Here is a 67,554-nt window from a genome sequence, read left to right on the forward strand (position 1 = left end):
GTGTGTGTGTGTGTGTGATAACATGAAGGCAAGTTGATGCCAAAACTGCAGCAGAGCTGGTCGGACTGCGAACACACACGCACACACACACACACACACACACACACACACACACACACACACAAACACACATGCACACACATGCACACACACGCACGCACGCACAAACACGCACGCACACACACGCACACACACACGCACACACACACACTTATGTCGTCTGCTCACCTGCAGTTTTACCAACAAACGTTGAGACGTGACTTCATCGTCTTCATCAGCCAAACTTCATCAGTGTGGTTAAACTCAAAATGATTCTGGATGTGCAGAAGGATCTTCATCACATCGTCCAACCTGCAGGACGTGATGTCCCTCCGTCAGCTGCTCTCTGAGCGCCCCGCGGCTCTGTCCGTTCTCCCGCTTTAACGGCTGATTTCCTCGTTATCGTGAGAAAACAACTGCGTGAGATGAGCGGATTGTTGGAGGTCAGCTGTGGAGTTCAAGCCGTGCTCTGAGCAGCGTTTCTATTGGCAGGTCCTTGTTTTGTTGTACGATGGTGCAGTTTGGTGACATGCAAAGAAATGAAGCAATGCAAGAGACTTAAGTTGAGTTTATCTCAGGATGTTCAGAAATGAAAACGTCGACGGCAGAGTTCTGGTGATGGATGTGTTGCTGTGTGGCCGAGTTCAGCTGAGGTTTGGGAATCAAACCAGTCGGCCTTCACATGATATCAGAGGAATAAATCCTGACTTCCCACAGTCCACATGACTGCACACAGGGCAGACTTCTTTTCTCTGGGCTTCCTATTTTTATCTCCTCTTCATCAATGGTGCCGTTGTCTTGACTCTCTATTTTTATTACTTAACTTTAGGGAAACATTTACAAAAATAAACAGGGTAAAAGGATCATATTAAATTTGGAGGCTATTTCGCTTTGATTAACTGACATTTGGAACAACAGTGTTTTCAGACATTTTGACCAAAGAAATGTTTGTTCTACTGGAACTGAAGCAGATGATTACTGGAGATTTGACTGAGTTAATGAGCAGCGAAGTGGATTGAAACGAAACTTAAAACTGATAAAATAAAGCGTCATTAAAATCAACAGAACAAAGCTACGTCAGCTAATGTTAGCAACGTCAGCTACTGTTAGCATAGAAACAAAAGAAAACTGAAATGCTCTCCAGTTGGGTCCACAGTGGTTTCTAATGTCGCTGCCATTCATCAGACACCCACAGCTTCATAAGCACAGCGGTCCTCTGGAGTGTGACTCAGCACTTCTTGTTTTTTGGTTCATCCGCTCTGGATTTCGTCTTTAATTGAGCTGATTGTGGTGATTTTAAAGCTGTGAGTGAAAGAGCGGATTCATCACAGTTAACAATACTGGAACATGAAGCAGTTTTGCGGTGCATAATGGTTTTGAATGCAGTTACTGGAGGTACAGTTATATAAAATGTCAGTAGAAACAATCGAAGCAGTGAAGGAGGAGCAGCGCTGCGAGGTGACTAACAGCGGTGGCAGGTAATGACTAATCCATGATGAATTACACCTGAATGACAGCCAGGTCTGCACTGCAACTGTCTACATCCCAACACACACACACACAGTAACACGCACACACACACACAGTAACACGCACACACACACACAGTAACACGCACACACACACAGCGCGTCTTGCATACCTGGGAGGGGATGTTTGCTTGACAGCTCGGGGGCGTGGCCAGCATGACCCAGACTGGAGCAGGGACAGGTAACTTGTGGTTTGTGTGTGTGTGAGACAGGTTCGTTAACAGTCTGTCACTAATAGCCACAGATTCCAGGTGTTCCAGCTGTTGTGTCTTCCTTTGCTAACTGAGATTTCCCAGAATGCTCTTTTCTGAGCTGAAAACTACAACCCGCTGGATGCTACAGGCCTTAATACGATCACAGGAAGACTCAGCAGGGACGAGAGAAGATGGAGGAAGACTTCATAGGAAACTACAGGATGTGGAAAAAGGCTGATGGAGGAATGCAGGACTGTGGGGGGAACTCAGGGGACTGCAGACTATTAGGGGACCAGAAAACCTCCAGGGAACTCCTTTGGATGGAGTCCACAGAGGACTGAAAGGACAACTTGTTGGGGAATTGTAGCAGGCATGAGGACACGCATGAGGACACGAACAGCAATAGATGACAGGAAGGTTTGGAGGGACTGCAAGAATGAGGACTGTAAGGATGACTCGCAGGGGACAAGAGCGATCTCCAATCACAATGATAACAGACTCAGAGGGGACTGAAGGACTTGGAAGGACTTGTAGGGAACTTGAGGACTGGGAAGACGACTTTCAGAGGACTGGAAGAACAAGATAAGGTCCTACAGGACTTGACGAAGGACCTCTAAGAAAACTGAGAAGATATAAAGCTTGTAGGAGAACGACTTGTCGAGGGACTAGAGGACCTGATGAGACTGGATGACTTGAACTGGGACTCAGAGGGAACTTTACTGAGAGGAGAAGCCGAAAGACGACTCGAGGGAGATTCAGACAGACAACAAGACACGAAAAGGACTCAAAGTGGAGGATTTTGAGGAGGACTGAAAGGCCTGACACACACACACACACACACGCGCGCGCGCGCGCGCGCGCACGCACACACACACACACACACACACACACACGCACACGCACGCACACACACAGTGGAAACACATTAAGAAGACAAATGGCTGCAGTGAGGCTGCTGTTTATCCAGAAGGATATTTAAAGAGCGAGAGGAGGGATGAATGAAAGACACAGACACGAGAGGAAGAGGAGCCGAAGAGAAAGATGAAGATCGTCGTCTTTTCGTCCCCTCAGCTTTCTCTTTCCTTTTTGTCCAACGCGGTCCCAAAATGACTGAGCTGTCTCCTCATCAGGAGACTCTCACCTGTTCACCTGTGGAATGTTCCAAACAGGTGTTTTTGGAGCGTTCCACGTCTCTTTCGTGGCTCCTGTCCCGACCTGTTTGAGACGAGCAGATGTTTCTAAAGATCGATGACGCTGATGAGCTCAGACATTAGTTCACTGACTTTGTGGCGTTTTCATGGCGTCACAACAGAATCGAGGTCGACCTTCTTTCATTCCACTTTCACTCTGTTGCTGTACTCAACTATCATTTCAGGTGCTTGTGCATTACTTCAGTGTTTCTAATCTATGCTCTTACACTGCGATTGGCGAGAGTCATCAATACATGAGAGTGACAGCAGAAAGACCGTCATCATCCTCAGTGATCCTCTGCCAAACCGAAATACTCGGAAACATCTGCATTCAAAGACGCAGTGAAACTTAATGCGATCAGACATTTCCTGAAGCGGTGACTAACCCCAAAGCTTCCTGAGACCAATCCCATTTCCACAGCTCTTCTTCCCGGCGTCATGTGACTGACGGACCAATCACACAGTTCAGCTGTAATTCAAGCCAGAGTGTTCAGTTTCAGCGTGGAAAGGCCCCGAACTCCTCACCTGAACAGGTGAGCAGCACGGGCACCTGAACAGGTGAGCAGCACAGGCACCTGTGAGGCTTCAGGGCCTTTAAACCCTCATCGATCTGCTTCACAGAGTCAGCGAAGTCGTTTTTATGTGCTGAACTTCTCTCCGACTCTGCCGCTGCTCTTCCTCTCATCGTTGAAACTTTAATCGAGTGGCGTTTGGAAGAACAAACATCGTGCTGGTTTGATATTTCTGCTCTGCGTCGGACTCTCTGAGCTCCCCGAGCAGAGCGCCGGATCTCCCTGCGGAGAGATTCATCCTACAACAGAACATCACACGACGCTCGCGGCCCCGGCCAAACATGGCGAGCTGTCCGGCCTCTGAGCGGACAGACATGAGCTGAGCTGATCTGAGAGCAGATTCACACCTGCTGAACAGGACTCTCATTTTTACCTGTGGGGACGACTCGCCAATGGCAGGATGCTGAAAAGACAAACGTCTTTAAAACAAGACATCTGTGAAAGATGCCTGAAACTGACACTAAATATGAAATAATAATCTAAAATATTCACACTGAATCCCTCCTTTGTGATTCGGTGACGACTCTTATGTTTGTGTAAACTCTCAAATGTAAATTCACAAATTTACCAGCGAAACAGCGTCCTGATCCAGAGAAATCCATCCGATCTGTTCAGCGATCAGAGAGCGACACGCTGAGCCTGGAACTGCATGAAAGGACACTCTGTTGTTGAGTCTCTGAGACACATCTTATCAAACACAGTTCCTTCTTATTTCCCCCAAAATGGATTTCCAAACAAACACAAGATAACCAGAAGATTTCAAACATACATGTGACATTTGAAACATATCCGTGTGTGTAAATACACTCAGAGACGGATGTCTTCAGAGAAACGTCACCTCTGTCTGTCTTCGTGGACGTGATGTCTGCTGACGTCAGAAAGGACCAGTGGACAGGAGTGTCCCTCTGCCTGGGACACCCACTCTGGGGGAAACGCCCACGCGTCGGGAACGCGCCTGGACGCGTCTGTCGGAGTGTCCGCGCGCCGCCCGTCTCCCTGACAACACGTTTCGTTGCACCTGTTTCTGCGTGACGTCTCGAGACCACCAATTAACTCCTCCCATCTGCTCTCACCTGCCCAGGTGGACTCGTTTTACTGACGTTATTTATTTTCACGTGACCCGTCTACGGTTTCCGGCAGCGCGCGGTCTGTCAGGAGAGAGACGGTGAGGCGGAAGTGAAGCGAAGCGAAGCGAAGAGAAGAGAAGAGAAGAGAAGAGAAGAGAAGAGAAGAGAAGAGAAGAGAAGAGAAGAGAAAGCTTCGTGCGGCTCACCTGTCCGCGCTTCAGACGACCAGAGCAGCGCGAAGAAAGGAGGGAAGGAAGAAAAGTAAGTTTATTAAACGGAAAGACGGACGCGTCAGAGAGCTCGAGAGCTCAGCTGGCTGTTTACCTGTCGCTCCCCCCGCCTCTCTCTCTCTCTCTCTCTCTCTCTCTCTCTCTCTCTCTCTCTCTCTCTCTCTCTCTCTCTCTCTCTCTCTCTCTCTCTCGCTCGGTGGTTCCACAGGTGAGCGTCCTTCAGGAGGTTCCTGTGGTCTTCACAGAGCACCAGTCTTTAAGGAGGTTCTGCTGGTTTCTGAGGAGGTTCTGGTCTTGTTTCAGGAGGTTGCAGTGGTTCCACTGGGCAGACTGGAGGTTAAGATGGACTATTTTTTAATTTGTGAACAGAAAGTGTTGAATTATGAGCCGAACTCAGTTTTTTTTTTTGAGTTTGCCTTTGAACTCATCAGACTGATGTTTTGTCCGTCTCTGTTTGTGTAAACGATGCAGGACAGACATTGAACTGACATGATGGATTGCACACGCTTGTCGGCACGGAAACGCTCCTGCTGCAGTGAATCTCATTGCTCGTTAGCGTTAACGAGCTCTCATTATGCTCAATCAGATCCTCACTGATGGAGTTTGAGCTCAGGGCCTGTGATTGGTTCATTAGTCCTTGAGCAGGTAGTTGGGAGGGTGAAATAGTGAGGCGCTGTGACGTCAGCTCAGTGTTGAGCTGCTGAATTCGTTCCAGAGTCGTTTAGATTAACGATATTTAATTAAAATGGTTTTAATGAGTCTGGGAGCTCAGGCCTGGATCACCTTCAGTCAGCTCATCGTAATGAGTCACAACGCTGCGTCACGAGCATCACCTCAAAGCCCTCGATGACCAGCAGAGCAGAACCTGAACACAGACCACGAAAACTCAGCATGAGCACATCTGAAAGACCAGCAGAGCCTCCAAGGAACCTCCTGATAGACGACCTAAAAGATCACCAGAACCTCCTGAACGGTGATAAGACCTTTTTCCAAACATGACAAGAACGTCCGAGAAGAACTTCCTCAAAGACGACTTGAACTGTCTCATGGACAACCAGAACTTCCTGTTCGACCAGGAGAACCTCCTGCACAGTGTTAAAGATGAGTTGTCGTGTAGATTCTGGAGCAGGTCTGCCGTTAACTGGAAGGTTCAGTCACAAACTACGTTCCCATAAGCCTCAGCTGTGCTTTGTGATATTCAGCTAATGTTAGCAGCCATGTTAGCACCTGCTTTGACACCGGTGATCCTCTGGGTTCCCGTTTGTGCTGTCAGAGCTTCGATCAGTCTGCCAACACGCTGCTGCTGCTGCGTCCAGCACATTCCTAACACATGACACAACAGCACACGGCAGCCGAGCGCCCCGACCTCAGCTGAGCGACGACGCGCTAACAAAGCGCTCCTTCAGCATCAGGAGCGCATCGACAGCCCCACCTCGCCCGCCAGCGCGCTGACAGCCATGATCCGTGAGCGTTTCAGAGACGGAGGACTGACTGAGGAGAAACATGTTTGTGGTTTTGACTTTCAGTCTGTGAGAAAAGCAAAGAACAACCTACCTGCAGCCTGTTGGCAGATGATCCAGACGAAGGCTTTAAACGTGAATATCTGCCGGTTTTCTCTGTTTACATCACAGGAAACTGAATCTGTTGGTCCGACAGGATGAGACGTCTGAAGACGTCACCTGAACTGGACGAGGCTAAAACTGACAGGACAGTTTGAAGTCGAGGAGCTTTGGGACCCCAACCCTAACCCCCCAACCCTAACCCCCCAACCCTACCCTGAACGAGCTGCTGATGTTTTAACAAACGGCGTTTTGGTGTGTTTGCAGTGAGTAACCCCATCCCGTCCAATCTGAAGTCGGAGGCGAAGAAAGCCGCCAAGATCCTGAGAGACTTCACCGAAATCTCCAACAGGAACGGACCGGACAAACTCATCCCCGGTAAACAAGACGTCCAGCTGTCCTGTCCTTCATCTGAGGAAGACGATGGGCTGCAGGGTAGAAAGGAATGGGAATAAAGTGTGATGACGTGTTTAAGTGTGTGTATTTATACACACCTGTACTTTGACTTTTACATCGGGGTATTAGTAAGTAAAGTACATGAATACTTCTTGAATGGACTATCAGCTAATGTTAGCATGCTAACACATAAACTAGGACGTTGAACATGGTGAACATGGTGTGGGCTAAACGTTAGCCCGTTAGCGTGGTCGTTGTGAGCGTCTTAGCCTGCTGACGTCAGCCTGTCTGATTGAACTTGTTCTTGTGTACGTTTAGCGATGTAGAAACTTCTTTGTGTGTTTCAGCTCATGTGATAGCGAAGGCGGAGGGTCTCGCCATCATCTCCGTCATCAAGGCCGGCTTCATGATCACAGCCAGAGGAGGCAGCGGCATCGTCATCGCCAGGCTGGCCGACAGACGTAAGGCGCAGAAACAGCACAGAGCTCTCTGCTAGGCGCCGCTGACCCTCTGCACGGGGGTCAGAGGTCAGATCTGGCAGGGACTCAGCGTCTCGTTCAGGTTTTTCCTTCTTGCTGTTATTTTTTGGGACGCTTCGCGTTGCCTTGGGTACAAACAAACATCCTCAAATGTCCCTGCGGCGCTGGGCGCAGCGGCGTGCAGTCATCTGATGTGTTATGGATGTTAATGTCTCATCCGGCGGTGACGATCTGGTATTTCGGTGGCAGATGTCGGAGTTTGTCGTCCTGCCAAAAACCCGCTGAGGGTCACACGGATCGATCTGAGCTGCGGCTGACGTCTCGCCTCCTCTGCAGGCCTTTTTGGTGGTTTGATTTTCCAGCTAATAAGAGCCGTTCAACCAAATCTCCAAACACTGGCGCCAATATAAACAACCACAATGAATTCTTGATTTTAGTCATCGACATTTTCTGGAGTGACTCGGGGTGGATGCAGCCTGTGGTTTGCTGCAGAGCCTGATAACGGGACGGAAACATGGTAGATTTAACAAGTCTGAACTTCATTTCTTGTAAATCTCAAGTTTTCTTGTCAAATGGTGGCTCAATAAAATACTTGTTTTTTTTAGTAATGAAATAAAAGATCCTCTAATTTGTTACTTTGTCTGACAATCCTCTGACGAGCAGAAGCTTTCCTTGACCTCCTCTGTTCCTCCTAACTGCCGCTTAATTCCATTACAAACTGAGGAAACAGCTCCGTGAAAACACCTTGCTGTCTTCTGACAGCCTTCTGCTGCCTTGTGGCCATCAATTAATTTAATTTTCAGAGTGCTTAGCAGTGCCCAAAGCTGCTGATCGTTAAACAAGATTTAAGGAGCTGGAGGATTTACAAAGCTTTGAAATTTGCACCGCTTGACCTTTCCGAGTGGGAATCCCCTCCGAAACTGTGCACAACAAAAACAATACATTAATCTTGCTTATAAAGTTGAAGAAGAGGTTTCATCTTTAGCTTTCATTGGTAGATCAGATCAGCTCTGCCTCTGTGGCCTGACGTGTGATTCACGGTCGGCTCGTTTAGAGAAAGCAGAGATTAACTTTTGGAAGCGGTTTTAAAGTTACAAAGTGCAACAAGGCAAATTAGAAATTTCACCAAAATAAAGTGGAACAAAATGCACAGGTGTCTGTCGCCTGAGAGACGAAAACCAGGGCCTGAAATCACCATTACACTGTGTGTGTGTGTTCAGGCTGGTCGGCGCCGTCTGCCATCGGCATCGCTGGTCTGGGCGGAGGCTTTGAGATCGGGGTGGAGGTGAGTGATCGCTCATGTCACAGGACACACAGTGAAACAGTGTGATGATCTTCAAACTGGTGTTACTGAATAATCTGGATTAACTGAAGTGTTTAAACTTTAAACTCCGTCAACGTGTTTCAGAATCTAAATGCGTCACTTTCAGTCCGTGCGTGCAGCAGTGACACCTACCTGCAGCCCGTTTGCAGATGGTCCTGACGAAGATCTTTGTTGCTGTCAGAGTTAAGGTGTCCGATTGTCCTTGAACGCACCGGCACAGAGAGCCGTCCCCACTCAAACGACCTCGCTGCAACAACATACCTGAAATGAATGAATGTTTATTTGTGACTCGCTCAGGTGTCAGACCTGGTGATCATCCTGAACCAGCGGAGGGCCATCGAGGCGTTCACGAAGGGCGGGAACCTGACGCTGGGCGGGAACTTCACGGTTGCCGTGGGACCCATGGGCAGGTGAGCACCTGCACTCTCACTCCGTCTGTCTGTCTCTTAATTGCCTCTAATCGTGACTTTTGATGTAAATTATAGTTTACGGTTTAATGCTCCATTCTGCGTGCAGATTTACGAGACGTTTAATGACAGCTGTTGTGTTTGTGTTTTGAACTCGGCGTCTGTTGAACCTGTGCGGCAGGTGTGATTTACTTTCGAGGATGTGATTCGTGTGTGTGAAGTTAATTTTAGATTAAGGAGGTCAGTGTTGTTTCAGGGCAGTTCGACAGGTTTTTGGCGTGTGCGTGTGCGTTGGCACCTGTGTGTGGGCGTGGCCAGGTATTTGACTTGCAGGTAAATGTTGACACTGGAATAGCTGTCGACTCCTGTTAGCGACATGGAGCTAATGACTTTGTCCGGGCTGTAACCAGCGGGTCAGGGTCCTCTCAAAACCTGGTCCCACCTTACCCACGATGCACCTTGACCACTGACAGCTGCCTGGGCGGTGTGCTTATGCTAGCAGCGGCTCTGACCAGCTCGCTGCCTTCTGACTCCACGCCGGCAGCTTGGTTTCAGTTTCAGGCTTCGTGTCTTCTCCCGTGTCCTCTCTCGTCCAGGAATGTGGAGGCGGACGTGGCTCTTCGCAGCACGGCGGCGGTCTTTACCTACTGCAGATCCCGAGGTTTGTTTGCAGGTATTTCTCTGGAGGGATCCTACCTGATCGAACGCAAAGAAACCAACCGCAAGTACGCGCACCAGCCGCCTGCACCCACCTTCACTCAGCGTGTCGTTTATGTCAGCACCGATGTGCAATGTGTGAGTGTTTGTGTGCACATGGCTGCAGGTTCTACTCCCAAGACATCCGTGCTTCGGCCATCTTGAACGGCGACGTGTCCCCGCCGTCGGAATGCTCCGACCTCTACCACATCCTGGACGCCTACGCCGAGGCCTACACGGCTGACTGGACCAGCAAGAACATGCGTCCGAAGGTAAGTGACGGCGTCGGTCTGCTTCAGCCAGAAATGATCCACGAGTCCGAATGATTGACAGACGTACCGTACACATTTCTTCAGGACTGCATCATCCTGAATGAGATTTGTACCTTCCTCTCTCTCTCCAGTCGTCTCATCCTCCATCCAGACCTCCAGCTCCACCTCAGCAGAGAGCAGCGACCGGCTACGAGCAGCCAGCGGCCGGCAAAGGTGACGCCTCGCTGACACACAGCGTTTCACCTGTTTGACATGTGGACCAGGAGGGTCTGTCTGCAGCCTGAGAGGCCAAACCCAGGGCACAAATTTCACCTGACTGTGTGTGTGTGTGTGTGTGTGTGCGCGTGTGTGTGTGTGTGTGTGTGTGTGTGTGTGTGTGTACAGGAAGTAAAAACGCCCTCTACCCGAGCATCTCTGTCTATAAATCTGAGACCTCAGGTGAGTTCTACTTCCTCCGTCTGGTTACAGCTGTGCCTTCACCACCACCTCCTTTCTTTTCCTACCGCCTTATTTCCTTCCTTCCTCCTTTCCTTTCCTTCTCTTCTTGCTTTCTGTCGCCACCTTCTGTTTTCTTTCCCTCCTTAGCCACTTCTTTCCTTCTCCTCAATGTCCTTCCCTTGCACCTTCTTTTGTCTTTTACATCCTTTCTTTCTGTTACATTCTTCTCATCTCCTCTTTCTTTCTTTCTTTCTTTCTTTCTTTCTTTCTTTCTTTCTTTCTTTCTTTCTTTCTTTCTTTCTTTCTTTCTTTCTTTCTTTCTTTCTTTCTTTCTTTCTTAACCTCACTCTTTCCTTCTCCATTTCCCTTCCTTTTCTTCCATCTCCATCTTTTTCCTTCACTTCTACATACTCTTATTTCCCTCCTCCTTTCCTTCCCTACCCTTCTCTCTTCCTTTGGTGACCCCTCCTCTTCCTCTCTGCTACCCACATTACCTCTCTCTTTCTCTCTTCACTTCCTCTTCCTCCGTTTCTTTTTGACCTCTTCCTGTCTTTCTTTACCTCAATCTTTCCTTCTCCTCTCCTTTCCTTCACACATTTCCTTTTCTCTTGTTTCCTTCTTTAGCTCCTTCCATTCCTTCTCAGCCTCTCCTTTTCCTTCATTGCCTCCTTTCCTCTTTCCTTCACCATGCCTCCCTTTCTTCCTTACCCACTTCTTTCCTTCTTACTCCTCTACCTCCTTTCCTCTTTAATTTCCTTCATTCCTTCTCTTCTTCCGTCTTTCTTTCAATGCCGTCTTTGACAGATGATGAGAGATCAGTGTTTTCATTCCTACAGTAGCTCACCACAACACACACACTTGGCAGAGGATGGAGGTGAGCGTGTGTGTACTGTCTGTTTTTAACTCACGACCTTCATGAACCAGCCGGTATCAATAGTCAGCACTCATCAATAAAGCTGCTGTTAGCCGAGTGCGTGTGAGCTGCACATTAACGCCTTAGAAACGGCCTGTTTTCACTGAAACACACAAACCTGCAGTCTAAGGAGTGTTTGTGTGCGCTCAGCTTTGGGGCTGCGGCTCCCTCTAGTGGTGACAGACTGAACCTGCAGACAGACACCAGACCACCCATCTGCAGAGTTTTACTGTACACACACACACACACAGGACTGAAATGACAAGATTCATGTGAGGAGGTGAAGAAAGATGAGGGAAACAATCGGTGATCTTCGATCTTCATCATCGATTAATCCAGTGTTTGTTTTTTCCATTAGTCTTATAAAAAATTTCAAAATTTGATGTAAAATGTTCCCAGGGTCCACAGTTACGTCTGCATCCGTCTGAAACTGAGAGATATTCAGTCCACAGTGACATAAAACACAGAAAAGGTGAAAATTGTCATGCTGTAAATGAATTGATCATCGATCAGTAGCTGATTGATTCCCTGTGATTCGTTCAGCTCTCGACTCATTCATTCATTCATTGCTGAGATTTCTTTCTGTTTCAGGTCAGTTTGCCTCCAGAAACTCTCAAAGCTACGGTACGACACACACAGCTCAGAGTACTTCAGAGAAAACTTCATTAAACACGTACCAGGAGGCACTCAGATACTTAAGTAAAAGTACTGATTCCACACGAACGAACGCTCTGTTACAAGTAAAAGTCCTGCATTTAAAGTGTGACCAAAGTAAAAGTAGTATGTACTTGAAGTATTAAAAGTAAAAGCTTGCCAGCTAAAAGCTAGCTGCACCCACCTGTTTCCAGTCTTTGTGCTAAGCTAAGCTAGCTGTGATTGTACAGCTGCAACAAAGCGTCAGCAGGAAGTGAATATTTGAGTCGTTTTTCTGGCAAAAATAGTAAACATCGAGCGTTATGGCGTGAGTGCATCACTGAGGGGTTGTGGGAAATTAAACTGGTATTTCTCATAATTTGATAGACAAACTGATTCATCAGGGAAATAATTGGCTAATCAATAAAAACAGTAAAACAGTGAATAATTCCTGTAATTTAATATAATTGATGGTGGATCCTTAAAGTTTTTCTTCTCCTGTAGCTGGAGGACCGTCGGTGGGCGGAGCTTGCGGGCAGCTGGTCGTCACGGCGATCCACCCGTTCACAGGTCAGCAGGCCGGCGACCTGAGTTTCGCCCCCGGCGACCGCATCACCGTCATCACCAAGACTGACTCCCAGTACGACTGGTGGGAGGGACAGCTGGCCGACGGGCAGGTCGGGATCTTCCCCGCCAACTTCGTCTCGTACTGACCGCCGCCCCCTGGTGGTCAGATAGCAGGTTCTTCGGGGAGCAGGAGGGGTCAGGCAAACAATTGTTTGACTTTTTGGGGAACACTTCAGAGCTGCAGCGATTTGTCGAATGATCAATTGATGGAAAGATGATTAATCAGCAACTGTTTCAAGAAACAGTCGTTTAAATCATTCTTCAGGCAAAGACGCCAAAAGTTGGATCTCAGATGTGAGAATCTGACGCTGAAGTTACATACATACATAATAAAGCACAAAGTACTTTTTAAAAAGTTTCAGTCGGGCACAAAAAAGAAAAAAAGAGTCTTTTCCACTTTAATATTTCAGCTTTTCTTTTCATCTCCACACCCACCGACATCCCAGCACTTTGTTTCCACGGTGATTTTTGTTCCTCCCTCATGTAGCTGGTCGTTGTGCAGGTGATGGTCACATGATCAAAACACTTCACGTCCTGTTTTTACTCTTCACTCAAACACCTTTCAGTCGTCTCGGACGTCGTTTCTGCTTTGAAAAGGGAACTTAAATAGAATTTTAGAAGCAGTATGACACTTTCAGGTAGAGATTTAGGTTTTCGTGGCGTTTCCGTATCAAACAGTGTTTCAAGCTTCACCTGTGGGATCTGTTACTGCCTCCACCTTCACAGACTCCTCATAGTTTATATATGATGGTGATGAGGGTTTTTTAAGGTGACAGCAGGTGTTCCTGTCACCTGGTTTTAGAGATTGTACGAAGATCATGAATAAAAGTCATTTATAACAGCTTTGCTGATATTACTGCTTATTTTTCCCATTTTGTGTAAGAAAGTCCAAACATCTGGACAAGATTTAAAGATACGGAACGATATTTCAAATATCTGTAAAATGATTCCAAACCCAAACGTTGTCTGGTCCAGTTCTAAACTTTCAGTACTCATGAAGTGTCTTCAGGTGTGTCGCTGCAATGTGACAAACATAAAATCTGTGAAATGTCCATAAGGCATCAAAAACAATGAAGGTTTTGTGTTTTCTGATTAAAAGATAGATTTTAAAGGCTGCAGTTCCTCTTTTCGTCCTGCATGTGGTGCTGTACCTTTAAGAATGTATATGAAAAAGCAGATGTTCACTATTAGAAATGCATCTTTATTCATTCAACTCGTTTTATTTTTCATTCAAATGTACAGAGAAAACCTGCCTGAAGAAGCTTCAAACGTGTTTAATTACCAGTACTCCAAAGTAACATAGTACATGTACACAAGTCCTATACAGTTTTGAGGTACTTGTACTTTACTTGATTGTTACATTTCCATCTGCAGCAGCTTTGAGGTGGTTCAGCTGAGAGTAAAGCTGTCAGCAGCGTGGCTCTGTGGGTGAAAGCCCGTCGGTCCACCGCTTCGTTCAGACTGAGACACCTCGAAGCTGCTGGACGGACTGTGACGAAACGTTCACACGTTAGCACAAATGTTAGCATGCTAACACTCAGCTGAGATGGTGAACGCTGCTGTTAGCTTTTAGCTTGGCCTCGCTGAGGTGCTAGCATGTCTGTAAACTCTTGTTTTACTTCAGCGTGTTTCCATTGTGGTATTACTCAGTAAAGTACATGAATACTTCTTGAACTCTGATCAATGATGTCCAGTTTATTTTCACAGTGAAGAAAAATGAACAAAGTGACGACAAAAACAACAACATGAGAAAAAAACACAAACGTCCGGTCCAGCCTTGGAAAGCTGACACCTCACACCACCTCCTGCAGCAGGTGCGCTCTCCTCCTCTCGCTCCTCCTCCTCTTCCTCTCAGCTCTGGTGGCTCTCTCACTTCTTTGGTCATTAAATTAAAATCAGAACTAAACAGAAACAAAAGTGAAAACTCTTCATGAGCGTTCAGACAAACTGACTCAGACCGAGTGCGTTGGCATCAGCGCTGTGTGTGTGTTCGGTGTGTGTGTGTCCTCTTTCTCTGCAGGGAGGATCTCTGTTTTCCTGCTTTGGTTGCTCACCAGCTTCCTGAAAACACACACACACACACACACACACACACACACACACGGTAAATCAACACAAAGGTTCACTCTGCAGCTGTTAATGTGTGTGTGATGTTGATTCATTTTCTCTCTTGCAGAGATCTGTAGAAGTTGATCTTTAGTTGATGAAAATGAATGTGTGACTTTGTGCTGTTTAAAGATTAATTGGATTTTCAGGCTGCAACGTGACTGAAAACCTCTGGCAGAAGCAGCCTGAGCAGCAGCTCCACGTGCTGTGTGTTGTTGCGTAATGGTTTTGAATTTGTCGAGTCTGCGGTGGTTTTTGAAAGCCAGCATTTGGAGGAAAGCACTCTGAGCTTTACTGATCTTTACCCTGATAACGACGAAAAGAGCACTGTGGTAAAAAGCTGTCAATACCAGCAAGAGTTCTGACTGACTGAAAATGTTAATTCTGCAGGCAAACGCTCAGAGACAAGACTTAATTTACATAAATCTGAGCAGACTGTTTGAAAGTAACTCAGTGCTGTAAAAACATCTAAATTTGGGGATTTCCCATGTTAATATTTGAAGTAAGCACATTGTCATGAGACTAAAACCATCTACTCTCTGCCTTTAGTGTTAAAGACGCTGCAGCTGAGCTGAATGAAACCTCACCGTCTCCTCCAGAGGGCGCTCATGCTGGGTGGGTGGGGCTGAGGCTGCCTGTCACAGTCCTCCACCGTATCAGGAAGTGGGACACCGCTGGTCTCCGGCAGCAGCAGGCACAGCCCGCAGCTTAGGATTGGTCCACTGCTGTACACAACCATGGCAGCAAATGAGATCGCCCCGTTTGGGTTGGGAGGGACGAGGGAGTTGACCAGACAGCCGAGCCGGAAAGACAAGTTGACCATGGACACGCAACGCTGTCTGGATTATAGTGACGTGGTTAGCATCATACACGGCCAGGTAAACCGTGTGTGTGTGTGTGTGTGTGTGTGTGTGTGTGTGTGTGTGTGTGTGTGTGTGTGTTAGCGTGTACCTGACCACGGTGGGGAACAGCTCAATGCTGTACAGTATGGAGATGAAGATGGCTGCCAGGATGCACAGTTTCCCCAGCAGAGCCAGACTCATCACCAGCACCGGCTCACCTGCACGCACCATAAAGATTATCAAATGATTACTGATCAATAACATGCCTGCTAGGATCCTTCTTTGTTTCTCAGAGACAGTTTAGTCCAGACTTTCACAGGCAGACAGTGTATTCATGTACAAAAGTTAAGAATTATCCACCTTTGTGCTGACGATACGACTGTATGCCCCTAAAACCTTTTGACACATTGACACTTACCTTCAGCTCCGGAAACGACCTAAAAGCACGTATAAAGTGTCGTAATAATGTGTGAAATGATGTTTTGGGCCTAGTTTAAGTGTTACTAACTAACTAACTAACTAACTAACTATCTATCGACTCCAGTCCAACAAAGCTTTGTAATTTGCAGTATTGACGGCTGATCGCACAGATACTTCACCGTTGTATTTGGACAGCAGTAACGACAGGAAGCAGGCCGCTCCACTCAGGAACTGAGCGATCATGCTGAGAGGCCGGCGTCCCAGGCGGGCCAACGGGACGAGCAGGCAAGGAGCCTCTGATAGGCCGGAGAAGAACTGGGCGGAGTAGACGCCGACACCAAACGAGCCGATGTTCATGCAGATGCCGTAGTACGTCAGCGCTGATGCTGCACTGCATGATGGGAGGAGGATCATATCACTCTGTCAGGTAAATATAATTTGTAATTCAGGAAGTAAAACTTGCAGTAACGCTGGATGAGATGCTTCAATACTTCAACGGATTAATCCCAATTCAACACTGAAAACACAGTTTTCACAGTGACGCACTTCAGTAATTGTTTTAAAAAGTTATTTAATAGTACTTTTTAACTTTTTCATCACATGTAACTAAAATATTACAAGAATAATGATAATTTTCGAGGTTGTGTATATTATCTGAATAGGGTGATTATCTGGAAGAGCAAAAAAAAACAACTTTATTCTCCAAGTATTTTGACTTTATTGTGAAAACATACTTTAAATTAATATTTAAGTATTGTGACTTTACTCAGTAAATAATGCAAATTCACTCTTGTGAAAAGATGAGTTTTTCAATTGATTCTCAAAACATCACAGGTGAAATTGGGACATAAGATGTCAAAATATTCTGATTTCACTCTCCAGATAAAATATAAAGTGCTTTTTCTCTGTATTATGACAGTGGCCCTGATGCTCTGTCCTGGAGCTCTTAACATTAGCGTGGTACCTCAGGTAGCTCATGATGAACAGCCGCAGCAGGACGGTTGGGTGTCTGAGGTGGATGATGTCACTGGGGGCGTGGCCTCCAGGGGGCGGTTCCTTCTGCGCCTCGGTGGCTTTCTGCAAGTCAGACCAGGCTGACTCCAGCAGCTCCACAGAAACACACACACTGTTAACTCATTGGCGAACAGTGACAGTCAGCATAACTATTAGCGCGATAAGGACAAAGATGATGTAAGACAAAGGTAAGGACACACAGGTCAGAAGAAACTAGTGTGTGTGCTGATGGTGATGAAGGAAGGTGTTTCTTGGAGCTCTGTGGCTCAGAGGAAGAAGATGCCTCACCCTGTGATGCACACACACGACGTGTTAATGAGCATATTCTGTGTTGGTTTGAGTCTTTTTATGGGATTTGTTGACAATCAGAAAAGTCTAGAATATCACATCAACTGTAACTGAGTGTTTGTGTGTTTACCTGGTCAAGGCAGTGTTTATCTGCAGGGCTGTTGCTGCAGTAACGGTCCAGAGTATCCGTCCTCCTTTTTAACAGCAGCCACCGAGGAGACTCTGGGATTGAACTTCAGAGACAGAGAAAAACACCCTGAAGCTGATTAAAAGCTCATTTAAAAACACAAAGCAGGACAGGTAGACAGGTGTGTGTGTGCACCTACAAATAGAGCGGCAGACAGAGGAGATGAGGCAGAGCCAGCGACAGGTGAAGCTGTCTCCAGGTGGGGCTGAGCCAGGCCAGTGGAGCTCCACCCATCGTCCCCAGGCTGAAGCAGAAAGGCAGGAAGGCCGGCGGCCAGAGGCGAGCAGCAGGGAGGGTCCACTCCACTGCTGCAACACAAGCACAAGAACACACACAGGTGAGTACTCGCCGGTCTACCTGCACACATCATGAGCACAACAACAAGATGCACCTGCACATTCCACGTATATTACAAACTGAAAACTTGATCAGTGCAGGCATTGACTGCAGACTTTTTACGTAAATGACAGTTTTCATGTCATATTTTTAAAGTCTTATTCTGAAGTCGAACCATGAAGAGCTTTCAGCTGATGATCGAGTTAGCCGAGGATATGATTGATGACGGCCAATCATTGTTAAGAATTTAACCTCAGTCATGTTTTATGCTCTCAGCGAGCTGTCAGGAGTTAACCGAAGCACATGTGACAGTTTCATGACCTTGGCTGTTGTTCAGCCAGGGAATGCCATCGCTTATACTTGTCCAGTTGGGTAATTTCCCTGTTGACCAGCACCTTTACCTCCTCTGGTGAATCATTCAGTTGTATGAACACCTTGCAGTTTGTTGTTTGTGTTGATTGGCTCCTGTAATGTTTCCTCAGACGTGCCTGTCTGGCAGGTGCCTGCGGTTGCCTTGCGGGGTTGACATGCCTCAGTATCATTGCTGTCCATGGACGCACCTATGCTGTCAAAGGTTTTGTTTGTGCAGTCCCTAGATTTGTCCTGTCAAGTCCACGATCAGTTTCTGTTTGTTCTCTGGCTGAGTTTGGCCAATTCCATGACTTGTTGGTGACGTTGACTAATAGGAGCGCAGAGCACTCTTCAACTGTAAACATGGTGAAATGAAAGAGCAGGATGTTGTTGGTGGAACAGAAGGCTTTTCCAAACCCAACACAGCCACACACCACTTCAGACGCCATGTTGAGTCACTCCCCAACACCTCCTACCAAATTACATCACCTGGTCATGAAAGGTGGAAAGCTATGATTGGTCAAGAAGCCAACGTGCAGTCTGTCAGGTTTTATGGCTCCACAGTTGTATAATCTGACACCGTGTGTAGTCTGAACCCAACGTAACAGTCACTGATTGCGAGACCACCAAAACTCTGACGACTGCTGGACAAAATACCGTGAAATTTACTGAAGACTATCGGTCCTAATCCGAAGCAGACCTGTGGAAGTACTAATCTAAACAAACCTGAGGATAACCTGAGCCAGGGTGCAGTGGACCTGAAAGTTCAGCTGCACAAAGTACGGCATTAACCGGTTATGAAAAGGGCAGCAGTTCATGTCATGTTTCATGTACTTCAGAAACACATTTTTCTCCTGTGATCATGACGATGACGCACCACGTAATTAGGGTTTTACACAGAGTCCACTCGGATCCACTCAAGTATGAAGGCACACAGACCTGAAACCTGCAGCAAAACTGCAAAACCCGTCCAGACCTGACTCAGTATGCAGTCACTTAAAATCCATATCTTTGATACTCGCAAACAAGTGGACCGGTGAAGACCCCTCTTGGTCACATTCCTGCTTCCCAGAAGACCTTAGATATTTGAATGACCTCCTGACCTTTCCTCTCCCCCACTCTCAGGACAAACTCTGTGCTGTCCTCTCCTGATAGACTGTGGACTGTAATGAACCCGCTGTTCCCACAGATTCTTTCAGTCTTGTCAAAAATGTCTCCTCCACCCAGAGCTCAGCAGTGGTCAGAGGTCAGAAACCTGCTGGAAGCTGCCGTGCTTCATTAGCACTCAGCCTGGCTGGTTGACTTTATCTGGGACACGTGCTCTTTATCAGCCATGTGTGTGAGCGTGTCCCACCATGGTCCAATAAAGCTCACCTGACAACCAGTCAACCACAACTCACTAAAGACGTCTGTGTGCTGTTACCCAGACTGAAGGAGCAGATGTTGATGCAGCAGCAGCAGACGCCCGTCAGGCAGCGAACAGCGAGGAAGAGGAACGGTTGAGGAAGGACGGCGGGCACGAGGCCACTCACAGCGTGCACGCACAAACACACCAGCAGCACAGGACGCTTCCCATACCTGCACAGTCAGACAGAGTACGGTACCACAGAGCACATTGAAGCAGATAGTCACAGAACATTGTGGATTATATGAGTGTTCGTGTTTTACCGGTCAGATAATGCTCCTCCAACCAGAGATCCCAGCAGCATCCCGACCATGAAGAAAGACTGACCGTAGGACAACCAGTCTGTCCAACCACACACTGACTGACACACACACACACACAAAGACAAACACACAAAAATAAATTACTAAAGACAAACTGCTACCCCAAAACCCTGTGGACTAGACCCAGTGACCTCTGAGTTCTCAGGAAGTGCAGACGAAACAGCTGCCAGCTTCATTTCATGCCAAGGAGTCAGTGCGTCTGCGTTGGAATAATACTATCTAAATTGATTCAACAAAACAGATTTGAACACAAGGAAAATCACATGCAAATAAACCAATTACGCCTCGCTTCAAAGGCGAAAATTAGTTTTTAGTATTGAAGTCCTTTGTTAACCTTCAACCACTGAGTGCAGCGACCGAACATCCAAACCTATCAAGCTGCGTCTTTCAGATATTGATAAATCTGTGGATTATTTTCTTGATTAATTGTTATGAAGTGTCAGAAAATATGCGTAGCTTCAAAAGTGTATTTTTCTCTCTTCGCTGAGCTAGGCTACCTGTTCCCCCTGCTTCCAGTCAGAAACATCTTCTGGTTGTACATTAACACTGTGTTAATCTGTACAGCTAACTGTTGTGTAATGTGTTTTTAACGTCACTGTTTGAAAATATCTCACAAATACACTCTGATAAACTGAATTTAAAATGTAGACACTAAAATAAAGGTTCAAATATTACAGAGAATATGGCAGCAAACTATTTAAGTGAGCTTCACTCACATCTGGGTTCCCGCTCTCCATCAACCAATCGGCTTCACCCTCCGCGTGCCATGATTGGTTGCTCTCCGCGTGCGCTGGCAGACTACTCTCCGAAGCGCCGACGCTCGTGCTGTTGCCGTGGTGACAAGTGGCCGCAACGATGGCGGCCGTAAAAATGTCGACAAAGAAGAGGAAAGGGCTCAAGAAGAAGACGAGGGAGAGGCGCCAGTAGACGGACAGCTGCAGCGGAGACATTACCCCCGTCAGGTCTGCACAGCTCTGCTATTTCTTTAACTTTCTGTGGGAAAGTAAAAGTTGGTTTTCAGACGAAGTTTCAGGGGCTCTCCATGTTGTTGCCGTGTTTGTGAGAAGCCTCGGTGCGGTGGGGTCTGCCTGAGTCTCTGGCTGAACAGCTGCAGCTGTCACCAGGATGGCTGTTAACCTGCCAGACAGACAAACGAGGGGGCGAGGGTCCAAATTTATAGTGAACTTTCATCTGGAAGTTTCCCCCCGCCTTCCTTCCCTTTTAAGGACGGGAAGGAGTGGAGTGTTTACGGCGCAGCGATCCAGCGCCATCCTGTGGCCGCGCCGTGTAATGCAGGTCGATGCCTGTCGTTCACTTCCACACAGAGGAGGGAGGAGGAAAAGGAAGGAGGAGGTAGATAAGGAAGAAGAGAGTATAGAAGGAAAGGAAAAGGCATAAAAAGAAGGGAATGAGAGGAAGCAAGAAGAGGAAAAGAGGACACACAGAAGGAAAGAAGAAGGCATGGAAGCCAGGGGTGAAGTAAGAAAGGAAAGGTGGAGGCAGAAAAGTCAAGATGGAGGAATGGAAGGAGGCAGAGAAGGAAATAAGGATGGAGAAGAGGACATGTAGTATGAGGAAAGGAGGTAGAGAAGGAGATAAGGATGGAGAAGAGGACATATAGCATGAGGAAAGGAGGGAGAGAAGGAAAGTGGCTGTAAGGAAGGAAACGAAGAAGTAAGAAAGATAAGATGGAGGAGGAAAGAAAGAAGAGCGTTGAAGGTAGAAAAGACGAGAAGATGATGGAAGGAAGGGGGAAATGACGGGAGAGGAAAGGAAAGAGACAAGGCGTGGAGGATTTACACAGTCCAATCAGGTTATAGGTCAAAGGTGAATTTATTTGATAAAATCCAGAACAGGTTTTAATATTAGAGCTTTATAAAAAACACGTTTTCAGAATCAGCGACGTGATTCTGACGTAGAATCATTGAGAGCAGAGGAGCTTCGGTTGATCGCACACATTACGTGTGATGTATTAAAAACATAAAACAAGTGATGTACACACATGACAAGAAAGCATGATACAAACAGTTCGCACAAAGGTAGACTCATCTCCACCAGCGGAAACGTTGGTTTCTTCACAGATTACTGAAGCGATCTTTAGTTATTCTTGGACATTTGTTGCAGGTGAACGTGTATTTTTCTAATTCTGTGAAGCTTTCATGTTTTTCTCCTGATATTTACACCATCCATTAAAAACACGTTCCTTCATTGTTATAAATAAAAGTAAAGCAGTGCTTCTGGCCGTCGTCACGTCATGGATGAGGCGTCAGGTCAGGGGGGGATTCAGGCAATAAGGGTCTGTGCTCGGGGCCTGGCTGACCGTGTCCCATCATGCTTTGCTGTTGTTGTATCGGTGAACCTCTGTCATCACTGTGGACACGGCTGAGGCGGGTGTGCTGTACGCGGCGGCCATGCTCTGCAAACCAGCCATCAGACAGCGCCAGCTGAAACGCAGCGCCTTCCCCACGTTCTGCCACACAGAAAGAAGGGAGGAAAAATAAAAAACACGTGACGTTTACCGTCATGTTAGCCATGCCAGCGCGGCCTCAGCCTCACTTCCTGTACGTTAGCATTTAGCTGTGGCTAGCTACAGCCTCACAGAGCTGTTAGCATGAATGTTATGTTAGCACGAGCGTTTCTGTTCGTTAAACAAACAAGAATCAACATGTTAATTAGCTTTAGCGTTAGCTTTGGATGCACCTTTACAACAGGTGACTGCACGCAGACCTGCTCGTGGTCAACGTGCAGAGATACGTGAAGTATTAAAACACAGCCGTGTCATGTCGTAGCACCTCGAATTCTACCTGAAAACTACAGAAAAACTACAGAAAACTTTAAAATACTTCACTGCAGTGAAGTCAGTGTCTGGTCCTGTCTGTCCTCTGCTAACAAACGTCTTCTTTGCTCTTTTCTTTATCGTGTCAGGCTGAAAGCGTGTGTCGGGGTCAAAGGTCAGACTCACTCTTTGTCAGTGTGTAACAGCAGGCTGTGACCTCACCTGGAGCGTGCAGGTAAGACGGCTTTATTGAACCAAACTCATATTTTATCCTCCGCTCAGGGTTTTTTGAACTCTTTCTTCAGCTGAACTACACGTAAACGGAAGCTGAGCTTAATATTTTGCTGCTGTTGTTTTTGTACCAGCTGTGCTGATGATTATTAGACATTTATGTTTCAGATATTTCTTTGGAAATGACTTTCAGTTCTACCTTTTTCCTACTTCGATAGCTTTTTAAACGTGTCTTGTTTCATGCTGCGGTGTCGTGTTATTCCACATGAACTTTGTTTTCCCGTTTGGTTTATTTGTGTGTTTGTTGACGAGTCATGTGATCAGCTGTTAACTGACACTGTTGCAGAAACATTATCACAACAGCACCTCTCCAGGTCAAAGGTCATCACTTCTTACCTTCCTGTACTTCTTGTAGCGCTGCTTCTTCTTCCTCTTCTTCTCCTCCTTCCTCCTCCTCCTCTCCTCTGGAGCCTCCTCCTCCACCTCCTCGATCAGAGGCTCGTATCTGTCCGGCAGGACGGAGAAATAAACTTCTTTGGAGGTTTTCTGTTGCTTCTTCTCCCTCGAAGGAGCCGCGTCCTCCTCCTTTTCCTGCGCTCCCATCCCTCGTTGCTCCTCGTCCGTCGGACTGAGTTCTGTCTTTTTCTCCTCTGTTTTCAGACGAGAGGACCTTTGGAGCGAGGAGGAGTCAGACTTTATTAGTAGCCTGAAGCTCGTTTCAGATTCAGGAAGCGCTGTGAGCTTTGACATGAAACACACTCAAAGCAGGATTAGAAGAAGAATGTGGAGCTTTGTTGCTGCCTGGCTGAAGTTAACTCCAGTTTTCAGGGTTTTACTCACCTCAGCAGCAGAACTTTGAGCAGCAGTTGGAGTTTTTTCCTCCTGTTTGTTTTACAGAGTAAACACTGAAGCTGAGTCAACACCAAAAACTAGAAGAACATGTCAGGAAGCCAGTTTTCAAGACTGTAATCTAATGCATTTTATTTGACCGAATCAAGTCCTCCTCATCAGGTGAAGAGGACGGGAACGAGCCTCGTGTGGTGACGTGAACGACCTCCACAGTCTGAACCTGTGATTGAAGTCACACCTTCAGCCTCGGCTCTCTCGGTCCGATGGTGCTTTTGGTTGGATGGTTTGATAATCACGTGTTCGGCTACTGATCACATGCGCTCGGACGCTCAGGCGTCCACATACTTTTGGCCATGCAGAGTTGATGTGAATGTGAAGAGCTGCAGTCAGACAGACGTCTTTCGGGCTGTAATATCGAAGCTCCGTTCAGCGTTTGGACCCAGAGGGAGGGACAAAGACGCGGCGGCAGGGAGGATTAAGGAGGAAAAACAATATGTGAACATACCTGAGCTGCAGACTGAAGGCCCTGAGCTGCTCTCTGACCACAGTCTGAGAAAACACACCAGAAACGAAGCTTCGCCTCGACAAGCGTCAGCTGCTTCCTGTGGAAACGCCGCCGTGTCTGAGAATATGCTGCAGGACTGCTGGGAAACATCGGCGGCTGTGATTGGACCTTCTGTCACAGGTGCAGCAAAGAAACACCACAGTCGACTGGGTGGAGGCACGGGTGATTTGTGGAGGAGTTTTCCTTTAATTTTCATCTCAAGATATTTTCATCAGAACAGCAACATGACGCCTGACATCATGAAGGCAGCGTGGAAATAAATACAGGCGACGAGAAGAAGCAGTCAAGCACTGAGCGAGCGAGCTGTCGAGGATTCAGCCAGTTTGTGCTGTTTGAGCCTTAATCACAAAATCTATCTGTGTGTGTGTGTGTGCGTGTGTGTGTGTGTGTGTGTGTGTGTGTGTGTGCGTGTGTGCGGTTAAGTAGTGTGGCTCCAGCAGGTGACAGTCCAGTCGTTCACGATGCATCATGAGCTCTCTGACGACCTTTGACCTTGGAGAAACACAGAGATGAACACTTTTTAATGACACAAACAGGCCATCGTGAGGTTGATCAGGTTCTTGATCGATGACCAATGACTCATCAACGACTCATTGATGACTCATGAATGACTCATGAATGACTCATCGATGACTCATCGATGACTCATCGATGACTCATCGATGACTGAACACTCTGCTCTGGAACAGAAGCTGCTGATGGTTTGAAAGAATGAGATCAATAGTTGAAACTGGCCAAAAGTATGTGGACACCCACATGTCAGACCAAGACCACGATCACTGATCTGCCCCTTTGACAGCCTCCACTCCTGGGGACTTGCTGGTCTTGGTCTGGAGTTGGACCTGAGACTTGAGTTTTGAATTTACTTGGGACGTCTTGGTCTTGGCTTGTGATTTGCCTCCGGACTTGTTTGTCTTAACGTGGGACCTTTTGGTCCTAACCTGGGTCTTGTTAGTTCTGGGTTGGACCTGTCTTGTTGGACCTGTCTTGTTGGACGTGTCTCTGGACGTGTGGTTTTTACTGGCTCCTTGACTCTCATACTGACACCAGGGTCATCGATCTGATGTGAACGAATGTGGCAGAACCAGGAAGTGAACAAAGAGACAAAGCTGGTCGAAATCATTGATCAGACGAATCCAAACACACTGATGGGAAATTTCAACTGACTCACTGGGGTCTGACCACACACACACACACACACACACACACACACACACACACACACACACACACACACACACACACACACACACGCCGGCTAGTTGAAATGTTAAGTCACAGTCTGCGCAGAAGCCTGACGCCTCTGACAGGAAGTGTGTGTTGTGTGGGTGTGTTTCGGAGTGTGTGTTCGGTGTTTCAGTGTGTGTGGACCGATAACAGGAATTTGGTTTCAGTGGTTTTTATTCATTCAGCCTTTAGTTTCGCTTGTGTTCGCAGAGACTGAAGCGACTGACCTGAAACTCTGAACCGCCCGATGACTGGAAGCCAAAGCGTGTCAGCGCTGCTCGTCAGACGCTCACGAGAGGCTCTGAAAGGACTCCGAGTGTCGTATTCTGCACTGCAGTACTTCTGCACTGCAGTACTTCTACTCTGTAGTTCTTCTACTTTTACTTACTGAAGTTGCAGGTGTGAAAATCGTTTGTCTGTTTGTCTTCAGTCACATTTTTCCTCCTTTAAACCTTTCATTCGCAGTATTTTTGAAGTATTCCTCATTTCTTGTCACAGCCACATGTTTTATTTTATTTCGACTCTAATTGGCCCAAACAGACTCTTTAATCTAGATTAGATGACAGTTTGTCGAGTGAAGATTATAACGATCCTTCGCCATTGCCCCTGGTTGAAGTGAAGTGCATTCTGGGATTTTTTCCAGTTTCTTACGTTTGCGTCGGGCAGAGTGACGGTCAGTCCAGCCGGGGTCCTCGCGCTCAGACTCAGCTTCTTCTTCCACATATAGTAAAACTCCACACACTGAGGGACGGACTTAGTCTGGACCTGGACACACACAAAGAGCCGTGAACGCATCGCGCGGCGGCGGCCGGCCGGAGCTCACGTTGAGCGGCGGCGGAGACTCACAGCTTTCTGCATCCTGGTGAAGTCTTTGCCGTGAAGCTGCAGAGACTTCAGCAGCAGCGTCCTCTCTGCGGCGCTCCAGCCGACGCCTGAAACACACGTGTCACTCACATGAATCTGTGCTTTACGTTTGCTCAACTATTCAGTTTTAGAAGCTTTGTGTTTCCTCGTCACGTAGGTGACATGAAGGTGAATCACGTGACGTGTCAAATGTAGAACAGTGTTTCCCTCTGAGATGAAGCCAAGAAGAAGAATGAAGTAGGAAATGAAAATACTTATTGGTGCAGTACTTGAGTAGATGCACTCAGTTACTGCACCGCCGTCTGAAACGCAGGTGTGGCTGCTGTTCGTACTTTGACTCAGTCGAGCTGTGCGGTCGTTGTTGGAGGTTTCAGGAGTTGACAGCAGCTTCTCCACCGTCAGCTGCAACACAAAAACAAAAGCTGCAGCCATTTTTGATTTGGGAAACTCCAGCAAACAAGAAGCTTGAACGCATCGTATCGTGTCAGCTGTGGCGAACGCTGTCCGAAGCTAACGGACTTCATTTGCTGGTGATGTGCTTCTCCGCTAGCGTAGGTCGGACTTCAGTCCTCTCGCGGTTAAAGGAGCAGTTCAGCATTTTGGGAAACACTGACGCTGCACAGACGTGCTGATTCGCTGACGCTCACCTCGCTCTCAGAAAGGAAGCGGACGCGTCTATTTCCCAGAACGTTGAGCTGCTCCTTTAAATCCGAAGCTGTCAGTCAAGGTGGACGTTACGCTTTGAAGCTGGTTAGTTTCAGGTAATGATGAAGATCTGAATGTGCATCATCATCACACCGGTGCGCTCAGAGATTTTAAGACATCCAAAGTTTGTCAGCAGCTCACAGTTTGGAGCAGCAGACCAAACAGCCAATGAGATCTTACCAGGAAGTCCCCTCTGCACTGTGATAGGACATGGAGGGCAGACTCTGGGCTGGCCACGCCCCCTGGCACCACGCTGGAGCGAGCCATCATCAACAGAGCTTCAACTGGACGAACAGTGTGTCAATCAAAAAATGGTCCAATGGGAATGGTGGCTGTAAGGATGAGGACGGTGGTGTGGGTGGATACCTCTCTGTTTATTGACAGGACGCTCCAGCTCCTCCCACGGAGTCCACAGCAGCAGTGCATTCTGGGAGTTGGAGTGTGCATTTTTTTGGCCCAGCAGAGGCGGGATTTCAGCCTGGAAGCCCCGCCCTACATTGATGCGCCTGTGATTGACAGCTCAGCGTGAGCAGGTGATCAAACCGTGACGTCACCGCACAAAATGAGTATGATTGGCTGAGGTCAGTTTTACGTACGGCTTATTGGTTCCTGTTGTTCGTGTGCCAGGAGGAGGGGAGGCTGTCTCCATGGCAACGAGATCATTTAATCCATCTGCCAATCAGAGACACAAAGTTTCACTGTGTCCTGGTTGTGAGCCAATCAGCAGAGGGAGGAGAAAGCCTCATGTTGCTCAGTGTGTGGATCCGGTTTTTATTCTGACAGTCGTTTACTTACTGTGAAGCTGGACAGTCTGCGCTCTCTGCTGCCTCCTGCTGGTCAGGGAGCAGTACAGCCCTGGCCCCGCCCTGAAGGGACACAGCATGGGCGGGGGCGTGTAGTGGACGCCGCCACCCCCAGCGACCGCTCCATCACCCCCGCCGCTAACGGCCGCGTCCTCGTCCCGTAGGCGCAGCAGGCTGCGGTAGAGCGCCGTGTGTCTGCTGGCTGGACCGAGCTGACCGCACCTCCTCTGCACGCTCCTGCACGCCTTGGCCGAGCCTCTGGATTGGACGGGCGCGTTGACGGGCATCAGCAGGGAGACGGAGGCTGGGACCGGTGGGGAGGAGTCTTCACCCTGAAGACAGAAGACCGGGACACTCATGAGGTCATGAGCCAACCGTGTGTGTGTGTGTGTGTGTGTGTGTGTGTGTGTGTGTGTGTGTGTGTGTGTGTGTGTGTGTGTGTGTGTGTGTGTGTGCGTGTGTGTATGTGTGTGCGTGGACCTTGTTCAACCATGGAGCTGATCTGAAGCCGCTGTGGGAGCGCATGTGTCCGTTTAAGGCCGGCAGACTATTGAAGTCACGATTACACAATGTACACAGTAACCTGTAACACACACACACACACACACACACACACACACACACACACACACACACACACACAGTGGAGTAGATCACATTAGAAGGCCCCTGCACGCCGACATCGTACGTCTGATCACCTGACGTGACCTTCAGGTTACCTGCAGTCTCGACCCTCAGCGCTGTTTTTCTGTTTCGGCCGTTTGATCTGAGAGTGAACAGAAAAGACTGAACTCAGTTTGGAAAATAAAACTGAAATATGGAACAATTATTATTCTTTTTGTGTATCAAACGCACCCATGTCCAGTCTGCCTGACCATGTCCTCCTCCTCCTCCTCCTCCTCCTCCTCCTCCTCCTCCTCCTCCTCCTCCACACTCAGCAGGCGGGGCGGCGCCGCTGACGTCCTCTCCTCTTCCTCGTGGAGAGAAGCGGCTCTCAAAGGTCCCGGCGGCGTCGAGGAGGTCCGCCTGGTCCTGGATCAGCCCCATTTGGCTCTGGAGGAGGCGTTGGTTGGTCTGGTGCAGGTGGTGCTGCCCGGGGTCAGAGGTCGTCAGGTAAGGGTCAAACTCCTGTCTGGATGTTTGTGTGTGGAAATCCAGTCTCTCTTCCCAGGGGTGCAGCGGAGGAGCAGGGCTGGAGATGGTGGGGGTTTGTGGGTAATGAGGACTCGGACCAGGTGTGTTGGGGCTGCAGAAGGGCTGGGGGCCATTGAAACTGTCATGGAAGAAGTGGGCGCCGGAGAAGCCTTCAGCAGGTGACGAGCCCAAGTCCACCGAGCTCCATCTCCCCAGGGCGACCTCTCCGGACATGGAGTCCAGAGGAGAGCACTGCAGCTGGGACAGAGCTGGTCCAGGAGGTCTCCAGGTGTCCTGAACTGGACCAGGTGTGTCCCCCTGTTCAAACCCACCACTGGTGAAGAGTGTGTGGGTGTTATAGGACAGTCTGTGTGCGCTCTCCAGTTCATCTCTGCGGGTCCCGTCAGTGCTGAACCGGCTCTCGGTCTGGACATGGAGGTTCAGGTGGGCTGTGGTCTGGGTCTGCTTCAGGTCAGACAGACAGGAGAGTCATGGTGTGATCGGACTCAGCGGCAAGTCTGGGTCTGCTTATTGAGTGGAGGGCAGGATCTTACCTGCTGGGAGTAACTGCAGAAAGGTGGTTCAGCTCTCGTCCAGTGTGGATGACCTGAACCTGGATCAGGATTTTGGTTGGAGAGGTGGCACTTGGGCGAGGAGAGGAGGTGAGGGGAGGTCACCTGGTGTTGGGGGACGGGGTGGGACGAGGTAACATAGTGATGAGGGAGGTGAGGGGGGGTTACCTGGTGATGAGGGAGGTGAGGGGAGGTTATCTGGTGATGAGGGAGGTGAGGGGAGGTTACCTGGTGATGAGGGAGGTGAGGGGAGGTTACCTGAGTCTCAGGTACAATGTGAGGGTGGGAGAGGTGAAGGGAGGTCACTTGTGGAGGAGGGAGATGATGAGGGGGAGTTACCTGATGCTCAGGCAGGTGAGGTGAGGACATTTGGGTCTGGGGGATGAGGTGATAGGAGGGGACCTGAGGATGAGGAAGAGCATAAATAAGTAAATAATTATTCAGTACACAGATAATTAAAAGAGCAAGTTCATTTAAAAGGTGTGTAAATAAGTCCGAACCTCGGTGTGAGGAGGGTTTCCATGGTTTCCAGGTGACAAGGGGGAGGAGAGGGGAGGAGGTGACTGGGAATGAGAGGAGTGGTGGATGATGGGAGGGAGAGAGGACCAGGAACACGGCCACAAGTCAGACATGATGTCACGGACGACAGGTGAGTCTGACCTGCAGGGCGACACAGAGGAGGTCCACTTAGAAACGCCGAGATCTGGTTTCGTTGGTTTCCAGCCCAGTCTTACTGGTTGTTACTGGCTTCCAGCGCTCGGTCAGGCAGCAGCTCTGTGACGGCGTGTGAACGTGTCATCGAAGACAGAGGCGATTCACACCGAGCGTCTCTTAAAGCGACACCGACGAGTTTAGAGTCACACGAACCAACACGAACGTTTTCTCTCATTCAGAAACAGTTTGTGAGTTCGTCAAAACTTCACTTAAAGTGAACAAAATGCTTTACAGTTTCCTCTTTACGCCGTCTGAGTCTCCATTTAAAGCTTTTATAATAACACATTATGTACAACGTGTCATTTTAAAGACTTACACTATGTGAAAAGTAAAAGTACACACAGTAAATAAGAAAAAACACAGTAACAGTACTGATCAAACATCTACATTTAGTTTGAAAATACAATGTGAACGAAGGAACATCTCACCTGAAACATCATCGACTCCGACCGACCGACTGACTCTGACTGTGTGTGTGTGTGTGTGTGTGTGTGTGTGTGTGTGTGTGTGTGTGTGTGTGTGTGTGTGTGTGTGTGTTGTCAGGATGTGGTCACATGTTCTTCCTCTCTCTGGTCGTCTCTCTGCTTCTTCCTCATGATGATGATCTCAGAGGCTGATTCGACTGCGGAGGCCAAATGGTCACGTCAAAAATGAAAATACAATGCGAGAAAAATAGAAACAAGTAGAATTAACTGAAAAACGAAATCACTAAATGAAGTTTTATTTTTTTAATTTTTTACTCCCATCATTGTTTAGTGACAAAGTGAAGATATTTTATCATCCGCTGATCACCCAAAACTCATGAAACAGATTATTTAACCTTTATTTTTCTTGCCTTCATGTCATCAGTTCCTGAAATGTATAAATTACTAAGATGTTGAGGTCTGTAAGATTTAGAAAATGAATGAGAACAACATGTTTCTCGAGTTTTTGTGAGATTATTCTACTCTGAACTTTTATTTATTTCTCTTTTCTTTTTTTCCACCCAGACGTGACAAAGCTCTGCTGCCAAAAACATGTTTTTATTTATTTAATTAATTGTTCAATCAAGCTCGTGTCCCTGCAGTCGGAACGCTCGTCAGGCAGATCGCAGCGCAGTACGGACGCTTTACGTTGTGGGACTGAGATCAGAGCCAAGAGTCAAGTAAGACACACTCAAACCGGAAGTGTGTCATCTTCAGAACAAAAGCAAACAATTCGGGTGTCAGTTTTTCCTGTTGTTCATCTGCGTGAGAAAATGTCCATATGTGACCGTAAAATAATGATTCAATGTATGAAATCAATTTGCATTTTGGTTTAGTTTTTTTTAATTAATAAAATGTATCCAAATATAAACACATGCAATAAAGACCTCCAATCAAAACTAATCATGTCAGGGAAATATCCGCGGTATGTGATAAGATTAGTGAATTAAAAACCTCCAAGACTTCCAGAGGTAGGACGGAGGACATGTCCTCAGTGGAAGCTGTAATAACTACAGATATAATTAGAACCTCTACGATTTGTTTTGGCGGGTGGCTTTTATTATGAAGGTTTAGAACGGAAGACTTTCCTCGTGATTTGATGCCGGTCCGCTCGTGCCTCCTTCAGTTCAGGTCAGAACGAGACCAACGGTTCTCAGCTGTATCTCAAAATGTACACGTCAGAGTGTTTGTTCACGGCTTTTTGTTAAAATCAACAAATTAAAGTGATAATTTGGTTTTCTGTCACAACAGCAGCACGTAACGCGACGCCAGAGCTAATGCTAAGCTAGCCTGCAGGGGTGTCACTGGAGTCAACGGATGTGAGGTAGCTGATGAAAAAGTTCTAAAAAACAAAAGGACCCCTCTGGAAATCATCATTACTTTCCTGTAATTACTTCCATGTTCAGGACCGTAACAGCTATCAGCAATTGGTTCGTCAAATGTCTTTATTTTCAGCCCACAAAACCAAAGATGTTCAACTTCGAGTTTATGGCTGAAATGAGACTAAAATCTGCTTTGATCAATTAAGGATTTCATCCCTGAATTAATTACATAATTGTCTCCTGGAAAGTCTCAGGAAATGAAGAGACGTCCCAGATATTGGTTTTGAGTTTGAGTGGACTTTTAAAGTCGTCACTCGTGGACGGCTCGTCTCCTCTTGCTGTTGTTAGACGTGCGTGGTTTGGATGCTGTCAGGGTTTCTTCTTCATCTGGACTGAACGGTTTGTTTTCACGTTATAGATGTGTCCAACATGTGGAAGTGAGGAATGCCTGTGAAACGCCATGATGTCACACATCAGGAGGACGTTGCCTCTGTTAAGAGGCTGCTCAGGTGTTTCCAGGTGTCAAAGCAGCTACCTGCCAGCTCAGAGCAGCTCCACCTCCAGCCTGATCACGGCCTCTGACGGCGGTAAGGCAGGGCTGGTCCTTCAGTCTCAATCCACCGATGTGTACCAGAATCTGGCTCTGGAGGACTGGATTGATGCCAGTGTGGACCTGCAGCAGCGCAGCGTCCTGCTGCTGTGGAGGAACCGGCCGGCCGTGGTCATCGGGCGCCATCAGAACCCCTGGACCGAGTGCAGCCTGTCGGCCATGAGTGGGGCGGGGATCCCTCTGGCCCGCAGGCGAAGTGGCGGCGGGACTGTCTTCCACGACCTCGGGAACCTCAACCTGACCTTCTTCACCTCGAAGAAGGCGTACGACCGGCAGAGGAACCTGAAGGTCATCACGGAGGCTCTGAGGCGGCTCCGGCCGGGGCTGGACGTCCAGGCCACCGACAGATTTGACATTTTACTCAACGGACAATTCAAGATCTCAGGTAGGGAGGGGCGGCGGACGGTGGGTTAAATTACATCTAGAAGACACAGCTGCAAATCCCAGAGAGCTGACAGGTGTTGTTGTTGTTGTTGTTGTTTATGTTTACAGGCAGTGCGTCCAGACTGAGCAGGAAGTCGTCCTACCATCACTGCACTCTGCTGCACTCTGCTGACCGCTCCGCCCTTGCCGCCGTGCTCCGCCCCTCTTGCCCCGGTATCCACAGTAACGCCACGCCCAGCGTCCCCTCACCTGTCGCCAACCTGCAGGACCACGCCCCCACGCTGCAGTGGGAGGAGCTGCTGGACGCACTGGTGCACCAGTACAATGCAGGTACCGCACTGGACTCGACTGGTCTCCAGTTAGAGGCACAGAGTGAGATGAAAATACTGAACCACTGTGATCAAATCTGTGGTGACTGAGGCCCTCTGCTGGCCGAACTGTGTAACCACAGCTAAACGCAACGAGACAATCGTCAGATAAAAGATTGATTTATGGCTCCGTTCAGAGAATTAAACAGACCAAAGCAACTGCAGCAGCTATCAGAGCTAATTCATGATCTTCATCGCTGATGTCAGTGTCCTCCTGCTGTCATTAGTCTGTATTTCCTCTAGTCATGAACACGCACACAAACAGCTGCCGACCTTCACTCTGTTGTATTTATACTGTGGTATTAATGGACCTCTGTCAGTGTTATTAAGTTATGGATTGATACTGAATGAACTGATGAAATAAGACGTTTAAAGAGCGTCTTGACAGCAGCTGAAGGTCTGACCTCCAGTGGTTGAACGTGTTGCGTTGCAGCAGCGATGTAGACGTGAACTCCGGTGCGTTGTGACATCACTGATCTGCTCTGTTTGTGATTTAAATGTTCAGAGTTCAGCTTCGACGCTGCATCGACCCTCGTTAACCCAGCTGATGAGTCAGCGTTTCCTGGACTCGGCCGGGCGGCGGCGGAGCTGCGGAGCTGGGACTGGATATTCGGTAAAACGCCCAAATTCAGCGTCCAGACCCTCCTGGAGCTGACGGACGATCAATCGTCAGCTCGCAGCGCCGCCCGGCTGCACATGGAGGTAAAGAATGGCGTGATCGAGAGCTGCGAGCTGGATGTCCTTGCGGATTGGCTTCCTCAGGGACTGAGCGGCGAGCTGAGCGGCGTGCTGGTTGGTGAGAGGTTTTGTCGGCATCGAGCGGCGGCGGCTGTTGTTGCGCTGCTGCGGTCGGAGAGCGGCGAGCTGCAGAACAGACTGCACAACCTGTGTGACGCCGTGATGTCAGTGATGGGCTGAAACCAACAGAACACGACGTGCTGCGCTGCCCCCCAGAGGCCGTGGGGTTCATTACAGCCACAACGTGAGGGGAGAGGTGATTAGTCGATCAGTCGACCGACAGAAAGAGAGTCAGCATCAGTTTTCATTATTGAAATGAGGATTTCCTGCTTTTTGCATTTCTGAACTGTTTGTGGAACAAAACGATGTTTGAAGACTGTTTTCTGATGTTTTATCAACCAAGAGATTAATGCAGAAAATAATCATTCGATTAACGGATGATGAAAATGATCATTTAACTGGAAACTTCAGTGAATTATCTGATCCAGTGTGTCTGAGCTCGGCTCAGATAACGCTGAACAAACCTGAAGGCCTCATCACAACCTGGCTGACAGGTGTTTCAGCTTCAGTAAAGTCAAATCGATCGTGCTGTTAAAAGTCTGTTTCCTGTCTGAACACTTCACATGTGCATCAGATGGAAGCTCAACATGAATAAAACCAATGTAAAATGAGCAATTAAAGGTGACAAACTGTTTTTAATTTCTCAATTATCTTAAAATGAAACCAACTTTATTTATCAATACAGAACAAATTCACAAAGCGTAAAGTTAAGAACATATCAGTACATGTACAGTTACACAAACGGATTAAAATTAGAGATTTTTAAATACATGAATATGACATTTGGCCATAATTACTCCAAAGGTGATCAGTTGGAGCTGGGGAAAAAGGATAAAATAAAAAATAAAGCCAATATACCTTCAAATTTACGTGAAAAAGTTTTTCAATTAATATTTTGTTCTACAGAACTGACCTTTCTGAATAAAGGCATCGCGGCCTCATTGAAGCTGTGACAAGTAAACTATATATTATTTATTTTCATCGATCTGTCTGAACGTATGGATCGTTCTCAGTGGACGCTCATCTCGCATGACGCATGCGCAGTGACCCTGATTTGAGCCATGCGTGTTGCTGGGAGCTCTGTTGAAGAAGAGCGAAAACGCTGAGGTCTCACTCTGCTGTTGGAACCGAATCCTAATTTAATTTACCTCGCACGTTCCAGCTGCGTTCTACTGTACAGATGTACTGATACTCTGTGTATGTTGCAGATGTGTTTATATTGATGTGTGCTTTCCACTGGCTCTACATTTACACATTCATACATTTATATATTATCTTTCAAATGAGAATATATAATTACATTTTCACAAATATATCTACATTATAATGTGCAATGTGTTGAACATTATTTCTCTCTATATACAAAATAGTTGATATTTATTTTAAGATGTCTTTACATTAATTGACATAATGTAATGGTGTTTTATATTTTTTCATTTTCTGGATGGTCGACACGTTGTATGGAAAACGGCAGCGCGGTCACAGATCGGAGGTTGAAGGAAAAGATCCTGAGTGAGCACTCTTCTCTCTGTCAGCAGCAGGCGATCTTTGTCTGATGTGAGCCATCGTGTGTGTCGGCCAGCGGAGAGAGAACCGGAGAACCGCAGCGGCAGGATGGGGAAGAAACAGAAGAAATCCGGGGAGGACAGGTAGAGAAAACACAACCTGCTGTCATACATCACCTGTCCACACCGACAGCCGACAGGGCTGAACTTTCCTGCCCCGTCAACACCTCAAAACAGGCCCGTTAGCCCGCTGGTTACACTCTTAGCTTAGCGGCTAGTTACGATAGCAGATGCTAACCACGAGTCAGTGGATGTGTGCAGATCATTTAAAGAGCCTGAAAATGGTTTAAGATGAATTACACAACAAGCAGGCGAGCCGACACGGGCTCACCGGGCCAAACACGGCGTGTAAGGGCTTGTTTACAGCTTTGGTCTTGGGTTTAATGGCGTGAGATGGAGAAATTAGCCAGGTTACTAAGCTAGCTTAGCGTTAGCTTTCACAGAGCCGGCTGCTCACCTCCTCCGAGGTCCGACTAACTGTGTTTCATTATTATCTCTCACAGTCAGAAAAATGGCCCCTAAACTGTCAATTAACAGCATGAACCTTGACCTGTGAATGCTAAGCAGAGCCACAACCGTGGGACGTGACCTGAGCAGCTAAGCTAGCTGTTAGCCGGTTTATCTTGGTGTCTTGCACTTGTCACAGCACCGTGTGCTTATGTGTTAACGTTGGCCGCCGATCAGGCAAAGCTGATGTAATGCTGGGTATCTGCTCACCTGCTGACCCACCGCTGCTCAGTGACGTCATGTCACACCTGTGTTTCTGCACTGACAGGTAGCTGTATGTCACAGTCCACAGTCCTGTTGGTGCTCTGCGTTGAGCTGTAAATGAAGACAGTTTTGTCCAAAAAGCACATTTCATCGCAGCTGACTATAATAAATACGTGTTGAGACGAAGGAGACAACAGAGGACAAATGCAAGAAACTATAATGATGATGATAATAAACTGATGGTATGGTAATTAGTTCCTTTCATCCACGAATAACAGCTCAATGTGAGATTTAAGACACAGATCTGCTTGAAAGAAGTTGAAAATTAAAGCTTGGTGGATGATTGGCGGTCTTCAGAGTGGATCAGGACGACCACTTCATTGACTTTGGTCCCCTTTGTCCACACACTGTCTTTGCAGACATCTCAGATGCTGCGAGTCTTCATGGTCAACATGTGAAATAATAAAGGGATGTGTGATGTGTCACAGAGACGACCAGAAGTCTCAAACCACAAAGACCAAACAAACAGTCATTTAGTGCGAGTGTTGAACGGCCCTGAACATCAGCAGCTCAGTGATTTACAGCATGAAATCCTCTTTAATGAAACATGGATTTAAATGGAGTACATGGAGTACATTCAAATTTAAAGTACTTGTACTTTCATATTTCCATTTTATGCTCCTGTTAACATATTACCCTTTTCTCGAAACGTTCCCCAGCCCATACGGGAGTTTCTGTCGAGTCAAGCTGTTCTCAGATCAGATCTGGCCCGCTGCGTGTCAGAGGGCTGATGGGAAATGAACGGTTGTGAAGAAAGTGCAGAGTCAGCAGCGTATTGTTCTGACACACAGAGACAGAGCCGGGCGGTTCAGCTGCTGTCTGTCCTCCTCAGCGCCTGCAGCGGTGCGTGTCTCACCGGGTTATTATCAGCTATTGATTGATGGTATCGTTGATTTTTCTCCAGCGCCAAAGACGACGGCATCGACATCGACGCTCTGGCGGCAGAGATCGAAGGAGCCGGAGCCTCCAAGGAGCCAAAAGGGAAGAAGAAGAAGAAAGGAGCCAAGAAGGACGACTTTGAGTACGACACTGCTTCTTCTTCTTCTCTCTCACCTTCTCTTCTTCTTCTCTTCCTCTTCACCTCCTGCAGCCACGAATTTGAACCACTTTTACAGAAAATGCAAACTAATCTGCGCTTCCATCCTCGACTGCGAAGCCACTATCAGCAGCTGGTGGAGTTAAATCTCCAGCCAGGCGACATTAAATCTTAGCAGAAGAAGAAGAAGACACAAGATGGCGTCATTAACAAGGCGCTTTGTGCTCGACAGTTAGAGTGGATCTCAAACGGTGGCAGTCGAACGTGTCTGTCAGTTTCTTGTGCTGATGTGAGGAAGGTGACGGCCTCCTCATCGCTCCACACACATCAGACACACACTGTCACAGATCGTGATGTTTAACCTCTCGTGTGTGTCCTCCTGCAGCGAGGACGACATCCAGAAGGAGCTGGAGGAGTTGTCTCTGGAGGCTCAGGGAGGGAAGGCAAAGGTAGGCACACCTGTTTGGATCGATCATCCGTCACCATCAGGGTGCCTCTTTTTGGTACCATGACATCACTGGATAATAATGACATATGACATAATGACAGCAGTCAGCTGATTAATCAATAATCAAACTAATCATCAGTTCCAGCCCTGATCTGAAAGCCTCTATGAACATGTTCCCACAGTGTTTCACTTTCCCTCTGCAGAAAACAGACGCCACAGAGGAAGTGGAGAGCGTCGAGCCTCCCAAACCAGAGAAGAAGAAGACCAGGAAGGGGAAGAAGGGGGGAGCCAGCCCTGAGGAGGAGGAGGGTGATGAAGGTCAGCTTAGCGAGGAGAGGAATGGAGAGCAGAAAGACAACAAGAAGGTGAGGAATCAATAAGTCAACGCATGAAGAAATATTTATTTTTAGGTCTAAAAACGACATATTTCTCTTCAGATTTTCAGTCGTTTGTCCTTCTGAGCCTCCGTACTGATTCTTTTCTCTCTGCGTCTCCAGGCGCCTCCTGCTCCTCCTCCCTCCGACTCCGATGAGGACAGCGGCTCATGTTCTCGCCTCAAGGCCAAAGAGGGCAAGAAGGGCGGCAAGAAAGCTTCAGTGTCGGAGGAAGAGGAGGGCAGAGATGACGATAAAGGCGTGAGGAAAGGAGGAGGAGGAGGGAAGGAGGAGGACGACGACGACTCAGACGACGAAGAGTTCACCTCGAGGAGAGACAAGAAGAAGAAGAACAAAGGCAAGGCAGCGAAGGGGGAGAGCGAGGATGAGGAGGAGCAGGACGAGGAGGAGAGCGGAAACTTCAAGATTAAGACGGCGGCTCAGAAGAAGGCGGAGAAGAAGGAGAGGGACAGGAAGAAGAAGGAGGAGGAGAGGATGAAGCAGAAGAAGCTGAAGGAGAAGGAGGCCAGCGCAGAGCCAAAGAAAGAGCCGGAGAAGAAGACGGCAGATGCCACGCCCCCTCAGACCGCTCCGCCCGCGGCGGTGATGGAGGAACAGGAAGCGGCGGAGCCAGCAGCCGAAGGTAAGATGTCACTTCCTGTCTGTTGCTGACGCTTTCTTTTTTGACAAATAGATAAACTTTAAAGCAGCAGTTTTTCTTCTTCTGTGTTTCTGCAGAGGAGCCCGAGGGTGACAAGAAGAAGAAAGACAAGAAGAAGAAGAAGGGAGAGAAGGAGAAGGAGGAGAAGGAGAAGGAGAAGAAGAAGGGACCCAGCAAGGCCACAGTGAAGGCCATGCAGGAAGCTCTGGCCAAGATGAAGGAGGTGGGGCATTGTGGGAAATGCAGTCAGCTATGACGGGAGTCTCTGTGATGTCTGAAAATGATTGTTTGTCGTTTGCAGGAGGAGGAGCGAGCCAAGAGGGAGGAGGAGGAGCGGCTGAAGAGGCTGGAGGAGCTGGAGAGGCAGAGGCAGGAGCAGGTAAAACACCTCCTCCTTTAGCTTCTGTTTGATTCATTCATCTGTCCCCGCTGTGACCTTTGACCCCCCGCGTCCCTCCCGTTAGGAGCGCCTGGAGCTGGAGCGCAAGGAGAAGAAGAAGCAGAAGGAGAAGGAGAGGAAGGAGCGTCTGAAGAAGGAGGGAAAGCTGCTGACGAAAGCCCAGAGGGAGGCGCGAGCTCGGGCCGAGGCCACGCTCAAGATGCTGCAGGCTCAGGGTGAGTGAGCGTCCACCAATCACGTCGCAGCTTCCTCTGCGCCATGTTTGCTGAGCCACAGAGTTTCCAGTGATCTGTGTCTCCCCGCAGGTGTTGAAGTGCCATCCAAAGACTCGATGCCAAAGAAGAAGCCGGTTTATGGAGACAAGAGGAAGAAGAAGCCCAACGCCCAAACTCCTGAAGGTACGCCGCCGCCCGCCACCAGCTGCCTCTCAGCGTTTACCCAGACAAACCTTTTAAACAGCCTCCTCTTTTCTCCGCCGCCGCCAGAAACATCAGAGGTGACTTCACCCTCGTCGGAGACTCCAGAGCCGGTCGCCATGGAGACAGAGACGGAGAAGCCGGCCTCAGAGCCAGGTGAGTGGAGGAGTCGGGAGGGAGGACCAGACAGAGGAGGGTTTGTGATCTTCACGCTGACGACTCGTTTGTGTGTGCAGAGGTGAAGCCGGAGGCCGCTGTGGACGACTGGGAGGCCATCGCCACCGATGAGGAGAAAGGTGAGAGGATTTATCGTTTATTCATCCCTGAAGCATCGCTGATGCAACCAGGAGATCTCCAGTGATCTCCTGTACGAGGAGCAGTTCACTTTAAGGACAGAATTCAGAAATACGGCAAAATAATCTTTCACGATGGCGGGATTAGCTGCTCCACACACCCGCAGTGCAGCATGTCTGCTCCTGTGTGCTCCTCCTCGTGTGTGTGCGGTGGATCTAACTTATGCCGATGTGAAGAGCGGTTCATGTGTGTTTCAAAAAGTCATTGATACGTATTCTTCATCGATTCTGCTCCAGCGTACGCGCAGAGAAGCTTTAAATTGTTAAATCTGTGAATGGAGCTTGGTGCGAGGATAGAACGTCTGTGTTTGTGTCAGAGTTGAAGAAGGTCCACATCGAGGTGAAGGAGGACCCCGCTGCTCCACCTCAGCCCACGGGCAGCGAGGAAGACGAGGAGGAGGAGGAAGACGAGGAAGAGGACGAGGAGGATGAGGAGGAAGACGACGACGATGAGGAGGAGAGCGATGAGGAGGGGGAGAAGGAGGCAACGGCGGCGAGCCAGGCGAAGAGGAGGGCCGCAAAGGAGAGCGAGGACGAGAGCAGCGAGAGCGACGATGACGACGGCAGGACGAAGGAGGAGCGACTGTACGACCGCGCCAAGAGGAGGATCGAGGTGAGACGCAGGAGGAGCGACGCCTCGTCCCTTTCCCCTCGGCTCTGACTGACAGGCTGTGTGTGTTCACAGAAACGCAGAGCGGAGAACCTGAAGAACACCGACGTGGACACTCTGAGAGCGCCGGTGGTCTGCGTGCTCGGACACGTCGACACAGGGAAGACCAAGATCCTCGATAAGGTAACTGTTTGCTGACCGCGTGTCGTTTACTGACTGTTTGTTGTTTACGGACTGTTTGTTGTTTACGGACTGCTTGTCATTTACTGACTGTGTGTCGTCGCTGTTTGTGTAGCTGAGACACACTCACGTTCAGGACGGCGAGGCCGGAGGAATCACTCAGCAGATCGGAGCCACAAACGTCCCCAGAGAGACGATCGAGGAGCAGACGAGGATGGTTAAAAATGTACGACCACACACCGCACACACATGCGCACACACATGCGCACACACAGCGTCAGCTCAGTGTTAACAGTGTTTGTGTTTGTGCAGTTTGACAAAGAAAGCCTGAAGATCCCCGGCATGCTGATCATCGACACACCAGGACACGAGTCCTTCAGGTGAGACACAACAACAACTGTCAAAACCCACCAATCAGCTTCAGAAGGCTGCAGTGTCCCATGAGAACCATCATCAGTCATGCACAGGTCGTCTTCTTCACTGTGTCCAGTGGAGGAAGTATTCAGATCCTCCAATGCAGTACAAGTACCACACTGAAAATACTCTGTGACAATTTGAAGTCCTGCAAAGAAAATATTACTTCAGTATAAGTATAACCAGCAAAATGCACTTGAAGTATTAAAGTAAAAGTACTGCAGTGCAGTAAAGCGTCCCCTGTGTCCTCTTGTCTCTGTTCTCATCAGATCACTATGTCTCCTGTACTCATGTCAAAGCAGGATTTGCTGTTGGAGCTCATTTCCAGCTGATTCGTAAAGGACGATTCTTTTCCTTCTGGCTGAATCTGCTGATTATTTCCTCCATCAATCGATCGCTTGTTTGTTTGGAAACATTCTGAAAACTGTGAGAAATGTGATTAAGTGTGCTTTCTGCTCTGAGCGCGGCGGCCTTCCCTCTGCTGCTGCAGAGGAAATGTGCTGAGTCACCGTGAGCGTCCCCTCACTGACGTGCCTCTCCGTCTCCCGTCAGTAACCTGAGGAACAGAGGCAGCTCGCTGTGCGACATCGCCATCCTGGTGGTGGACATCATGCACGGCCTGGAGCCTCAGACGCTCGAGTCCATCAACCTGCTGAAGGAGAAGAAGTGCCCCTTCATCGTCGCCCTCAACAAGGTGCGTCTCCTCCTCATCATCAGGTATGTCTTCTTCTTCTTCTCCTTCTGGTTTTGTGACGCTGACGTCGTCTGTCCTCAGATCGACCGTCTGTACGATTGGAAGAAGAGTCCCGAAACTGACGTCGTCACCACGCTGAAGAAGCAGAAGAAGAACACGAAGGACGAGTTCGACGAGAGGGCAAAGGCCGTCATCGTGGAGTTCGCTCAGCAGGTGTCCATCATTACATCATCACTCATCACCCAATCACAGCACTTCTCTTCTTTGGCGATTTGGTTGGTTGCAATCTGCGACTTGACCACTAGATGCCGCTAAATCATTATGAAAACATGATGTTTTCACAAACCAGACAAATGACCTTCAGTGTCGCCGTTCCTCAGGGTCTTAACGCCGCCCTGTTCTACGAGAACAAAGACCCCCGGACGTTTGTGTCGTTGGTCCCGACCTCGGCCCACAGTGGCGACGGGATGGGAAACCTCATCTCTCTATTGGTCGAGCTCACTCAGACCATGTTAGCCCGCCGGCTCGCACACTGCGACGAGCTCCGAGCTCAAGTCATGGAGGTACGAGGGTCTTGTTTTGTGGTGTCGCTGGGTCTCGCAGTCTGGACGGGTTTACCTGATGCTGTCTGTGCGTCCAGGTGAAAGCTCTGCCCGGCCTGGGAACCACGATAGACGTCATCCTGATTAACGGGCGTCTGCGGGAGGGCGAGACCATCATCGTCCCGGGGGTGGAGGGACCCATCGTCACGCAGATCAGAGGGTTGCTGCTGCCCCCCCCTCTGAAGGAGCTCAGAGTCAAGGTAAGAGATTTACCAGTGATTCAGACAGATGTATTGATGAGCTGCCTGCCGTACAGACTGATTGATTGGTTGATCGATTGATGTGTGCAGAGCCAGTATGAGAAGCACAAGGAGGTGTCGACATCTCAAGGTGTGAAGATTCTGGGTAAAGACCTGGAGAAGGCGCTGGCCGGGCTCCCCCTGCTGGTGGCTCACAAGGACGACGAGATCCCCGTCCTGAGGGTAACACACACACACACACACACGCAGCGTTAAAGCAGACCGGCTGTGTGAGACTCCCAGTTGACGGACTGGTGCTGGTTTTCAGGATGAACTGGTGCGGGAGCTCAAACAGACTCTGAGCTCCATCAAACTGGAAGAGAAAGGGGTTTACGTCCAGGCGTCCACGCTGGGATCTCTGGAGGCTCTGCTCGAGTTCCTGCGAACATCCAAAGTCCCCGTGAGTGCCGCTTTACTTTGAAACGCAACAGGAAGTAGAAGCCAAAACATGAGCTGACCTTTGCCCTCTGTGTGTGTTTCTGCAGTACGCCGGCATTAACATCGGTCCAGTGCACAAGAAGGACGTCATGAAGGCGTCGGCGATGCTGGAGCACGACCCGCAGTGCGTCACGCCTTCAAACTGTCTTACACATTCAGATTTTCACTCAAAAAACGCACAAAGAGCTTCTTAAATCTGACCTTTTGTTAGAAGTTAAACAGTTTATACAAGCACAGCTGTGACGGTGACGTTGCTGAAATCAGCGTCATAATGGAGGTTCTGGTGTGCAGGTACGCGGTGATCCTGGCGTTCGACGTGAAGGTGGAGAGGGAAAGTCAGGAGATGGCCGACAGTCTGGGAGTTCGGATCTTCTCGGCTGAAATCATCTACCATCTGTTCGACGCTTTCACCAAGTACAGAGAGGACTACAAGAAGGCCAAGCAGGACGAGTTCAAGTAGGGAAACAAAGACTGAAGCCTGAGGAGGCGTCTCGCGTCACCTCTCTCTCTCTGACCGTGTGTTTTCGTGTGTGTGTCGTCAGGCATGTCGCCGTGTTTCCGGCGAAGCTGCGAGTTCTTCCTCAGTTCATCTTCAACTCCAGAGATCCCATCGTGATGGGCGTGTCCATCGAGGCCGGAGTCCTGCGACAAGGGACGCCGCTCTGCGTCCCCAGTAAAGGGGTGAGACGTGCTGATTAAAAGACTGCTGAGTTCTGGATTTTGTGAATAATGGAAGTTTAGTTAATTTTATTCTTGCACGTTTCAGTTCGTGGACATCGGCGTGGTCACCAGCATCGAGATTAACCATAAGTCTGTGGACAGCGCCAAGAAGGGCCAGGAGATCTGCGTCAAGATCGAGCCCATTCCCGGAGAGTCGCCCAAGATGTACGGCCGCCATTTTGAAGCCACTGACATCATCGTCAGTAAGGTGAGGACGCGCCCGCCGACGAGGGCGGGGTTAAACGCTTCAGACGCGAAACGCTCGGTTTATTTAAAAGCCCGTTTTCAGCAAAGAGTGTGAAGTTTGTGGAGAAACGTCACTTCCTGCGACGCCACAGAAAACCAGATTTCACAGTCAGCTCGAGGTTTCAAGGTAGCAGCTCCACGACAAGAGACAGAAATGCAGTGAGGCAAGAAAGAGGAAGAATGGAGGGGAGAAACGAAGAGATACAGAAAAGTAGGTAAGACTGGGGTAAAAGAGGCAAAGAAGAAGAATGTTCTCATTGTAAGCTGTCGTTGTAGCTCGGTTTGTTCAATCTGACAAGTGTAATGATAAAGTCCAAACGTAGGTAGTTTAGTTCAGTCCAGTGGGGTTCAGCTAGACTTTAGAGAGATAAACGTTCATTTCGGTTTGATTTTACTGTAACCGTTAGCTTTTGTTGGTTCTCCAATAGTGGCCCCGGCTTTATTAGAGTCAGGCTTTTATTTTGAAACTACTTCCATCAGTTAAACAGCAGAGGCAACGCTCACCTTCATTCTCTGATTGTTTCCAGTCATTTCTACTTTGCCAATTTTTCAAGCTACTGTCAATGAAACTCAACACTTCCTGCAGCGATATTTCACATTAAAAGCCTTCCAGCGGCACAAAGAGCATAGAGGTGGATTTATTGCAGCGTGTTATGATCTGTTGTTGTGCTGATGGAATTAGTGCTTCCTGAGTTTCAGGTGTTTTGAGTGTGTGTGTCAGTTTCATGTCAGCGATAACGTGGAGGATTTTTGTTTCAGATCACACGGGCGTCCATCGACGCTCTGAAGAACTGGTTCAGAGACGAGATGCAGAAGAGCGATTGGCAGCTGATCATGGAGCTGAAAAAGACCTTCGAGATCATCTGAGGCGCCTGAAGAAACACACACACAAACGCACAGATTAACACTCACGCACACACTTCCTCCCTCAGATGACGAGCCGACGGCAGAAGGACAAAAACGAAACGAGAAAAGACGAGAAAAGTGTTTTTCTGTGAGAAACGAACAGTTTTTCCACTGTTGTAAACAGTGATAGTTTAGACCACGTCACACACACACACACACACACACACACACACACACACACACACACACACACACACAGTATTCCAACGTGCCTGTACTTCAGCATCAACATTGTGTTATTATTTTTTCTTCTTCTCTGCTCTGATTTGTGGCTGCTGCTTCATGTCCCAGGCTCCGCCCTAACGAGCTTAACGAGGCCGTCGAGTCAGCAGAGCCAGTTTTTGGCCAATCCCGCTGCATTGTTGGTTCGTACAGAGCAGCGTCGGGGCTGGAGGAGGGAAATTTGTCTTTTTTGTTTTATTTTTCCTTTTTTTTTTCTCTCTTCACAAAACACCAAATAATGGAAGCAGCAGCAGCAGCAACAGCGTCGACTTTAAAGACTTCAAAGAGCTGACTGCGTTCTTTGTCGGCCATGTTGGAGGGCAAAGGGGGGAAGTGTGAATGATGGAGGACGTCGCCTCTGCAAGATTTTAAACTGTTTTTGCTGCAACTGCTGATGTAATAAATTCCCATGATTCTGATGAAACGTGCAGATTGAGAGTTTTCAGTTCAGATCGTCCACGCCTGCAGAACAGCGACGACAGTGAAGTTTTCACATCTGAATCAGTGCGCTGTGGAAGTCTGGCTGTCAATATTACAACACAGTTAAACTCTAATAAAAGCAAGTTTTATTTTCATGTTTTGAGAGCATATTTTGATTTGCGAATTAGCGTTCAATGTTTGTATAAAGAGTTGAATTTTCTCCGTTCAGAGTCAAAACTAAATGAAAATGGGCTTTTTTCTATTCGTTGACGACATAAATTTGCAGGTTTGACTTTCGTTTTTTATGTTTAGGTTGCACTTGGTCAATTTAAAAATGAAACTAATACGTCTGAATTTTTGCAGTAATTTTAATTGTCAGAAATTAAAAACGTATCGGGAGGCAGAGCCTTCCAAAGTGTTGATATTATTATGCGAAACACTTAAATCAAAAGGAAACCTGTGTCGCTCAATCAAAGCTGAAACACCTTTTCTCGTTACCTTTACGTTTGTAACCACAAACACTCTTTACAGTCTAAACACTAAAGTCACAATGTTTCTTGTCTAAAAGACAACAGCATGTGAAAAGTGCACGTCAGAGTATTAATGTGTGTATAAAGAAGAAGTCTGATCACATGATAAGTCAACAAAACTGGTACCCGGCCATGGTTGTATCTGGTTATATGAGACTATTATGGCAAAAGGTAAGTTTGGATTTTTGTATTTCTCTCACAGTTATTTCATGGTCTGTCTTAGAAACAGACTGGTGTGTTTTATTTTGTCCATGAACTGTGTGAAAGCACATCATTGTTCTTTTTCTTTGAGAGATTCAGTAAAAACTCTAAGAAAGTGTGAAACACAGACAGCATTGAGCTGAAAAAGGAGAAATTGCAGCTGGTCTTGATTTAGTTACTGTCATGAACAACCTTCATGTTTAACTTCAGACAACAAAGAAACCAGAAAAAACCCTGTAATGTTTAATCCTGGTAATTCAAAAACTGACGGACATAAAGCTTTACTGTAACACTCAGTATTTGATGAGTTTCTACAGCCTGCATGTTCATTCCCCAACAACCCGAAGGCTGAAAATGCACCGTGCAAAAATCTGTCCCGAGGATGATCCCGTAGAAAAGGTGGTGGAGACGTTAACGTCTGAAAGGCTCCTCCTCCGGGGATCGGGTGGGGGTCCAATGTAAGTTAATGTACATTTTTAACATTGAATGGTCCCTTAAATCAGCCTTGTGTGTAAAAATGAGCACCAAAAACGTCAAACAAGAAACACAATAGAAGCAGAATATTACAGATCTACACAAAGGAATAAATTAACGCAGCCGGCATGCCGGCCATCAGACGGTGGAGGGGATGAAGTCTCCGTGAAGGTCCATGTGGACGCTGGCAGGGATGGAGGCTCGGGCGAGCTCCTTGAAGGTTTTGGCGTCGAGGACGACCATGAATGGAAGGACGTTTGGATCTGAAGAGATGACGGACGATAAGATCACCCCTACAGGGAGGAGGATACAAATGGTCAGGAGCAGGGAAGGAAGGATTCTTTCAAGCCCAGCGGTTTCTCAATGCGTGACGCAAAAATTAGCGAAAGAGCTGCTGCGGATTGGCGGACAAAGCGAAGGCCTTACCATCGTCTTCCTCCACAGCTCCCGGAGACGCAACAAACACCGGCTCTGAAGGGTAGCAGTTCTCCTGCTGCCACTCGATGTGTGTCCTGGTGACTATGTCAATCTTGGCAATCTGTTGGACAGGAGAGAGAATTGAAGTTGAGGTCAGGCGCTCGTCATTTCATGGTAATCCATCCAATGTTTGACAAAAATGTCATGACAATCGATCCAATAGTTGAAACTTTTCTGGATTGGGATTACTGGCCAATGTTGCTATTCTTATGGGTTCTGCTGCAGTTGATTTTAATTGATTTTACCATGATGAATTCATTAATATGAGGATGTTTTGGATGTTGATGGTGTTGCTGGGAGCTTGAGGTGTTTCACCTTGTTGGGATGAGGAGACCATTCCACCCTGGAGCCATAGAAGTATCTGTACTTTTTAGTGTTGAAGTTGTAGTTGATCCTTGGCAGCTCCAGACCTGTGGAGGAGTCAGACTCCTTAGTTAGGGAGGATTAAAGAGTGTTTCAGTCAGACTGACAGAGCAGCATTAATAATGATGATAACGAACCTTCGAACAGAGTGTCTGGTTGGCAGTAGACTGATCCGTCCTCCTGCATCACTGCCTGGGCCGTTGTGTCTGTCAGAGTCACCAAATTTGATCCTCGGGGAGATTCCTGGAAAACACACCACCGCAAACTCTTCATACAGACATGCAGTTCATAAAATGATGAAGTGGAAATTAAAGCAAGTGTTTTAGGCTGTTTTGTGGTCTGACTTTACCTTATCCACGTTGAGCGGCAGCACGAACCGCTGGCAGTGTGGCGGAGAGAAGCGTTGGTTGGACTGGATGAAGCTGCCGGTCTCCTGTTTCATGTTCTTGAGGTAAAACATTTCATACAGGTTGCTGTCCTTGTAGCTGATAAGATCGAACACCACGTGGCCGTCTGCCTCGTACGCATTGATGTGGTGAAAAACCACCAGGGCGTCACCATAGAAACGAGTGGACACCGCCTTTCCCGTCTTTCTGTTGATGACGTGAAACAAAGTCTGCGAAGGGAAGGAACACTTCAGTCACACTGTCGATCTATCGACAAGCAAAAATAACTCAATTCAATCCTCGGTGCCAAAAACAGTCCAGTTCAGACCTGTGTATCATGATAGATTTTTGTCTTATGTCAACACCCAACGCAAATCTTTGAGCCCTCAAATCCCACAATTTATAGCTTGCAATCTCTGCTGCTTAAGCAATTTCTGCTAAAAAAGGTATGAGTTTCAAAAGCTGGTTGAGACCAAAAGCGGAGCTGACTCACGGTGTCATCCTTGTCGTATTTGAGGCAGCTTCCCCAGGTGACTCCTCTGAAGTAGGCGGTGGCCAGTTTGACGATGTCCAGTTTAAAGGGCTGCTCCACGAACACAATGTAGTTGTCGGTCATGCCAAAGCTGTGGAAGTAGCTCGGGAACAGAGTGGAGCGGAAAGGAATTGAACAGACCTGCTGAACCTTCCTCAGCGCCGACTTCTTGTGTTCTTTATCTGAAACAAGCAAACTGGAGCTGTGGCAACTTTATCGCTGCAAATAATCTAAGACATTGAGATTCTTGTTCCCTCACTGAGACTGGAAAGGCCCTCCGACATCAACATGAACCCCATATGAAGTCGAATCAGATGGCTGTGACCACCGTACCTGAAGCATTGGCGGGGACTTTGAAGATAACGTATTTTGGCCGACCGAGGCCCATGATGGCAGTGCCCATGTTGTAGGTGTTGCCCTCGTTGTCATAGTGAGGGTGAGCCGTCGCCAAGTTCAGAGCGATGTGGTTCCTGTAGTTAATCTGGAATTTGGCAGCATGGTTGTTGTACAGAGAACATGTGATAAGTTTGGGGAAATATTTGTACCAGATCAATGACCCTTTTGACCTTATTAGAGCTAGGTGGAGACCTACTTACCCTGCCAACAGTTTCCAGGGTAGCAGGATCAATCTGGTTCATGTAGTTGACCTCAGAGGAGGCGTAGTAGTCCTGACCGTAGCGAATGATGTTGATCAGGTTGTTGTCGGTAAAGTCCGGGATGACGTTGCTGAGGTGTGTGAATGTCCTTGTGAGAGTGCGAGAAAAGTTTTTGGGTGTTTTAATCAGTTGACTGTCAGTTTTACTCGTTCCAGACAGTTCAAGATATCGTAAAATCGGTAGACTTTACCACCAATGACACAACCTCACATTCATGTAGAAACGTTTGCTCTGTGTGGACTGAAACAGATTCTGTTTGGACGGGATGGACCTTAACTGAATGCATGTCGTCAAAAGGACCAAAAAAGATCTCTACATACGTGTCCTGGATGGACTAACATAGATCTGTATGTCCTGAAGGGACAGAAACATATTGATATGTGATTGGATTACAACAGATCAGGTGGAACAGAGTTAGTCTTGGTCTTAGATGGGCTAAGATAAATCTGGATGTGTCTTATATGGACTCAAACAGATCTTCCGATCTTCAATGTCCTGGGTCAACTGAAACTGACTTCTGTGGGTCCTGGATGATCTGAAACCAATCAGTATCGGTCCAGGATGGACTGGGATTTATCTCCATGTGTGTTAATGGATTAAAACAGGTGGATGACCAAAAGAGAAAGGTCTCCATCTGTCCTGGGTACTGTAAACTGAAACAGATCTCTGCTTATCCTACAAGGACTGAAACGTGTCTCCACATGTCCTCGATGAGCTGAAATAGACCTCTTCATGTCCAGGATGGAGTAAAACTGGTCTCGAAGTCTCCTGGATGGCCTAAAGTAGATCTTTATGTCTCCTGAATGGCCTAAAGTAGATCTTTATGTCTCCTGAATGGACTAAAGCAGATCTTTCAGTCTTCTGGATGGACTAAAATGGATCTTTACGTCTCCAGGATGGACTGAAACATAAGTATCTCGATGTTTTCCTGGATGGTCTGTACCTGGAAAAGATGTTTTTGCAGGGATCTGGGTAGATCATGGTTCCAAACTCGGAGACGACAATCCTGTCGGCCTGGATGTTCCGTTTGTAGGTTTCGCTCTTCAGAAACTTACTTCTGTAAGTCACCTCACCTGAAACAAGGTCACAGCTGTAAACACCTGGAGTAAAACCAAGTACCAGATCTTTCCTTGTTCAGCAGTGAGTTTAACTTTTCTGCCATCAGATTTTAAATAGAGAGTCTCACCATTGCAGAAGGTGAAGCTGTGGATAAGGGACATGCCGTCAAACCAATGGTTGTACTCATGGCTGCCGACAGAAAAAAGGCCGGGCCCGTTCCTCAGCAGAGTGCCCTGGAGCCAGGACGGGATGGAGCCTGCAGGTCAAAGGTCACACAGGTTTTTTTTTTTTTTTACCTCAAGCTAATATTGAAGTTTTCGGTCACTCAGAGGAAAAACAAAAAGGTGAACAAGAAGATAAAATCAAAGTAAATGCATAAAGATACATCTAATGTCTATATTTAATACATTACGACAACAATGAAACATCAAAACAATCAACAAATAATGCACAATGATTAATCTGATGATTATTTTTACAGTTTCTATGACGTGGAAAAGAAAAGCAAAAAATCCTCTCATTTGAGTTTCTGGAACAAGAGAATGTTTTTTAATTATCTTTGCTTCAAAAATGACTCAAATGATTGATCAATTATCAAAATAGTTGATCAAGTGAAAGTGGAAGAAAAGAAGCATTCAGATTTACTGAAGTAAAAGTCGTAATACCACAGTGTAAAAATACCCAACAGCAAGTTTAAAGTGTAGTCGTACGCATAGATAGATAATGAAAAGGCTTTATTTACAGTGAATAAACCATTTCTTATAGCCATAATTTACCAATAAGGACAACTTTTGAGTTTTCAGGTTGTAAAAAAGTGTATGTTGCTTATGCAAATACTTGTATATTTCTTATTAACAGCTTATTAAAAGTTAAAAAGCAGCACAATGCAATGTTTTATAAACCCGCTGAAGCAGCAGCACGACCGTCTGAGACTCTTTAACTCACCTTTCACTTGAGCTTCGACTGGCTCCGGAGTTTCTAATCCATTTCTTGCAAATATCGCCTGCATGTTCCTCTTCTGAACAACAAGCCTTGTGTAATTACCAGCATGCACTGCTGCAGCCCCCCACCCTCTGAGCTCGCGCTGGCAGCGGCAGTCTTATGTAGCCTCCGTCAGCACTGACGTGATCGTCCGCAGGTGCCAGAAAACTGAAAAAAGGAACAAACTCTGCGGATTACATAACCGCTCTGCTGTGGACTTCACTCTTCGCTGCTTTTCAGAATAAAATACTGTGTGGTGGTCTGCCTGCGTCTGACCTACTTAAAGCTTCACATGATCCCAGTTTCCACACAAAGACAAGAACAGTCATTTTCCAGTCAGCGTCAGTACCGGCATGTTATTAGAGCGCAGCACGACGATAAATCGCTCTCCTTTCATTGTTATTTCATTTAACAAGACGTCCCCTTCAGTGAAAGAGTCACTTTTCATGACGGCATTCTTCAGTTTCATCTGAGACGCAGTCGACCTTGTTTCACTGCTAATCTGAATTATTACCTGCTTTTAATTTGAAGGCAAAAGTGCTGAATAAACACTGCTGCTGGTTGAATCCTTGAACCCAAATCTGATAATCTGTGAACAGACGATAACAGGTACAGCGTTGTTCAGGTTATCACCTGTCCAAATCAGCCTCTGCTCTTCACGCACAGTTAAATCTACAGTCGTTGCATGTATTTATATCTTTATGATATTCAAAACTGCAATATTTAGTTAATTATCATGAGTGAAACTTTGTTTTAAACCTGTTTATTTATACGTAAAAGCTTTATTGCACACTTTTAAATGACAGTATATCAACATATCAGCTTTGATTAATCTGCAGATTATTTTCTCAATAGTTTTGTCCATAAAATGTCAAAAATCCTGTCTTTGAGTATCTGTTTTTGTCCAACCAACAGTCCAAAACCTCAAATATTCAGTTTAAGAACACAAATGGCAAAGAAAAGCAGAAAATTTGACATTTTTGGATTGAAAGAAACCACTAAAACATTAGATTATCCAAACAGGTGCTGGTTTGTTTTTTCTCGCGTCCATTAACTTCTCGTCTGTCCTCCTGATTTTGAGTTTCATGCTCTTTATGAAAGTCTAATCTATGGGTTTTAGCAAATTAAAAAAGCTTATTAGAGATGATTGATTTTTGCTCTGAAAGACATGCCAGTCGATGTGACTTTTGACCAGAACAGACAGGTAAGCTTCATCTCTGGCTGTGTAATTGGCTAAAGGAGTTTACTGCTTTACAACTGCTCTTATCAGGATTCGCTTGCAGGTCACAGTCACGCTGACATCTAATCCTGCAAACCACTGAAGGAAGAATGCAGATGGTTTGGATTGGGTAATTCTTCTTGAAGGGATGTTTCCCTCTGATCGTTTGCTGGTGCAGGAAGGACTGTGACTATCTTCTATGTGGATGATAGACGGTCAAAGGAGGTGAACTGTGACACCAGAGACAGAGTTCACGTTGCGTTTCAAGCTTCAGGTCTTATTTTGTTATATAATGACACACGATAAGACCACAGAAAAAAAACAGTCATTGCTGCGAACAACATGAACTTACTGATCATGTCTAATCAGTTACAAGCGTTCATGGATGAATCGAGGCCCCTGCCAACAGGTCTGGATCCACACACACCGTGACAAACACCACATGCAGATAGTTTTGGATGAAAAATGAAGTTTATTACAAACAACGACAGAGAGCTGTTAGAAGTCAGTTAGCAGCTGTTAGTTCTGTACAAATAACACTGTTTGATTGGTTAGTTGAGTTTGCCAATCGGCAACAAGGCTAGGTCTCAAACAGCACCCTACGCCCTCTGTAGTGCACTATTTTCCACCCTTAACCTGCCACAGTGCACTACGATCCACCTTAAACCTTTCATAGTGCCCCGCTTTCAATGCTACATCCTGCATAGTGTCCTACCCCCCCACCTTAGGCCCTCCATCGTGTGCTATTTTCCACCTTAAACCCTGCTTAATGCACCACCTTCCTCCTTAAACCCTTCGAAGTGCACCATGTTGACAGTGTGCCACTTTAAAATCTTCCTTTGTGCACTTTGTTGCACCCTTCATCGTGCACCACCTTCCATCCTAAACCCTCAATAGTGCACTACATTCCACCTTAAACTCTTCCTAATGTACTCCTTTCCTCCTTATTCCCTTCAGAGTGCACTAGCACCATGTCGTGCCCTTTGACGTGCACTACGATCCTTCCTAAATCCTTCCGGTGCACTCCGAGTTCACAAGTTGCGGACGTTTTTTTAAAAATGTTGGACCCCATAGATATTACTCTTCTTCTCTTTTTTTTTTTTTTTTTTGCATTCCCACTCACAACATCGACACGTTGAAGACAAAATCATTTTCCATTCGTGAAAAGGGGGCACGGTTTTGACGTGCCATTCACCTGACTAATGCCGTGTTCGTGTTATGTGGGATGTGGAGGATGGCTTGTGAGTGTTCGCGTCATTGGACTGTTAAGACAAGTTCATGATTGCAGAGTTGGTTGTATGACGGTTAAAAAATACTGTGCATGGTCCATAAAGGACTATGTCCATGAAGTTAAGCAATGGACTGGACGAGTCCATGTTCGTTTGCTTTGTCAGGCACTTCTGTATTGGTTAGTGCCAGCTAGGGTGAATCAGAGGTTTTTATTATGTGACTTGTTGGATGTTGGCGTGAACACGAGTTACATGTCAGGAACTGGTCGCTGCTGTGACTCCCACATGACACGAATGCTGTTTCAAACTACGTTTAAATGCAACGCACACTGGCCACATCAAGTCACGCCACGTCGCAACACGTCTGCGAAAAATGCTTGTACGAAGTCGATTCGCAACAGCAAATACGAAACGTGCCGCACCTTTTTACCATTCAGTCAAAGTGATGTGTTTTAATGAAGGGGCAGTTTGGGACGCTCGTGTCGATCATCTCGCCGTGATCCACCTTGAGACGTCACCCGCCTACGGCAAGCCGGCTGGTTAAAAATGATGCAGTTTTGACATTTTCTGATGTTTCCGAGCTTTGAATGAGATGCGACCTCTGACAGGTCTTTTGTCCTTTCGTAGTTTTACATGTTTCGTTCTGGAGCTGAACCTTCATCAGCAGATGCATCTGAACTTCTCTGAGAACTCAAAGACTTCTCGACTGCGTCGGCTTAAAGCTTTGAAAGTTTGTCCTTTTGTTTGACGAAATCGTGTCAAATCAAGGTCATTGGCTGTTCTGGAGCTTTCAATCAGCTGTTTGGATGCTCCCATGTGCAACATAGAAAACATATGCAAAGATCCTGCATGAGAAACACATTTTTAACCAACCGGCCTGCACCAGTGTGTGCTGACCTAAACACAACCAACACCAAGCATCTGGTCGACTTGGTTTCAAGAATACAACCTCATGAGTTCCATCTGAAGGCAGCGTTCCTCCTTAAACCCTTTATAGTTTGCTATTTCTCTCTCCGCACCCTTCAGAGTGCACTACTTCCACCTGAAGCCCTCAGTAGCGCCCTCGACAGGCTGCGTAGCTCCTTAAGGACCGGGGTGTTGTCTGAGAATGGCACCAGAGAAACAGAGAGAGAGAGACAGAGAGGTAGAGAGAGAGACAGGCAGAGAGACAGATAGAGAGCGTGTTGAAGGTTACAGCTTCAGGTTTAGTAGAAACAGACAGTCACAGTAGGTGAGTCGCTGCTGTCTGTCTGTCAGACAGACAGACGGGCGGACAGAGAGACAGACAGTTCAGTGTCCGGAGTTAGTGGAGTAGCAGTTGGAGGTCTGGTCTATATACAGAAACATGAAATGCATAATCAGAATATCCAAACTAACCAGAGCTGCATGCACGGGGGGGCCGCCATGGAGGGAGGGGTCAGAGAGGGGTGAGGGGGTGTGTGGGTGTGTATGTGTGTGTGTGGGGGGGGGGGTGGCGGCGGCAACTCTGGTTCGCTAAAAAGACAAAAGAAACTGGTGTCACCGCAAACACATGGCAACGCTACACCGGGACACCACCTAACTGTCTGTGGAAAAACACACACACGCACACACACACACACAGGACGGCGTCACTAACACACACACACACACACACACGCGCGCTCTCTGACACACAAACATTAATATGACAAACAGTTTCTCTCTTTTTTTGTCTATTGAGGTGAAAAACAGATTCTATTATTCTTAATTATCATAATCATCATAATTAATCTTCCTCTTCATCATCTTCATCGTAGCAGTGGTGTGTGTATGGACTGTGTGTGTGTGTGTGTGTGTGTGTGTCCTCAGTCTTGTTTATACACAGTATTAACAGGATGTCACGCAGAGCTCAGTTCTGATTGGCTGACGGGTCTCGTCACCTCTTCTCTTCCAGGACGCTTCATTTTTTTGACTTTGTCTCTTGTTGCAGCTTCCTGGAGTCCAGTCTGTTGTTGTTGATGGCGGGGGGGGGGGGGGGGGGGGTGATGATGTGGTCATGTGGTCTCCCTCCCACTGACCCACAGGAAACAGGTTGTGATGTCATCAGAGTGCGATTGGTTGCTCGGGGCAGTAAACTGGAGGCCGACCTGACGGCATCGTCTGATTGGACGAGGTGAGGACAGAGGTGTCTTTTGGCTGAGTGTTGAAGCACCAGGAAGGAGGGAGGAGATTAACAGTACCTGCTGGGAGTGTGTGCGTGTGTGTGTGTGCGTGTGTGTGTGGTTAATACTGGCAGGTCATCAGGGCCTAACGTGTGTCAGGAAACATCAGTTTCTGCTTCTCTTTGCCGCCTTAACCTCCTGCCATCGAGGTCCGTAAACACCTCTTCAGCTCCACCGTCAGGACAAACGCCACGACGGCTCGGACTGAGGAGACAAATGTCCTGTTTGTCTTCTGTCCAGCGTTTAAATCTTTGAGCTCTTGGCTCGGCCTGTAGGGGGCAGCAGAGCACGTTTCTCACAGTGAGTGAGCTCAGCACTTCATTTCCCTGCTGATCACTTCTGGAGGGTTTGTCTTTCGTGGTCGACGAGCATCCAATCAAATCGCAGAATGCTGTCGTGGTGAGATGGAGGTTTGTCCTGATGGTGCCGCTGCAGGAACGTCCGAAGGTCTCCGCGTTCCTGAGGCTTCTGCGGAAAATGAACGTGACACATTCATGTTTTGGGAAACCGTCATGGAAAGACTTCCCAGCATGCCTTTGGCCCCGTTAGCTTGCAGTATTTTCCGTGAGTGTGTGTGTGGTCGTAGTAAACGGACTCTGCTGTCAGTGTGTGTCGGTGTGTGTGTCTGTGTGTCAGTGTGTGTTGAGCACGCTGCGTGGCACCCAGCCCTCGGCGGCCGGCGAGTCGCTGTTGGCCGGCCGGTAGACCAGACTCTGACCCTGCTGGTTGGACGCCAGAATCTGAACCTTCTCCCCCCGAAACACCGAGATCTCGTCCTCCCGCACCGCCACGAAGTCCTGCAGCACCATCACCAGCTCCTGAGGGGTCAAAGGTCACATCATCAGCTATCGCTTGGAACTGTTTTTAGCTCCAACCTGAACTCTAGAAATCCAGAATCTGATCCAGACCTGGTCATCCTGCTCGCTGTCAGGAGGCGGCTGAGGGGCGTGGCCATTTGGTGTGGGCGGGGCCGACGGCGGTCGGCCCGATGACAGAGGGCGGGTCACGGTGATCCCGCCCTCCTTCCTCTGGTACTCGATGGGAGACTGAAGAGCTGTGGACACAGATCCAGGATCAGATGTGACTTATGTGCGACTGACCTTTATGGATAATTTAATGATGATTCAGTGAGATCAATGAGGTGTTTTAAGGAGAATCAAGGAGGATTCAAGGATGTTTCAAGGTTTTCAGGGTGTTTGATGATGATTCAGAGGGATGCAGGGATGCTTTAGTGAGCTTCAGTGATGTTTTCAGGGACCTCTGAGGATTTTTTAGCGACTTTAAAGGAGTTTCCTCGAGGCGGGTTTGAGAAAGTGCTCACCTGACAGGAAGTTGTTCTGGGCATCCAGCAGGGTGGCAATGGTCTCCACCCAGGTCAGCTTGATGCTGGCGGAGGACGCCTGCAGTGTGAAGCGCTCCGCCGAGCCACGAGACCACAGCACGAACTTACAGGGATCGCCGTCCACACTGTCCTGCATCGCCAGGTAACTCACCTGATCACACACAAGAATAACACCATTACTTCCAGTATAAACCAGTCTAACACAGATCCACGTCCTGAAGCAGGCGGACCAGCCTGACCTTGATGCTGTTCTTGAACTGGTATCCTGGGTTGCTGGAGCCTTTACGCAGCAGTTCGCTGAAGATGATGATCTGCTCGAAGAGGAACACTCGGCGCTCTTTGCTGCGAGACAGAACTCCTCCATCCTGCTCCCAAACACAGAAGGTCTCCTGCTGCAGGAGCTTCCCCTGAGACGTCAGCTTCCCCTGGAGGACGGCACACAGGTGAGGACGGACAGACAGGTGAGGACGGACAGACAGGTGAGCTCATCTTGTCTTTTTCTATGAGGCATTTGACCACCATTGTTTTAAAGCTGCATTATTGTTTTTTGCCACTTGGGGGCAGCAGACCTCCACAACAAGCTGAAATCTGCCTCAGAGCAACAACATCTTCCTCACACACTCGATAATTAGTAGAACGAGTACGAGTGTCTCACCTTTGACTCGTTGCTCACATAAAAATATTGATGAACGCAGCTTTAAAAAAGTCTCCAATGATGTTTCATGAGCTGCTACGAGCACAGACAGACAGGTGGACAGACAGACAGGTGTACCTCGTATCCCTGCAGGCGTCCCAGGTTCATCATGTCGTTGCAGCGTTTCGGTACCAGTGACATGAGCTCCACGGCTTTCTGCGCACGCGCGCACACACACACACACACACACACACACACACACACACACAGTGTGTGAAGGTGGTGTTACGTTCACCTGCAGGCGATAAACTGAAATACAACGCTGTGACTGGACTCACCTCGATCTCTTCGCAGTCGAGTCCTGCTTTGGACGTGTACTTGAGAAAGTCCTGAGAAAGAAGAAATAATAATAATGTTTATGTCACAAGCAGGTGGAGACGGAAAGTCAGCAGAGTTCACCGCAAACGTCCTCACAGACCTTCAACAGCAGCTGGTACTTGGTGATTCTCTGGATGGGTTTGATCAGATAATCACTTATTGACATCCTGCAGCTGATCTCATGCTGGATCTCCTGCAGACGGACAGACGGACGGATGGACAGACAGATGGACAGATTTCAACAGTTACTTCATCTGAGAACTCGTCACGTCTCCTGTTGAACAGTTAACTGCTTGTGGCTGCTCCTCCAACCAAACTCCATTCAAAAATCAGCCCGTTTAGTGACACATCTCAGTTTGACTTCTCCTGGTTTGCTTTTATTCATCCAGGATTCGTTCGTTACATCCGAAGTTCCCACAAACCAAATAAACAACAAAAAAACATTCAAATGAGGCAAAAAGGACCAACAGGAAGTGATGTGTTACCTCAAAGAAGTTCTCGTACTCGATGACGATGAACTCTGACCTCGGCTTGTTCTGACAGTAAACCACGTACATGTGAAGACGACGCTCCTGCCGTGCGCGCACGCGCACACACACACACACACACACACACACACACACACACACACACACACACAAATCAACATCCATGTTAGCTCATTCCAGGAAGCTAACTTTAGTTTGACTAACCACCAAATCAGATCAGCTGAACTAGCTCCTGTTATGCTAAGCTAGCTTTAGCTCGAGCTTGGCTGAATGGATTCATTCAGCTGGCCTTCACTCGATCGTGTGGACGTGCTCTGAAAAGCTCGTCTCTTTCGTGAAAACGCTGACTCACATGTCTGATGAAGAGGTCGGCCAGCAGGTCGTGGTTCTGGACGCAGCGCTCCAACTCCACCAGGAAGAAGCTGAAAGAGAACACACACACGGTGAGTCTGAGAGTGTGTGTGGAGGGAGGACAGGAAGTGTGTGTGTGTGATGTGTGTGACGGACTCGCGGTGCCAGTCGTAGATCTGCTGGATGTTCCCGAAGACGATCTTGTCTTTTCCTCTCATGTCCTCTGGGATCCCTCGGACCTCCAGCCTGGACATGAAGCCCTGAGACACACAGCGTCTGTCTTTAACCTTCATTCATGGAGGAGTAAAACTCAGGTGATCCGTCATCTCCACTCACCTCCACGATCACACCCAGATCCTTCACATAGTCCTTCTCTGATTGGATCATCTCGTTGACCACGAACCTGCGCACACACATGCAGAGTTCACCTGAAACCTTTAGAAACACTCGCACACGCGGTCACATGTCTGCGATGGAGGTTTGTCTTACATGCGTCCTCTGAGCGCTTTGTTTCTCTGTTCGGTGTCCGACTCATTGGAGCCCTGATCTGAATCCAGAGCCTGAGGAGAGACGGCGAGAGACATCAGAGTCTGAGGGACGGCAGGTGTGGGTGTCCGAAGCCCACCTGACCAATCACTGCGCTCAGTGGGCGGGAATGTCACTGCTGTGACAGGCGCACTGACTAACCCCCCCCCCATTACCTCTGGGTTGTTTGGGTCTTTGATGATCTGCATGGGAGGTGGTAGAGGGGTGTGGCTTTCCTCCTCTGGCTCCTCCTCCCCTCCGCTCTGCCCCGCCTCCTCCTTCCTCGCCTTCTGCAGAAACAAACAAACGACTCTATCTTTGTGTCTTTGTATTGTGTGTGTGTGTGTGTGTGTGTGTGTGTGTGTGTGTGTGTGTGTGCGCGCGCACGCGTGTGTGTGTGTGTGCATGTGCGTGTGTACCGTCTGTGCGTTGCCAGTGAGGGGTGTGGTCAGCTCCGGCCTGTTGTCCCGCCTCCTGGTTCTGATTGGAGGTTTCTTCTGTCCGTCAGCCTTCCCCTGACTCAGCCTCCGGACGGGACTGGTCAACCAGCGCTGCAACGAGCACACAGTTACTACAACTGAAAGTAACTAAGTACTTTTACTCAAGTACTGAGCAGCTCTGAGCCACTTCAGTATTTTCATTTTATCTTTATTTATATCTTGTACTTGTACTCCACAGTACTGCTATGAGGACGCTCAGCTCGTACCTTCAGGGTGTTTCCAGTTCCAGAGACGCTGCGTTTCGGCCCCGGAGAGCCGACGGCGCCCCCTGGAGCTCCGCCTACTCCATACACTGTGGGAGACGTGGCGCCTGAGAGAGGAAGACAAGGAAGTGAGGTCAGCACGGTGATGAGTTCACTGTCCTCAGAATGGTGAGTAAATTCAATGATTGTCGTCTCACTTTGGCTGCTCTGCGTCTGGAGGCCTGAACCCTCAGAGCTGTACAGAGTGGAGTCTGCAGAGACAGAGGGACACAGGGACAGAGACACAGGGACACAGAGACAGAGAGACGCAGACACACAGAGACATAGGGACACAGGGACACAGACACACAGGGACACACAGAGACGTAGGGACACAGGGACAGAGACAAAGGGACACAGAGACACAGGGACACAGAGACATAGGGACACAGAGACAGAGAGACACAGGAACACAGACAGAGAGACACAGGGACATAGAGACAGAGAGACACAGGGACACAGAGACACACGGATACACAGGGACAGAGACACAGGGACACAGGAACACAGAGACACACAGAGACATAGGGACACAGAGACGCAGACACACAGAGACATAGGGACACAGAGACAGAGGGGCACAGACACACAGGGACACACAGAGACATAGGGACACAGGGACAGAGACAAAGGGACACAGAGACAGAGAGATGCAGAGACACAGAGACATAGGGACACAGAGACAGGGAGACACAGGAACACAGACAGAGAGACACAGACATACAGGGACATAGAGACAGAGAGACACAGGAACACACGGATACACAGGGACAGAGACACAGGGACACAGGAACACAGACAGAGAGACACAGGGAGAGAGAGACACAGGGACACAGAGACACAGAGACACAGAGACACAGGGACACAGAGACACAGGAATTAATGATATAAAAAAATGTATTTGTGCATTAAAACCTGAGGAAGCAGCAGAAAATAAAACAATAACATCAATAAGAAGAGGACAGCAAAGGCTGATGGACATTTCTCCAGTGAGGTTTGACTTCATGGAAAGCATCACGTTTGTTTTGTGCTCCATCAGTTTCACACATTAATGAAAGAAGTCACGTTCAAAATATTCTCATCAATTACTCAAATGGAAAATGAGACGATGTGCTTTCCTGTGAGTCCACGTCAGAAATCACCAATGTCCCCAAAGCAGACTGATTTCAGAGACATTCAGCGCTCAGACCACTGTGTTTACAAGTCAGTGTGAACAAGACTGAAACACAGCGAGTGAATGAGTGAATGAGTGAATGAATGAACTCGACCTCCTGCAGCCCGAACACACACACACACACACACACACACACACACACACACACACACACACACACACACACACACGCACACACACTGGGTGTGGCATGTGATGGTTGGGTGAATCCTCTGAAGACGTAAAGGAAACCTGCAGGTCCTGTTCAGCAAAGCATCGTGGGGACATTCCTGCGTCCTTTAAGTCTCTGAAGGTGTGTTTGTTTTGTTGCAATGGTCGAGAGACATTAGAACAGACCAAGAGAGAGAGAGAGACTGATGGTCGACACACACTCACCACGTCCTGTCACTCATTAACACACATTTCCACTCTCCGTCTTTCTTTTTGTCAAAACCCACCTCGCTCGTCCTCTCTCTCTGTCCTAATCCACCCCCAAACGGCAGAACAATCCCAGCATGCACCTCTGCCCCTCCGCATGCTGTGACATCAGTCCATTCACAAAAAAATAAAAAAACAAGAAGTGACAGAAGGAAGCGGAGACAGAGGTGTTTCTGTCCTCGCAGTTGAATGAAACTACAGATGAGACACAGGTCTGTGGGGGCGGGGCCAAACGGCAGGGGTGGGGTCAGAGGGCAGTGGGCGGGGCTAACAGATGAAGACGCTGCTGCCAATGAAATATAGTAAATCTGAACTCATTCAAGTGTCACGACAAGACGGTACAAATGGTTGTATTTGATGCAGAAAAACCAACGCACTGAAACCTTTTTGCAGTTTTAGAAATTTGATCTTAAAGCTCCAAAATTAAAAACCCACAAAAATCAAGGGAAAAAATGCAAAAATGAATTGAAACTGACAAAAAAATCCATTTAATATGGAAATAAAGTGAAGAAAAAAACATGAACCAAAACACCAGGAAGTCAAATGAAACCACATGACCTGACCTGAAAACAGCTGCTTTAAATGGCAGCGTCCACACACACACACACACGCACACACACACACACACACACACACACACACACACACACACACACACACACACACACACACACACACACACACACACACACACACAGTCAGGATGTGAAACTGCAGATTCCTGTTGAGTCTGAAACTCCTGCAGGTCAATGTTTAACCCTGAAACAGTCTCACCTCTGGGCCGTGTGTGTGTGTGTGTGTGTGTGTGTGTGTGTGTGTGTGTGTGTGTGTGTGTGTGTGTGTGTGTGTGTGTGTGTGTGTGTGTGTGTGTGTGTGCGCGTGCGCGTGTGTGTGCGTGTGTGTGTGTGTGCATGTGACATCTTGTCAAACCAGATGAAGACTGGGACAAAGCTGCTTTATCAGATTCAGACATAAACTCTCTGGTGGTTAAACTTGAACTTGTCCTGTATCGTTTTAAATCAACTCACTGAAACACCAAAACAAAACAAACGTGACGTGCAGACGAAACAGAAATGAAACAATGTGATAATACAGACGGATGAAGAAGAGTCTTTAATAAATGTCCCCGTGGACACCTGGATGTTTACATTTGTCACCTGTGGGGATGTTTGGTTTGTTACATTTGTCACCTGTGGGGACGTTTGGTTTGTTGTCTTTGTGACCTGTGGGGACATTAGGTTTGTTGTCTTTGTGACCTGTGGGGACGTTTGGTTTGTTACATTTGTCACCTGTGGGGACGTTTGGTTTGTTGTCTTTGTCACCTGTGGGGATGTTTGGTTTGTTACATTTGTCACCTGTGGGGACGTTTGGTTTGTTGTCTTTGTGACCTGCGGGGACGTTTGGTTTGTTGTCTTTGTGACCTGTGGGGACGTTTGGTTTGTTGTCTTTGTGACCTGTGGGGACGTTTGGTTTGTTGTCTTTGTGACCTGTGGGGACGTTTGGTTTGTTACATTTGTCACCTGTGGGGACGTTTGGTTTGTTACATTTGTCACCTGTGGGGACGTTTGGTTTGTTACATTTGTCACCTGTGGGGACGTTTGGTTTGTTACATTTGTCACCTGTGGGGACGTTTGGTTTGTTGTCTTTGTGACCTGTGGGGACGTTTGGTTTGTTGTCTTTGTGACCTGCGGGGACGTTTGGTTTGTTGTCTTTGTGACCTGCGGGGACGTTTGGTTTGTTGTCTTTGTCACCTGTGGGGACGTTTGGTTTGTTACATTTGCAAACGTGTCTTCATATGGAAGCTGTCAAACTGTCAGCCATGAAAATTGTTCCAGGTCTGTAACATTAAGAGGATTTAATGACATCAGTGTGGACAGAAGCTCAAAACACACGTGTCCTCGTCAGTGTGGACGTCTCTCTGAGACACACAGTCACAAAGTTAAAGTGAAGCAGCAGATCGGAACAAACAAACAAAGCGTGTTTCATTTTTCATGCTCGGCGGCAGAAGAGGCAGACGAGGACTCAGTTTGTGTTTACAACCTCAGAACACGAATTTAAATATTTAGGCACCGAGAGACGGAGAGAGACAGAGACAGGATGTGGGACATCACAACAAATCAACACACAGACACAGGCTGTGTGGACTGAGGATGTTTAAAGTTCCCCCTGCTTAAACAGGAAGTGACATCGGGCAAACACAGGAAGTGACAGAAAATAACCTAACGTTGATGCATGAAACGTCTCGTGGACGACATGTCTTTCTGTCTTTCTTGTCCTCTCAGGTCCTGATGTGGTGACATGCTAACACTGTAAACAGTGAGTTCAGACTAGAGACAGGAAGGACGACGTCATCCAGATACTCACCCCGCCCAGCGCTCAGGGTGGAGGAGGAGTTGGAGCTATTGGAGGAGGAGGTGGTGGTGGTGGAGGAGGAGTTGCAGGAGGAGGAGGTGGTGGTGCTTGTAGAGGATGAGCTGGAGGACGTGGTGGAAGCCGGGATGAGCCCCTCCATGTCGGCTGCACTGTGTGAGTGTGACAGGCAGAGGGCGCTCATCGGCAGTAAGCCCTCCTGCAGCCAAACGCAGAGACAAAGAGACAAAACGTCAAAGAGACAGAGAGACAAAACGTCAAAGAGACAAAACATCAAAGAGACAGAGAGACAAAACGTCAAAGAGACAGAGAGACAAAACGTCAAAGAGACAAAACGTCAAAGAGACAAAACCTCAAAGAGACAAAACATCAAAGAGACAGAGAGACAAAACGTCAAAGAGACAAAACGTCAAACAGACAGAGAGACAAAACGTCAACGAGACAAAATGTCAAAGAGACAGAGACAAAACGTCAACGAGACAAAACGTCAAAGAGACAGAGAGACAAAACGTCAAAGAGACAGAGAGACAAAACGTCAAAGAGACAAAACGTCAAAGAGACAGAGACAAAACGTCAGAGACAAAACCTCAGAGACAGAGAGACAAACCGTCAAAGAGACAGAGAGACAAAACATCAGAGAGACAGAGAGACAAAACTTCAGAGTCAAAACGTCAAAGAGACAGAGACAAACCGTCAAAGAGACAAAACGTCAGAGACAGAGAGACAAAACGTCAAAGAGACAAACCGTCAAAGAGACAAAACGTCAAAGAGACAGAGAGACAAACCGTCAAAGAGACAAAACGTCAAAGAGACAGAGAGACAAACCGTCAAAGAGGCAAAACGTCAAAGAGACAGAGAGACAAACCGTCAAAGAGGCAAACCGTCTAAGAGACAGAGAGACAAAACGTCAAAGAGACAAAACGTCAAAGAGACAGAGAGACAAAACGTCAAAGAGACAAAACGTCAAAGAGACAGAGACAAAACGTCAGAGACAAAACCTCAGAGACAGAGAGACAAACCGTCAAAGAGACAGAGAGACAAAACATCAGAGAGACAGAGAGACAAAACTTCAGAGTCAAAACGTCAAAGAGACAGAGACAAACCGTCAAAGAGACAAAACGTCAGAGACAGAGAGACAAAACGTCAAAGAGACAAACCGTCAAAGAGACAAAACGTCAAAGAGACAAAACGTCAAAGAGACAGAGAGACAAACCGTCAAAGAGACAAAACGTCAAAGAGACAGAGAGACAAACCGTCAAAGAGACAAAACGTCAAAGAGACAGAGAGACAAACCGTCAAAGAGGCAAAACGTCAAAGAGACAGAGAGACAAACCGTCAAAGAGGCAAACCGTCAAAGAGACAGAGAGACAAAACGTCAGAGAGAAACCATCAAAGAGACAGAGAGACAAACCATCAAAGAGACAAAACGTCAAAGAGACAGAGAGACAAACCGTCAAAGAGACAAAACGTCAAAGAGACAGAGAGACAAACCGTCAAAGAGACAAAACGTCAAAGAGACAGAGAGACAAACCGTCAAAGAGACAAAACCTCAAAGAGACAGAGAGACAAACCATCAAAGAGACAAACCGTCAAAGAGACAGAGAGACAAAATGTCAAAGAGGCAAACCGTCAAAGAGACAGAGAGACAAACCGTCAAAGAGACAAACCCTCAAAGAGACAGAGAGACAAAATGTCAAAGAGGCAAACCGTCAAAGAGACAGAGAGACAAACCGTCAAAGAGTCTAAATGTCCATGTTTGTTTGGTTCGCTGTGACATTGAGTCTGTCTCCCACGTGTGTCAGAACTTCAGCTCTGCTGTCTTTGTGTTTGTTTGTTACCTTGAAGGACACGTCTCACCTGTTGGGGCGTTTGATCCGTCGTTCTGACCAAACACCACCCGGCCCGCTCGGCCGAGCGCTCCACCAGCTCCACGGTCTGTCCACAGCGAACGCTGAGCTCTCCTGGTCCCCCGGAGGAGAAGTCCAACAGCACCACCACTAGCTCGCAGCCTCCTGACAGCTGCAGGGACAGACAGGTAGGACAGACCTTTGACTCCTATCAAAATACTCCAGGTAGCATGACTGGAAACACACCAACACACCCGCAAACAGTGTGTCCACAGGGGACGTCCCTTCAAACTGTCTGCACACTGATAGATGGAACCAGCATCAGCAGCATCAGTGGCTTCAGTATTGATCGCTGACAGAAGGTACGACAGGCCGCACTGAGCACACACTGCAGGAGCCAATCAGACTGCAGTCAGCTCAGCTGATGGATCACATGACAATGCTAGCATGCTAATGCTAACTAAAACGTGGTCAGCATCTTAGTTTAGCGGGCTAGCAGGCTAACAAAGGACAGCTGAGATGGATGGTCATGGTAATGACCTGACGAGGGTGCTCGTCATCATCAAACTGACTTAATGGCAATCAACGCAAAAGATGGTGAGAGACAGACCAACATGGCTGAAGCAGCAGCCAATGAGAAACATCCCAAATAAAGTCAACAACCAAAGCCTGAAGGAAGCCTTACAGTTAACTCGAGCACATGGGCTCCAGCTGGTGGAGGAAACACACACACACACACACACACACACACACACACACACACACACACACACACACACGCATGCACACACGCATGCACACACACTCACACACGGTGTCTATAGGGAATCGTGGGGTGTTTCCATCCAAATCGAACACAGATGTGATCAGCTGCTCAGTCCAACAAGCATCACACACACACACACACACACACACACACACACACACACACAGAATACACACACATGTGTACAGTGATGGAAAACACCTCAGTACTTTAACTGCAGTACTTTAACTGCAGTACTACACAGGAGTATTTCCAAAGGATGGATGGATTTTTTAAAGTAGATAAATCAAAT

General features: G+C 47.7%; 7 protein-coding genes across 11 annotated transcripts in view; 3 read left to right on the forward strand and 4 right to left on the reverse strand.

Moving 5' to 3' along the window:
• Window positions 1-6,688: 6,688 nt before the first annotated feature.
• Window positions 6,689-12,667, forward strand: sh3yl1 (SH3 and SYLF domain containing 1). The gene is made up of 9 exons (XM_070957868.1): window positions 6,689-6,758; window positions 7,124-7,237; window positions 8,476-8,540; window positions 8,877-8,989; window positions 9,583-9,711; window positions 9,810-9,954; window positions 10,086-10,167; window positions 10,339-10,392; window positions 12,443-12,667. Exons 2-9 carry the CDS (start codon window positions 7,183-7,185, stop codon window positions 12,649-12,651), a joined length of 852 nt encoding a protein of 283 aa, XP_070813969.1. The 5' UTR covers window positions 6,689-6,758; window positions 7,124-7,182; the 3' UTR covers window positions 12,652-12,667.
• Window positions 12,668-14,517: 1,850 nt separating this feature from the next.
• Window positions 14,518-20,787, reverse strand: LOC139351960 (solute carrier family 22 member 13). Its single transcript, XM_070993884.1, has 10 exons — window positions 20,554-20,787; window positions 19,778-19,875; window positions 19,533-19,687; window positions 17,562-17,730; window positions 17,366-17,468; window positions 16,898-17,040; window positions 16,113-16,324; window positions 15,623-15,731; window positions 15,259-15,510; window positions 14,518-14,626 (listed from the first exon to the last, which is right to left on the reverse strand). Exons 1-10 carry the CDS (start codon window positions 20,785-20,787, stop codon window positions 14,518-14,520), a joined length of 1,584 nt encoding a protein of 527 aa, XP_070849985.1.
• Window positions 20,665-35,085, forward strand: lipt1 (lipoyltransferase 1). 2 transcript variants are annotated; one of them, XM_070957700.1, is made up of 6 exons: window positions 20,665-20,799; window positions 22,763-22,848; window positions 28,796-29,299; window positions 32,482-33,058; window positions 33,166-33,387; window positions 33,931-35,085. In XM_070957700.1, the coding sequence occupies exons 4-6, from the start codon at window positions 32,524-32,526 to the stop codon at window positions 34,341-34,343; spliced, it is 1,170 nt and encodes a 389-aa protein (XP_070813801.1). In that variant the 5' UTR covers window positions 20,665-20,799; window positions 22,763-22,848; window positions 28,796-29,299; window positions 32,482-32,523; the 3' UTR covers window positions 34,344-35,085. The 2 variants fall into 2 exon arrangements, with proteins under 2 accessions (XP_070813801.1, XP_070813802.1); XM_070957701.1 differs by lacking the exons at window positions 20,665-20,799; window positions 22,763-22,848; window positions 28,796-29,299 and adding an exon at window positions 31,814-31,872.
• Window positions 22,032-23,735, reverse strand: LOC139327755 (required for drug-induced death protein 1). Of its 2 annotated transcripts, XM_070957704.1 has the most exons (3): window positions 23,685-23,735; window positions 23,241-23,514; window positions 22,032-22,307 (listed from the first exon to the last, which is right to left on the reverse strand). In XM_070957704.1, exons 2-3 carry the CDS (start codon window positions 23,445-23,447, stop codon window positions 22,167-22,169), a joined length of 348 nt encoding a protein of 115 aa, XP_070813805.1. In that variant the 5' UTR covers window positions 23,448-23,514; window positions 23,685-23,735; the 3' UTR covers window positions 22,032-22,166. The 2 variants fall into 2 exon arrangements, with proteins under 2 accessions (XP_070813805.1, XP_070813804.1); XM_070957703.1 differs by lacking the exon at window positions 23,685-23,735 and having other exon boundaries at window positions 23,241-23,631.
• Window positions 35,086-35,762: 677 nt separating the features above from the next.
• Window positions 35,763-46,092, forward strand: eif5b (eukaryotic translation initiation factor 5B). Its single transcript, XM_070957605.1, has 26 exons — window positions 35,763-35,872; window positions 37,464-37,580; window positions 37,981-38,044; window positions 38,247-38,408; window positions 38,541-39,060; window positions 39,156-39,301; window positions 39,380-39,457; window positions 39,543-39,693; window positions 39,784-39,876; window positions 39,964-40,050; window positions 40,131-40,190; window positions 40,565-40,860; window positions 40,933-41,040; window positions 41,153-41,263; window positions 41,350-41,417; window positions 42,004-42,145; window positions 42,227-42,358; window positions 42,526-42,708; window positions 42,786-42,947; window positions 43,038-43,169; window positions 43,255-43,386; window positions 43,472-43,548; window positions 43,716-43,880; window positions 43,967-44,105; window positions 44,191-44,352; window positions 45,150-46,092. The coding sequence occupies exons 1-26, from the start codon at window positions 35,838-35,840 to the stop codon at window positions 45,255-45,257; spliced, it is 3,630 nt and encodes a 1,209-aa protein (XP_070813706.1). The 5' UTR covers window positions 35,763-35,837; the 3' UTR covers window positions 45,258-46,092.
• Window positions 46,066-51,737, reverse strand: bco1l (beta-carotene oxygenase 1, like). Its single transcript, XM_070957606.1, has 11 exons — window positions 51,562-51,737; window positions 50,744-50,872; window positions 50,501-50,630; window positions 49,498-49,645; window positions 49,235-49,382; window positions 48,863-49,083; window positions 48,333-48,599; window positions 48,121-48,226; window positions 47,936-48,030; window positions 47,570-47,681; window positions 46,066-47,436 (listed from the first exon to the last, which is right to left on the reverse strand). Exons 1-11 carry the CDS (start codon window positions 51,623-51,625, stop codon window positions 47,282-47,284), a joined length of 1,575 nt encoding a protein of 524 aa, XP_070813707.1. The 5' UTR covers window positions 51,626-51,737; the 3' UTR covers window positions 46,066-47,281.
• A 1,538-nt stretch (window positions 51,738-53,275) lies between these two features.
• The window catches only part of LOC139352093 (kalirin-like), a 35,015-nt gene continuing 20,736 nt past the window's right edge, over window positions 53,276-67,554 (reverse strand). Inside the window, exons 40-57 of one of the 3 annotated variants that reach the window (XM_070994147.1) lie at window positions 66,507-66,668; window positions 64,644-64,848; window positions 60,847-60,900; window positions 60,653-60,756; window positions 60,366-60,497; window positions 60,123-60,236; window positions 59,911-59,981; window positions 59,758-59,824; window positions 59,578-59,681; window positions 59,423-59,492; window positions 59,068-59,154; window positions 58,683-58,775; window positions 58,543-58,593; window positions 58,343-58,420; window positions 57,810-57,995; window positions 57,550-57,721; window positions 57,137-57,282; window positions 53,276-57,046 (exon numbers count right to left, since the gene is read on the reverse strand). In XM_070994147.1, the coding sequence (XP_070850248.1) occupies window positions 56,861-57,046; window positions 57,137-57,282; window positions 57,550-57,721; window positions 57,810-57,995; window positions 58,343-58,420; window positions 58,543-58,593; window positions 58,683-58,775; window positions 59,068-59,154; window positions 59,423-59,492; window positions 59,578-59,681; window positions 59,758-59,824; window positions 59,911-59,981; window positions 60,123-60,236; window positions 60,366-60,497; window positions 60,653-60,756; window positions 60,847-60,900; window positions 64,644-64,848; window positions 66,507-66,668 (2,082 nt within the window). In that variant the 3' untranslated portion in view covers window positions 53,276-56,860. Of the gene's footprint in view, window positions 57,047-57,136; window positions 57,283-57,549; window positions 57,722-57,809; window positions 57,996-58,342; window positions 58,421-58,542; window positions 58,594-58,682; window positions 58,776-59,067; window positions 59,155-59,422; window positions 59,493-59,577; window positions 59,682-59,757; window positions 59,825-59,910; window positions 59,982-60,122; window positions 60,237-60,365; window positions 60,498-60,652; window positions 60,901-64,643; window positions 64,849-66,506; window positions 66,669-67,554 lie in introns of all 3 variants that reach the window. The other 2 variants (XM_070994146.1, XM_070994145.1) reach the window with 2 other exon arrangements.

The sequence above is a fragment of the Chaetodon trifascialis genome, chromosome 24 (genome assembly GCF_039877785.1).
Source record: "Chaetodon trifascialis isolate fChaTrf1 chromosome 24, fChaTrf1.hap1, whole genome shotgun sequence".
Lineage (NCBI taxonomy): Eukaryota > Metazoa > Chordata > Actinopteri > Chaetodontiformes > Chaetodontidae > Chaetodon > Chaetodon trifascialis.

Coding starts and splice junctions, on each gene's coding strand:
- sh3yl1 (XM_070957868.1), top strand. CDS start 7,183: ATGATCACAGCCAGAGGAGGCAGCGGCATCGTCATCGCCAGGCTGGCC. Junction 7,238..8,475: donor CGCCAGGCTGGCCGACAGAC/GTAAGGCGCAGA, acceptor GTGTGTGTTCAG/GCTGGTCGGCGCCGTCTGCC. Junction 8,541..8,876: donor GCTTTGAGATCGGGGTGGAG/GTGAGTGATCGC, acceptor TGACTCGCTCAG/GTGTCAGACCTGGTGATCAT.
- LOC139351960 (XM_070993884.1), bottom strand. CDS start 20,787: ATGTCTCCGCTGCAGCTGTCCGTCTACTGGCGCCTCTCCCTCGTCTTC. Junction 19,876..20,553: donor TGGAGAGCGGGAACCCAGAT/GTGAGTGAAGCT, acceptor TGTGTGTGTCAG/TCAGTGTGTGGTTGGACAGA. Junction 17,041..17,365: donor ATAAACACTGCCTTGACCAG/GTAAACACACAA, acceptor GTTTCTGTGGAG/CTGCTGGAGTCAGCCTGGTC.
- LOC139327755 (XM_070957703.1), bottom strand. CDS start 23,594: ATGTCAAAGCTCACAGCGCTTCCTGAATCTGAAACGAGCTTCAGGCTA. Junction 22,308..23,240: donor GCTACAAGAAGTACAGGAAG/GTAAGAAGTGAT, acceptor TCTGTGTGGCAG/AACGTGGGGAAGGCGCTGCG.
- lipt1 (XM_070957700.1), top strand. CDS start 32,524: ATGATGTCACACATCAGGAGGACGTTGCCTCTGTTAAGAGGCTGCTCA. Junction 33,059..33,165: donor CGGACAATTCAAGATCTCAG/GTAGGGAGGGGC, acceptor TTATGTTTACAG/GCAGTGCGTCCAGACTGAGC. Junction 33,388..33,930: donor GGTGCACCAGTACAATGCAG/GTACCGCACTGG, acceptor TTAAATGTTCAG/AGTTCAGCTTCGACGCTGCA.
- eif5b (XM_070957605.1), top strand. CDS start 35,838: ATGGGGAAGAAACAGAAGAAATCCGGGGAGGACAG. Junction 39,458..39,542: donor AGAGGCAGAGGCAGGAGCAG/GTAAAACACCTC, acceptor CCCTCCCGTTAG/GAGCGCCTGGAGCTGGAGCG. Junction 44,353..45,149: donor CTGACATCATCGTCAGTAAG/GTGAGGACGCGC, acceptor TTTTTGTTTCAG/ATCACACGGGCGTCCATCGA.
- bco1l (XM_070957606.1), bottom strand. CDS start 51,625: ATGCAGGCGATATTTGCAAGAAATGGATTAGAAACTCCGGAGCCAGTC. Junction 49,646..50,500: donor TGCAAAAACATCTTTTCCAG/GTACAGACCATC, acceptor CACTCTCACAAG/GACATTCACACACCTCAGCA. Junction 47,682..47,935: donor GGTCTCCTCATCCCAACAAG/GTGAAACACCTC, acceptor CCTGTCCAACAG/ATTGCCAAGATTGACATAGT.